The sequence below is a fragment of the Microtus pennsylvanicus genome, chromosome 22, assembly GCF_037038515.1.
Source record: "Microtus pennsylvanicus isolate mMicPen1 chromosome 22, mMicPen1.hap1, whole genome shotgun sequence".
NCBI classification, from domain to species: domain Eukaryota; kingdom Metazoa; phylum Chordata; class Mammalia; order Rodentia; family Cricetidae; genus Microtus; species Microtus pennsylvanicus.
This window is the reverse complement of record NC_134600.1, coordinates 35431081-35503169: the sequence shown is the minus strand read 5'-3', so window position 1 is coordinate 35503169 and position 72089 is coordinate 35431081. Positions and strand designations below refer to the sequence as shown.

Sequence of the window (72089 nt, the reverse complement as noted above, 5' to 3'; positions counted from 1 at the left end):
CCACACCCCAGGAGGGAACCAGACACCAGTAGTCCACTTGGGAACCACCCCTCAGGGCCAATATTCCTTATATAGTCAACACCCTTTATGGGACTTGATTTCTAAAACCTTCTAGGTGATAAATGCCTCGAAACTGGATTTGACGAAAGAATGCTGACTTTGCCTGAATACACAACCCCATTTCTAAGTCAGAGTTGCAATAGCTGGTATTGCACCTCAGTCTCCTCAAAATCCTGCCCTTGGGGAAAACAAGGAAAAATTTCACTACATCCATTGACAGGTACGGGGACCTGTGTAGTGCCCCCTGGAAGGCGAGCCCCCACAGGTTTATGTAACCAGACCATCAGTATACAAAATGATACCCTCAGCCGGGGGATGGTGACACACGCCTTTAATCCCAGCACTCGGGAGGCAGAGGCAGGCGGATCTCTGTGAGTTCGAGACCAGCCTGGTCTACAGAGCTAGTTCCGGGACAGGCTCCAAAGCCACAGAGAAACCCTGTCTCGAAAAAACAACAACAAAAAAAATGACTCCCTCTATTCGGCATCTGCTGGACGGTGGGCTTGCACTTTGGGGCTCACTCCCTGCATCCATGGGACAGTCCTTAACACGGGACAAGGTTTTGTGTGATGGTCCAATGTCAGTTTGAAGTAGTTGCAGAATGGAACACGTCGTCCCATGCTCCCTGCCCAGAATAGGTTGAAAGGCTGGAACAAGGGGGAACTCCCTGGCATGGGGGACAAATAACTACCTATAGTGCCCGTTGATATACCAGAAAAATAGGCCCAGAGTTGTCAATTAATGAATTTATTAACTAAAATAGTTCTTATGTCCCAATAATATCATCTCCTTAAAACCATGGGCAAGCATAACTGGGTCTTGTCATCGGTGCTTGTGAAGGGGGAAGTGTAGGACTCAGCCAACCATGATAAGCTTAATAGAAGCAGAGCACCCAAAGGAAGTTCTTTACTTCCAACCGTTATCATCTGCCAGTGTAGGGCTCAGCCACAATAAGTTTAATGGAGGCCTGAGTCTCCATAGTTGACCCTGAAGCAATACCTGGTTGCAGGAAGGACCACAAACTGAGATTACCCGAGTACCATCCCAGAACAGACCATCCAAAGGAAATGCATAACGTTCCAACCATTGTAGATAGGATCACTTTCTAGCACACACTCACCAGGACACCCCTAGACAAAAGTCAGCCAAGCAGAGGACCTCAACCTTAGAAATCCCTCACCACCCCCCTTTTACTACTATAAAAACCCAATTCTAACTGAGCTCGGGGCTCTCTGATTATCCCAATACATTGGACATGCGGAGAGACCAAGTTTGCAAACTTATATAAAATAAAGGCTCTTTGCTTTTACATATGAGACTAGGTCTCCTTGTTGGTATTGGGGGGACTTCACGGATCTGGGCATAACATTCACACACTGGCTGTTTACAGATGTTCTCTGAGAAGCCTAACTCTTTGAATACTCTTGGGCCCAAAGATCTTTCCTCTCACGTTGGAGGTAGCTCCCGGTCAAACTCGGGCAGATGAGACAGACAGATTCCCAGAGTCACAGCTAAGTACTGTGCAGGATTTCCCCTCGCTAACTTTTCTTGTCAAATATCCGACTTAGGAAGAAAAAAACAATCATTTGCGTTTAGGATTTTCTCTTTCCAGGGGGTGAGCTTCCAGGGCCTTGTCTTGGAGTAAGGAAAGCTTCCTGGATCCAGGCATTGATATTTTGATTCCAAGAGCGACATCTAGAGACGGAAAAATGCAGCTGCGAGGCTACTCAAGCTTAAAACTCCTCTTTCCCAGGTGACGGGAACTGCTGACCTGAATATAGTGACCAGAGGCCAGGTTCTGACTTCTTCACATTTCAGACTGCATTTCATCCAGACTTGGCCCTCCGTTCTAACAGGCATTGTCAAGGAACCACACGGTGCGCTGTCACAGTTCAGCTAAAGGACTCCAAACTAAATCCGCTAGTGAAGTTAGTATTACTTCCAGGAAGAGAACATCAGGATCTTAGGGATGGAAGTGGGGAGGGCAGGCTACCAGGTCCCACCCTTGTCTTTCTCCAGTCTCAACAGACCTGAACAAGATAGGAATCCCCTGGCTGCCTGCTAGGAGTAGTTTGCAAAACAGCACTACAGATCCGGGTGACTGTCATCTTCCTGGAGTAGGAGGCAGTTCTTTGGGAAGCCAGAACAATGTGCCCAAGCCAATAGAAACAGAATTTTTCGGTCTCCTTGACCTCCTTGTGAAGCTCTTTCTCAGGCTTGGCTTTCTTTCCTCCTTCTAAAGGGTTGATTTGCTTTGTAAAAACTAGCTTTTGCCTCTCTCATTTCTCCAGTCCAGCAGCACCTGTGGATCTGCCCACAGACATCTCTCAACCCTTTCAAGCTTTCCTTCTCTTTGCTACAGCTAATTGCTAAATATCCAAATAATTCGGGTCAGGGCCAGAAACTCACCACTGTTTTCAACAATCAGCTTGGCAGAGGGATTTTCCTCCTCCACAGGCTGCTGTGGTCTTCCAACCTCGGGCTGAAAGGTTCCTCTGCTTTGAAACTGGGAGGGTGTGCCTGCAAGTCTGCCTTGGTCAGTCTAACAATTTGTGTTGTGATGGCACACTCTGAAATCGGTTGGTGCTAATCTATTAAGTACTTGTCAGATGGGTTTTTAATTAATTAATTTATTTATTTATTAAAGATTTCTGTCTCTTCCCCGCCACCGCCTCCCATTTCCCTCCCCCTCCCCCAATCAACTCCCCCTCCCTCGTCAGCCCAAAGAGCAATCAGGGTTCCCTGCCCTGTGGGAAATCCAAGGACCACCCACCTCCATCCAGGTCTAGTAAGGTGAGCATCCAAACTGCCTAGGCTCCCACAAAGACAGTACGTGCAGTAGGATCAAAACCCAGTGCCATTGTTCTTGAGATCTCAGTAGTCCTCATTGTCTGCTATGTTCAGCTAGTCCGGTTTTATCCCAGGCTTTGTCCTAGATGCCCTTCAATGGAAAAATGGATGAAGAAAGTATGGAATACATACATATTAGAGTACTACTCAGCAGTAAAAAACAAGGACTTCTTGAATTTTGCATGCAAATGGACGGAAATGGAAAACACTATCCTGAGTGAGGTAAGCCAGACCCAAAAAGAGGAACATGGGATGTACTCACTCATATTTGGTTTCTAGCCATAAATAAAGGACATTGTCAGATGGTTTTAATTTTTTAAAAAAAAACTTTATTGTATGAGTGCTTATGGTATGTGGATTCTGGGGATGGAGTTTGGGTCATTAGGCTTACGCAGCAAATGCTTCTACCTGTCGAGCCATCTTGCAGACTTTTATTCGGAGAGGCTATCTACTCACTTCTAACTGGAATCAGACAGCATTATGGACTTGGGACCACTCACCACATTTGAGGTTGCCCGATGCAAAGCAGAAGTTCCAGGTTTAACTGTCATATTGATTCCCACGTCCTTCTAACTTCTCTTTGCATCCACTCTCCTTGAGCGAATTAACCTGCATGAATTTAATAACCACCTAAATGTAAATGACTCAGATCTGAGTTTTCAGTTTAAATGGCTCTCCCCGAGCTCCAGAACTGTTTAGCCAAGGAACCGTTACCATTTGGATGGCGTCCAGGTCCCTAAAATTCTGCCCGCCAGAAACCGAACTCTTTCAACCTTGTCCTCCCCAAAGTGTTCGCTGGAATTGCCTCATCCAGTGATAGCCACTGTTATGCCCAGTCCGTGGGGACCCCGAAAGGCCACCAGAGAGACTGACTCACCGAAATGCAAAAGCAAGGTTTATTGTGTGCATGATACTAGCTGTCAGGGACCTCATCAGTGCAGAGTTCCAAGAGGAGGTACCCTGCCCTTCTAGAGGGCATTATGTAAAGGTAAAAACCAGAAGTTACATTATCAGGGTGTGTGCTGGCAGGTGCTCCTATCTACAATGGTTGGAACATTAGGAATTTCCTCTGGATGGTCTGTTACTGGCTGGTGCCTGGGCAGTCTCAGTTTGTCTTTATGGGAACCAGGTATTGCCTCCGGCCTCTGGTGAGCTTGTCATGGCTGGGTTCTACAGCCACTCTTCCTCTCAGAGTCTCAGACATCATTCTGGGTTCCTCTCTAAATAAATCTGTCACTTCTGCCTTTTTAAATAGCTTTCTGAAATGCATTTCTCTTCATTTCCAATCTCTTCCTGGTGCTGGATTATTAAATAACAGCTACACTGCATGGCTGGCAGAGTGTGGAGCCCTAAGGAATTCCCACCTCTTTGACTGCTTGTCATGTAAGAATATTACCTCCATGTGAGGCCAGCAAGAGGGTGCAGCAGGTGAAGTCGCTTGCTGTCAAGCCTGACAACCATGCCAGATCTCAGTTGGTGGAGGAGACCAATTCCTGCAAGCTCTCCTCTGACCTCCAAAAGCACGAATGTGTTATATACTTGTGCACATGCATATAGTAAATAATTAAATGTAATGTATAAGCTTTTTTTAAAGAATTTTACTTTTATCTGACAAGATGACTTGATAAACCAAAACCTAAGAACAAAATATTGAAGAGCCTGCATTATCCTCTTCCCAAGAAATAATTGATAAATAAATGTAAACAAAAGACAGTCCTAAATGGATGTTCTTCAGAATCTTTTTAACTCGCTTAGTCGTGGAACTTTTTGCACTCTTTTTTATTTTGTTTTTTACTTTTAAAAGGGTTGGAGGAAACACCACTTAGTGTTTCTGTTTGAAATCTCCATGTTGGGGTCCCATTCCACATTCAGGTCTTAACTCCTCCCATTCCAAACTTCTCAGTGTGCCAGGCTGAAGCCCCTCCCTAGTAGCTACCCTCTCCAAACTCTGCCCCTGAGAAGCCCACTAAAAGTCAGTCATTGGAGCTGCTCAAGACCACGCCTATAGGCTGCTTAAGACATGGCAGCCGTATTTGCCATGTGATACCTCTCCTGCCCTCCTGAGGGTCACCCAGGAGTACTTTGCTCTGTTCGTTAAATTTGGATTTATTAATTTGACTTGATTGGTTTATTACATCGGTGGCAATAGATTCCCATGAACTGGGGTTTCAAAACTTAGCAGTCCCAAATAATAAGAAAATTTTATACTCAGCCATCCTGTCAGTCTCACGTGTAAAAGCTGTGAAAACAGAGACATGAGTTATGGGATCACCACCCCACTCCCCAAAGAAGCAAGAGCCGGATTATACCCACAGAGTTTGATTGCACATAGAGCTGCTTTCCTCAGCCACTCGCTGGAGAAGCATTCGTTATTGGTGCGTTACGGGTCTGAAGGCAAAGTAACCTTGCAGTAGGGAGCCAAGGAGTACCACAGTCACACTGCACAACAAACACCACACAAGAGATTTATTGGGAGAGACACAAGACGGTGGTTGCCTCTCTTTGGGTGAGAAACATCAAGGAACTAAGCAGGAGACGGGCTAAAATAGGGTTCCTTGGGAGAGGAATTTTCCAGGGTAGAACTTTCTAGAGGATTGGTGAGGTTTCAAGTCAACCCCAGGGACGGGTGGGATTTCAAACTCAGGGACTGGTGAGTTTTAGTAGGTTTTCAAGCACAGAAGAGGGCTCTGACCTTTCACCCTATATTCCTCCCCCTTTTTGTTTATTATTAACAAACAGCCAGAGGTTGGGAAAAGGGGAAGCATTAATCAGTAGAGCACTTCCTGTTGATCATGAGCATCAAAGTCCTTGGTGTGAGCTTTATTATCATTCATGATGCAGGGTGATCTGAGGCCGGTCCCATGAGGGGCAGCAGCAGGTGACTCAAGGCCTCAGTGGGTGACCTCAGGCCTGCTAGGAAGACAGACAGATAAGTCATGCAGAGAGAGCTTGGGGATAGAGTTTAATTAGTGGGCATTGCGAACAGCATAAGAGTAAGGGAGGAGAAGTGGAGACAGAAGAGAGAGAGAAGGAGAAGAAGGGGAGAGGGGAGAAGGGGAGAGAGTCAGGTAAAGAGAAGAGAGAGAGAGAGAGAGAGAGAGAGAGAGAGAGAGAGAGAGAGAGAGAGAGAGAGAGAGAGAGAGGTTTACATAGCCAGTTCTAAGCCAGTCAGGACTACATAGTGAAACTCTGTCTCCAAAGAAGCAAAACAAACAAAAACCTCTGATTAATAAGCTAAAGAATTTGGGTAAAATGATATAAAAAAAACAGATGGGAAATTTTCAAGGAGATAGATACTATCCCCTAAGAGGAAACAGAAATGTTTAAAATATTCCACCTGTTTAGATTATACAATGTCCCCCCAACAGGCTCCTGTATTTTGAGTCAGTCTCCTGAAGACACTGGGAAGCTGTGGAGCCTTTTAGGAAGCAGAGACTACCTGGAGGGAGAATATCACTGTAGCGACTGGCCCTGTGGCATATAACTCTGCTTCCTGATTCATTCAGATATAACCAAACAACCTCCGGCTCCTGCCTCCACAGCTAAGAGCTGCCTCTGCTGCCATGTGTTACCCCCATTTTGGAATGCACCCACAACCACAAGCCAAAACAAGCATGTTTTAAAGGTGCTTCCTGCTAGGTGTGTGGTTACAGTAAGAAGATTAACGTGTGCATACACAATAGCAAACAGTGAAGGCTTTTGTTAGTTTTACCAGTAAATTTGACAAAACTGATGGAAAAACATATTCAAAGAGAGAATTGAAATTACCTGGTGTGAGTGAGAAGAAAACACGGAACACGCAACAAACCCGTTTAGGAGTTTATGGGTGTGTGTGTACAGGCCTGGTGAGGTGGGAGGGCGGGCCTGAAGATAGCGCGTCCAGCTTTTAAGGCCTGCCCAGTGCAAGTGCACAGGGGGATGACGTGGTTACGTTATACACAGATGACGGACCTCACGCATGCACGCAAGGGCTCACACAGCTGCGGCATATGTAAGTGATGCAACCATGCTGCATGTGAGTCATGTCCGAGGGCTTGTGTGCACATGTGTAGCCCTGGAACTAAGAAGTGTCAGCCATGTTGTGGCTGAATCGTAACATGCCACGCTTTTGTTGATTTTAAAAATTTGGGGCGTTTGGGGGTCTTTAATGGGTGGGAATAGGGTGCTGTAAGGTCTCTCATGACTGCTTCCTGCTGATTTTATGGGCGTCATCAGGTCTCTCAAGACTGCTCTTTTTTTAATATTTATTTATTTACTTATTTATTTATTATGTATACAGTATTCTGTCTGCTTGTATGCCTGCAGGCCAGATGAGGGCACCAGACCCCATTACTGATGGTTGTGAGCCACCACGTGGTTGCTGGAAATTGAACTCAGAACCTTTGGAAGAGCAGGCAATGCTCTTAACTGCTGAGCCATCTCTCCAGCCCCTCAAAACTGCTTTTTGCTGATTCTGTGGGCATCGCAGAGTTGAGATGCTTGATCACATCCTGGGGTTGTTGATTACTTTTATGTTTTTTTTTTCTGGGGTCTGTGGAACTGGCTGGCTGGCAGCTTGGACCTCGCAAGATGCTGGAAAGGCAGAAAATTATGTCTGGAAAACATTTTAGATCCTGGTGATTAAGGGAGGAGAGTCCCAAAATGGAAGATAGAGGGGTTTTTTTTTTTGAGGGGTGGAGGAGGGAACTTCCAGGGGTTCCCGAGACTAGAAATGATAAGGGAAACATTAAATGATACTTATTCTGGGCGAGTCTAGTTCATGTAGATAGGTCCAATCGGCTCCGAGGAGCTTATGAAAAAATATTTGAAAAGAAATAAATTTTAGACATATTAAAAGCTTATAATAATGATGGTATAGTGTTGGAATAGAAGACAGTGGGGAGGAGAGAGGAAAAGAAGAGAGAAATATTAGACCCCTCAACGTTTTACCTGAAGCAAATTTTTTTTATATTTATTTATTTATTATGTATACAATATTCTGTCTGTGTGTATGTCTGCAGGCCAGAAGAGGGCACCAGACCTCATTACAGATGGTTGTGAGCCACCATGTGGTTGCCGGGAATTGAACTCAGGACCTTTGGAAGAGCAGGCAATGCTCTTAACCACTGAGCCATCTCTCCAGCCCCTGAAGCAAATCTTAAGGCACTTGTTCTCCTTAGCATCATGGTATTACTTTAGGATCCAGGAGACACTGCTGCAGCCAGGAATAAACCTGTTATGTTAAAGTCTGTTTTGTGAGTTTTTGGAGTCTGGGGCTGTGAATGTCCCCAAACTCGTTATTGTTTCTTACCACCTGGGCTTTTGGCAATCTTTGTACCTCCAGCTCTGTGTTTGATGATGGTCCCTGTAATAATAGCTGAGTGGTTAACTGGAAATTTAAGTATGACATTGGAGGTATAGAGAAGTTGGTAAAGCAGTTAGAAGGAAGAGTATATGAAGTTTTTTGGCACAGGAGGGTTGAGTATGGTGATGAAACTTTTATTTTTCTGTAACTGGAGAAAAAATGGCTGATCTTGAAACTTAAGGGAACAGGGCTCTTTTTGAGTTACTGTATATGAGGGAGTATCTTGAGCTGGAAGAGTAAAAGGTTAAGGTGAGACAGGTGGATCCAATGAGAGTCCTTCAAGCTTGGCAGCTGTGGGAGTTACAAGAATCGATTTAAAGGGGCCCTGCCATTTAGGGGAAAGGGGTGAGGGGCATTGGTCTGGGGGGAGAATAGTACCTGATCTCCTATTTTAATCGGTGGTGGGCATGAATTAGCACATGATTGAGGTAATGAGTAGTTGGTAAAATCCTGTAATAAGGAGCGAAGATGGGATAACAGTGGAGTAAAGAGGTGATCAGAAGAGGGAGAGGTTTTAGGTGAGAGGCCGGGGGTTACAACTGGCTGCCCATATATGAGCTCAAAGGGTGAGATAAAAAGGGGGATTTGGGGGAGAGCTCTAAGCCTAAGAAGGGCCAGAGGCAAAAGTTTTACCCAGTCAAGGTGAAGCTCCTGTGACATCTTAACAAGAACAATTTTTAAGGAATGGTTAGTTCATTCTACCTTCCCTGAAGACTAAGGACGGTATGGGATATGAAAATGCCAGGGAATATTAAGAGCCTTAGATAAAGTTTGAGAGATCTGGGAGTTAAACTCTGGGCCATTATCCAACTGAAGAGAGGTTGGGATTCCAAACCGAGAGCTAATTTCTCAGAGAAGAACATTGGAAACTGCCTGGGCCCTCTTGTTAGTGGTGGGAAACATTTTAATCCACCCAAAACATGGTGTTCACCAAAACCAGGAGATCATTAACTCATCTGACTGTGGGCATATGAGTAAAATCAAGCTGCCAGTCAGTTTCTGGTAGGGAGCCCCTGGCCTGGTGGGCGGGAAAAGGGAAGCTACAATATTTGGTCTTGGGATCTGACTTTTGACAGATTTTACAAGAGGTAGTGATAGCTTTTAAGAACTCTAAGTCCTCAGGGGTGAGTTGGAGGTGAGCCTTGACAAAATGAAACAGAGCTTTGCTATTAGAATGAAAGAGCTTATGTAGGTAGGACAGAATTCACTGGGTGTCAGGAGGTGTCTGCGAGAATTTGGGCTGTATTGTATGAACCCCTGAGGTGACTGAGGTAGGTTTGGGCTCTGGAATGATGCTGTTCTAGCTGCTTGGTCAGCCTGGTTATTTCCCTTGGGCATAATGGAACTGTCAGTCTGATGAGACCGACAGTGAATAATTCCTATAGCTTTGGGGAGATGGGAGGCTTTTAACAGGTCCATAATGTAACCTGAGTTAGTTATGGATCCTCCTTTCATTGTAAGAAGCCCACATTCCTTCCAGATAGCTGTGTGGTACAGGAGTATATGAAAGGCATATTTGGAGTCTGTGTAAACATTTAAAGATTGTTCCTTTGCTAACTGGAAGGCATGGGTAAGGGCTATTAACTCAACCTGTTGATTAGTGGTATGGGCAGGGAGTGCCTGTGCCTCCACCACCTCAGTATCTGACAATATGGCTATGGCCTGTAGATATGCTCTACAGGTCCCTTCACATAAAAAGGAGCTGCCATCTGTGTACCAGGTATAAGTGGCCTGGGACAGTTTGCTCTCCTGTATATGTGAGGGGTGGGGTAGTAGGTCCTCTAGGACCTCAATGCAGGAGTGAAATGGGGAATCATTAACGTTAGGTTGAGGTAGGAGATTTGAGATATTAAGGGTTGGGCAGGATTGGAACGTGACTGTGGCATCTTCAACTCGTGCCACCTGGAGGGAAAGAACTCAGGAAGGAGGTAAGGTTTGCAAGTTAAGAGATGGGACAGATTGTGGTGGGAGAAGACAGTAGTGGGTGATCCAAAGGTTAGTTTCTTTGACTCATGAATAAGAAGCTCAGTGCCTACTAAAGCATGTATGCAGGGTGCTTAGCCCTGAGTGGTGAGGTTCAGCTTCTTTGACAGGCATGCTACAAGTACAAAGAAAGGTCCCAGCTGATGTCCTAGGACCCCAAGGGCATATCCCTCCTTCTCTGTTACATAGAAGGAGAAGGGGTGAATTAAATCTGGGAGAAGAAGAACTGGGGGTCTGAGGGCTTGCTGGAGTCTCTGGAAGGGTTTAGTAATGGGATGAAGGGGCTCATGCAGAGAGCTGAGAACTGCCTTGTATAAGGGGTGGGCGAGGAGAGAAAAAGAGGGGATCTAGGAATGCAGGAAGCCAGCTATTCCTAGGAACAATAAAACCTAAAAGCCTACTTATAGTGACACACTTCCTCCCACAGGGCACACCTCCTAATAGTGCCACTCCCTGAGTCTGTGGAGGACATTTTCAGTCAAGCAACAAAACAACAACAACAACAACAACAACAAAAAAAAACAGAAAAATAGCCCGCCCCCAAACACCAAAAAACAAAACCTCTATTTTTTATTTATTGAGTCTACATTATCATTTTGAGAAAATCAGGTTAATTTTAACAAACATTATTCTTACAATGCAATACAGTTGTTTTTAGATGTCTTTTTTTATTGTCTTTTAGTATTTTTTTTGTGTGTGTGTGTGTGTGCAGGCCTTACTATATGTCCATTTTATTTGGTTCACTTCATTTCTAAGTACTTCATAGTTCTTCATTGCCACTGTGTGAGGACAGTTGTCTTACACCGGAGGCCTTGCAAGTTGACTTGTTAGAGCTACGGTAGCGTCTCTTTTGAAGAAGCAACTAGATTATTTCCTCCGTAGGCAGCTGTACTGTTCAGTAATACAGAGGGCCTCTTTCTAATCTGGGTGCATTTTTTTTTGTCTTTTTGCACTGGCTTTAAAATCTATATGTAACAGAAGTCACTGTGAACGTTATCTTTTAGTCTTAGAAATAATCTATAAGGACGTTTAAATGAAAGTTCAAAGACCTCTAACGTCTCAACGTTCATAAATAGTTGAGTCAATGTTCCCAGGCCAATTTTTTTTCAGGATCCCAAAGCCCTGTCTTTTAAGGCGAATTTTTCTATTTCTATACATCCTTTCCTTTAATTTCAAGGTTCTTCTAATATCTTGCTTCTAGGTTTCCTACAGATAAATACAAGTGTAAAGAAGGCGTATGCTGAAGACAGCGTTATGTTGACTCCTATTGCCGTAACTAACACTCTTATACTTCTACATCTCGTTCCAAGCTTGCAAAAACAAACGAAAAATTAAATTTATTAAATCCCACAGAGCTCTCCATTTCGCGCCGAATGTCATTCAGTTTCCACCAGGGGTAAGCCTCAGGGTACTTTTTACCGAAGCCACCAGAAGTGTCGTGAGAGGCCCCCGCCGTTACCCTGTCCTCCGAGGATTAGGGTGATGAGCAAAAGGCTGCACAGCTGAGCACCCGCAGGGCGCCGACCACCGATAACGGCCGCACGGGAGGCTAGAGCGGCGGCCTCGCTGCGCGGGCTCGTGACGTCACTGCATCGCGCCGGCGCCGCCTGCATCCCAGCCTCCGCGCTTCCGGGAGGGAAGCTGGTGGTTGAGCATCGTGAAATCGGCCGGAATAGACTCCGGTGCTGACTGGCGGCTACCCACCCTGCGGTTTCGGGTGGTGCCCGCCAGAATGTCCCACTTGGAGAGCCTGGTGCTCTGTCGAGAGGCTCAGGTGTCCACCTTGCAGTCCCTGTTTGGAGAGGTATTGTGGTCAGACCGTTTCCCCAATTCCAGAGTCCAGCGCGTCCTGGGTCTGTTGTGGGGTAGTGTGTGGATGGCGAGGCGGCAGACCATCATCTCTTACCCAGAGAAACTTCTCAGTCCGTTTCAGAGACCGCAGAGGAAGGGCTGGCTGCTCCCCGGGACCTTGCCTAAGAGGTCCTTTCAATGGGGCCGTGCTTTGCCGATTATGTGAGCCCCAGATAGCTTTTGCAGGTTGCTACTGCACAAGCTTTATGGAAGAAGTCTGTTTGCAGAGTGTTTATAAAGTGCAAATTCACCCCTTGCAGTGAGGTATAGATTAAGTCAAATACAGAGAGGTGGTTGGCTTCAAGACCACTTAGGATGATGCTGTATTTTAGCCTTTAAAGTCCTGCAGTTTTTTCAGAATTATAAAATCCAGGAGCGGTCTCATCTGAATTTCTCTCTCCCTGACTAGCAGATGAGATGCTTTAGATGGGAGAACTCCTCTGCAAGGAACACAGTTAAGAGATTGCTTTTCATAGACAGGGGTACCGTTCATTTCTCGTGTGCCTTTTGCATTGTTCTCATTAGTCGGAATTAATTTCACTTGGATCTTTGAAGCACGATTAATAAAAAAAATCAGAGAGAGAAAATGGGGTTCAACCTGAAGATCCAAAAAGCAAAGCAGTCAGCCACTAGCTCTTAACTCTACCTCAGTCCGAAATGGCCATCCTGCCTCCAGGAATCTCAGAATTCCTGAGATTCTGTGTGTGAAGACTGTGTGTGAGAGCTGTCTCCTTCTGTCTTATAATCCTCTCTAGGGCTGGTATTAAAGGTGTGCACCTCTGGGATTAAAGGCATGCACCGCCCGTTTTCTGTGGTAACTAGTGTGGCTACTGGGATTAAAGGTGTGTGTTACTACTGCCTAGCTGTAAGGCTGACCAGTGTGGCTGTTTTACTTTGGCAATCCCCAGGCAGGCTTTATTAAAATACAGTTGGAATGCCACTACAGATCTTATCTGGAATGTGAGTTAATGCAAATATCCATTTAGTTTGTTTTTTAAAATGTACTTTCATCCAGCTGAGTGTTGGATGGAGGCTAAAGTGACCTATAAAAGTACCACCATCTAAAAGGGTCACATCAGTTAAGCTAGAGATCAGCTGCATCGACCTTTCTAGTTTTAGTGCATTCAGTTAGAGTTACCCATATTATTGAAATACATACTTGGCTGTGCCCTATACATTCCTTCACTAGACTTGATACACCCAGATTACTCCAACCAAAAGTACTCAGAAAGAGGAGTACTTTTAGCAAATTATGTTTAACAAAAGCAGTGTTTTTCTTCAAGGAAGTTTGCATGTTGAAAATACAAAGAGTCACTGTAGCAAATAAATACCAAACAACAATAACAATCCCAAAATAACAACAACAAAAACTAGCCCATGATTCTTAGGTGATGATCGTTTGTTTAGCAAGTGTATATTTTCTGAGCACCTTCATTGTGGATGAGGTGGAAGGCACTGTGCCAGATTCTGGCTTGTTACAAATGTTGGGGAGGTTTGTGAAGGTGAAAAGTAACAGTGTAAGGGTTCTTTTTAACTCTAGGTAACAATATAAACATTGTTATTAAGGGGGAATGTGCTGGTTACTGTTGTCATCTGGGAAGAGAGAACCTCAATTGAGAAAATGCCTGCAACAGATTGTCTGTAGGCGACATTTTCTTGATTAGTGATTGATGTGGGAGGGCCCAGCCCACTGGGGAAGGTGGGCTGAGCAGTAACTGAGCAAGCTACGGGGAGCAATCCAATAAGCAGCCTTCCTCCACGGCCTCTGCATCCGTTCCTCATCCCGGGTCCCTGCCTTGAGTTTCTGTCCTGACTTCTCTTCACGATGAACTATAACTGAAGCTGAAATAAACCCTTTCCTCCCCAAGTGCTTATAGTCATGCTTTGACAGCGATAGAAACCCAGAAGGGCAGGGAATATTGTATTAGGCACCAAGTAGTAGATATAAACAAGTGTGGAAGCATAAAGCAGATTTCTAGCTTAAAAAAAAAAACCGTCAAAGGTGACCATCAGCTTCCTTTCTGCTTATGAAATGGTAGCTGAAATACTTTCTAAAATTTAGGTCTCCCCAGTAAATCTTAACCCTCCAGAGTCTCACCTGTCTTTAACTGATGTCTGTACTGTTCAGTATCTTATAGGTATCGGCAATTAATGGCTGTCTCATAAATATTGATATTATTGGATAGACCAGTAGAACCTTTGACAGTTTGCTTCTGACAAAGCCATCTCTGCATATACGTTTTAACTTTTTCGTGGTGCTAGGGATCAAATCTAGGACCTTGCACACTCTAAGCAAGTGATATACCACTGAACTATACCCCTGTATCTGATATTGCTATATAGATTTCATCAATGTTTGATTTGAGGAAATATATACACTTATGCCAAGATAAATGATTATGCGTAATCAGAAGTATTTAAGATTTCCTAGGAATAAGACTTCAAAAATGTCTCGTGTTTCATTGTTTTAGATTTAAACAATAAAATGTATAGTGAAATTGTAGCCTACGAGGACATTAGATTCTTTGAAAAATATTTAAAATATAGTATAGGTGAAATTGCCCCTGAAAAAAAATCTCTTAAATCTCTTAGAAAGTTGAGAATACTAAGACTTTACCTGTATGCATCATTGAAATAACTTGGGTTTAGTATTATACTGTACCAATAATAGACCGTTCTTACCCGTGGGTAAATGCTCATTTCTGGGTTCATGCAGACATAACCTGGGCCTTTCTTTCCTAGAGACATCATTTCAGCTTTCCATCCATCTTTATTTACGGACATACTGCCAGCGGGAAGACCTATGTAACACAAACTTTGTTGAAGGCGTTAGAGGTAAGGCTGCCCCCGGAGCCTGATGTTGATGGACCTTCATTCTTGTGCTGCTGGAGAGGGGATGGATCAGATGACTTACTCTGATTTTCCTTCTCTAGAGTATCATCAGCTATAGAAAGCATTTCTACCCAAATCTTGTTGGGATACTTTGGATGAGTGTAAGCCTCAAAAGCTATTAGTTACTAACATACATCCTGACAGTAAAAACTTCTAAGTTGAGCTGAATTTTTCTCTCTTTGGTACCTAGTAGTTAGTAGTTGGATAAACAAGTAATAGCTTTTAAAAATGTTAAAATTTACTTTATTTATTTATTTATTTATTAAAGATTTCTGTCTCTCCCCGCCACCGCCTCCCATTTCACTTCCCCTCCCCCAATCAAGTCCCCCTCCCTCGTCAGCCCAAAGAGCAATCAGGGTTCCCTGCCCTGTGGGAAGTCCAAGGACCCCCCCCACCTCCATCCAGGTCTAGTAAGGTGAGCATCCAAACTGCCTAGGCTCCCACAAAGCCAGTACGTGCAGTAGGATCAAAAACAATTCTCAACAGATGAAGTTCAAATGGCCAAAAGACACTTAAGGTCATGCTCAACTTCCTTAGCGATAAGGGAAATGCAAATCAAGACAACTTTAAGATACCATCTTACACCTGTCAGAATGGCTAAAATAAAAAGCACTAATGATAGCCTTTGCTGGAGAGGTTGTGGAGAAAGGGGTATACTCATCCATTGCTGGTGGGAATGCAAACTTGTGCAACCACTTTGGAAAGCAGTGTGGCGGTTTCTCAGGAAATTCGGGATCAACCTACCCCTAGACCCAGCAATACCACTCTTGGGAATATACCCAAAACATGCCCTATCATACAACAAAAGTAAAATTTACTTTTTAACATAAGATGTCTCCTTTTCACTCTTTACTCGTAGTATTGATTCTCATCTTTCTGATTTTCGCATGTGTAAAGCCGCACATACCTCAACCTGCCCTTTTCCTATTTCCTGTCTGAATGATCTTCACCATTGATACTGGATTTAAAAACAAAAACTCCTTCTTATCCTTAAACAGTCGGATAAGCACATTCCCTTGTGGAGCCAGGCCTTCGTCTGTGTTTACTCATGGCCCCTCTCAGTTCCACTTCCCTTTGTTGTTCCTAGGGTTTCTGCACAGTGGCTTCCCTGGCTGCAAACTGGGGCAAGTAGACAACCTTTGGGATAAGTAAATGTTAACCCATGAAGAATGCATTCCCGTATAGTATCATAAGCAGCTAGTAACGCTTAGATGCTGTTTATTAATATTATCACACAACTGTTCATATCCTAAGCTGGCAGTAAGCGGTATCTGTTGGAATGGGCATGGCTGTGATCTTGAGCAACTGAGAACAGAGAAACAGATGAGCAGGCCACAGGCTTTGGTCTCACCTCAGCTCCGAGGATGCGTGTTTGAGATGGCCTCCTGAAATGCTGAGTTTTTGCTCTGTTTCAGCTTTGGCCTGCATTGCTCCTATGTCTTGGAATGACCGTCCTCTACTCACTTGCTCTCCTTCTAATATCCTGTTGATTGACAAATGATTACTTATTTAGCTGTGTTTTTTTCTACTTCTCTGGGAAGTGCTTCCTGACTTCCAGTGCTGTTAAAATATGCCCCTGTTTTGTGACTCTTCACGATATTCAGTCTTCTCAGCTGTAATTTCTTTTTTATATTGTGTTTCCTGGATGTGATTTTTTTTTAAAAAATGTACATACATATAGATACACACACACATGTATCATCCCCACAAGCACAGTGCTTGGCACATTTTAAGTTGTAAATACTACTCTTTGATCCCAAAGATCAACTGGCATTTTAAACACAAAGATGTTGCGTTTCATATCTGACTTCAGAATCTGAACATACAAGGTGTTTGGTCACCAATTTGTTTTTGAAAGCTTGTGTATGACGTATCCAGAGAATACATGTTGAATAAAAGCATGTAAGGAAGTTTTATGTTAAAGGAATGAATTATGATTTTACCATTTGTTCCTTTTGCAATAACTTAATCAATGTTAGATATGACTATTACTGCTTCTGTTATAGATACCAAAACATGTGCTTAGAAAAAAATGCTGTTATTTGAGTCAAGAATAGCACGAAAGTAAGCAAGATATTATGAGTAGTCTACCTAAGGAAATATTGATGGTACCTCTCTAGTAAATAAATGTAACCTGCTAGGAAGCAAATTCTTCAGTAAGGAAAATTCCCACTAGGAATTTTACCTTTCAAAAGTAATTGGTTTCTTTATACTCATACTTAAAGAGGGAAATACAAGTTTACTTTGGGTCTTAGAGGAAGACAGATGAGAAACTCAAATCAGAGAAGTGAGTGTAAGGATGTTTTAAGGGACAGTTATTCATCATGGTCTTTATCACCCCAAGACCTCGAGGAATCTTAGAGAGCACTGTTGCCAGAACCTAGCAAGCGCAGTAGCCGTAGCTCGGGCCTTTGGTAGCAGAATGCAGACACTGCCAGCATGCAGTGTGGAGAGAAGAAATGCTGAACTTTCCTCAGCAGCTCTGCTTCAGTCCCTAGCTGCCTCTTCCTGTTGGCTTTTCCAGCCCCAGCGTGATGATGTCATTTATACTGGCCAGGAGGATCCTGGGGCCCAGGGTGGTGGAGAGCCCAGGGTGCAGAGGGACGGGGGTGACCAGGGACGATCAGCAGAAACTATATGCTTTTGTTTACTCTGTTTCGGTTTTGGTTTTCAGCTCCCGCATGCCTTTGTGAACTGTGTTGAGTGCTTTACTTCGAAACTACTTTTGGAACAAATTCTAAACAAGTTGAGTCATCTCAATTCTTCTGAGGCAGACTGTCCTACAGAAATCACCTGTGAAACATTTAATGACTTTGTTCGATTGTTTAAGCAAGTGACCAGTACTGAAAATCTCAAGGATCAGACTGTATATATTGTAAGTAATTTAACGTGATTATATCATCTTTCATTTGAAAACTGATTGTGTCGTAGATCCACTTCCATATATTTATTTTGAGTCTTATTTTGTATAGTGCTCCGTGGAAGGTGCTTTAGTGATACAAACATGTGTTATAACGACTGCCAAAAGGGGCCTTTGCTTAACAGAAATCCATATCCACAGAGGGCCATCTCTGTAGAAGTTGAATATCTAAATATAGTGTATAGAAGTTGTCTCAGGGAAGGGTGGTTACATGATGTAAGTGACAGAAGATGAGAAGGATTGGTTCGAGAATACGTGGCTGCCTTTGGCAAACACAGAATTTGTAGGCTTAGTGAGATTAGGAGAGAGAGAGAGAGAGAGAGAGAGAGAGAGAGAGCGAGCGCTAGGCCATACTCTGAGGTAAGTACCCAAGAAGCATTTGTTATTGGCTAAACATTAGGGTAGAAAAGTATACAGATATTTGGTGTAGAACAAGTTTAGACTGGTCTGTAACTAAAAATCTGTAACCTTTACTACTTAGAAAATAATATAGAAAGTTGGTTAAGAATTTTTCTGTTTATTAAAATTTTTCTGCTTATTGTGTCTTACAAATTGAGAATCTACTAGAATACCTTACTATAAATCATTAAGAATAATATTTACATCTCAGTTTTCCTTTTGAATCATAGTTATCTGATAATAGCTTTTGAAGAAGGATCATAAATTAGAATAATGAAGTCATGAGTTATAACAGTTAATCATTATCAGATTAAAAGAATAAACTCTTAATTTGCTATTTCTGCTTTGTATTTTTTCACTAAAGTGGACCAATTCTTTTGAGTTAGTGTTCTAGCTTAGAGAGTTATTTAAACAGAGATTGTTGAGAAATTTCCTAATGAGAATGTATCATCGAAAGACTACTTTATATCTTTATTGTAGTAAATTGTACCTTTAGTTGGCCAGAACTAAGAATTGAATATTTAAATATAATTATTCTCATACGTTGTTGCAAGATAAAATATCTAGATTATTCAGGGAAACTATCCTGCATCTTAATTTTATTCCTTATTTAAATGATTATGTAATTTGCAAGAAGATTTATTATTAAAGTATGAATATTTATGGTATTAAAATGGGTTCTTTTTTGGGGGGGGAGAGAACTAGGTAATGCACTAGATAACACAGAACATCTTGTCACATTTTAAAGTTAGGAGACTCTCACTGACTACTGGGTTTGTTATGGAGAGCATGGGAGCCGATTTGAAGAGGCTCATACTGCCCAGATATAAGACAATTTGACTACTTAAGGATGAGTTAAGTCAAGCTGGTACTGACCTGGGAGCTTCCCCTCTTTAAGGATGAGTTAAGTCAAGCTGTTACTGACCTGGGAGCTTCCCCTCTTTAAGGATGAGTTAAGTCAAGCTGGTACTGACCTGGGAGCTTCCCCTCTTTAAGGATGAGTTAAGTCAAGCTGGTACTGACCTGGGAGCTTCCCCTCTGCCTGGCTCTCACATTGTCACGTGCTCGCAGGCTGCTGGGGGAGAAAAGTCATCAACCGTCTTACCTCGCTGTGAACCCTGTGAGCTCCAGTAACAAGTAGCCTGGCAGGATATGGCCATTGGTGCAATAGTAATGTCTTGGGGGGATCCAGTCACTTTCTGGTTAGACTTAAGGCCTATTCCTTAGGAGGAAACTGCTGTAAGCTTGGTCAGAACCTGTGGCCTGAGAAGTCAAAGGCCCAAACGGAGAACCTAATATTGTTCCTTTGCTGAATGGACATAGTATCAAACTGCCTAGATTAGCACAGCTAAGAGCTCACTAGAGAAGCTTCCTTTTTCCCCAGTAGATGACTTTGAATACAGGCACTTAGAGTTGGTCAGAAGTACAGAGAATAAGTGACTAGGGAATCTCAGCCCTAAATACAACATCTGTATCAGTATACCTCTCCAGGCAAGCCTCAGAGAACAAGGGAAGAGAGGACAGAGATTGGGCAAACCAGGGTTATGAAGCCATGAACCAGGATCAGCTGTGGCTGTCTGCAAAGATCAAGCCAGCCAGCATTTCTTGTTTGAGGAGGAGCTCATGAGGTCGCTATCCCTCATTGCGAGCTGTTGGCAGTTGGTGACCGCTAAGGAAGGAAGAGCTGGTTTTCTGCAGGGTGTGGCCCCTGTGAGATTGCCCATGCTCCGGTGGATGCCCTCACTCTCATACACATACAGGCAGCCCTAACTGCACTCAGTGGGTTAGTTAACAAGACAAGAAGAAAAAAAGACATGAAATTAGGAACATATTAGATAAATAGTTAAAAAATATCACAGCCGGGCGGTGGTGCCGCATGCCTTTAATCCCAGCTCTCGGGAGACAGAGGCAGGCGGATCTCTGGGAGTTCGAGGCCAGCCTGGTCTACAAGAGCTAGTTTTGGGACAGGCACCAAAGCTACAGAGAAACCCTGTCTCAACAAACAAACAAACAAAAAAAATCACAAAGCTCCAATTTATTGATTACCTGGAGATGTAATTTACTATGCACTGCAGTACTCAAGTAATAGCCCCAAGAAAACACCAAGTCCTGACCCTGAGCCCTGGAAATCCTACTTCATTTGGAAAAAGGCTCTTAAGGTGGAGAGATCCACCCAGATTATCTGGGAGGAAACAGACTCTAATCCTAAATGTCAGTCGATAGAGATATCTAAGTGTGCTACACAGGTGGACAAGACCAGACTGTAAAAGCTGCAGGAAATCAGAAGGTTGAGGATATTTGCCTTTAGGACTGCAATGATGTGGGTAACAAACCGCATTATTCCAGTACCACAGCGATCGAGGCTACCAGAAGATGGAAAAGGCAGGAGCTTGGTTTTTTCCAGGAGCCACTGGAGTTACCATAGTGCTGCTAATACCTTAATTTCGCTTGGTGAAACTCTCTTTAAGTTTTTGGCTTCCAAGAACTGTGAGAAATAAATTTTAAATCTGTTTTAAGCCATTAGGTCTGTAGTAATATTACAAAAAAGAAAATGGGCAAAAACTCAGAATAAGAAATTGGTAATTGGGGGAAATCAAGTATTTTTCCTTTTGTCCTGTATGAACGCATGCTTTCATGAATCTTGACCCATCCATGCTACTAATGAGGCATTTTTGGGGGGGACAAGTGTGGAAAAATTTGAGTATTGGCTATTTGATGATATTAGGAAATAATGCCAAATTTTAAAATGTATGATAATGTGACTGGTTATATTTTTTATAAGGAGTACTCATATGACTTCATTGGTCAGTTTTAATAGTTACTAACATGACCGAACTCATCACCATTCTGCTGTTCTATTTTATTTTATTTATTTATTTTTTTTGGATTTTCGAGACAGGGTTTCTCCATAGCTTTTGGTTCCTGTCCTGGAACTAGCTTTTGTAGACCAGGCTGGCCTCGAACTCACAGAGATCCGCCTGCCTCTGCCTCCTGAGTGCTGGGATTAAAGGCATGCGCCACCACCGCCCGGCTTTGCTGTTCTATTTTATATATTATTCATAAATGTCCACTGTATATGTCTAGTGTCTGTATGTTTTAGGAAACATTATGACAAAAGCATTATAACTTTGAACAAAACTTAATCTTAGAGCTATCTAGCAGTTTAAACATTGCATGCGTAGCTGTAAAGTTCAATCAAGAAAAGTTCTGTGTGATAAATTTTAGAATATACTTCTGTCTTTCTTGGGTAATAAAGACTTGTAATTTTTATAAGTGGGGAGATAGAGTCAGAGTACTTCACACCCTGTTTTGTGGGTAGTACAATTAGAAATATAGCAATGACGTGTTTTCTCTTTGGATATTTGGATTAAAAAATTTTATTAGCAATCTGTTTTTAGCTTAATCTCTTTGAAATATGTTTTTAATGTGTAAATAGCCTTTTGAAAGTAAATTTAAGCTTACTTTAAAACGCTACATTTTTTTCTTTGTAACATGGAAAGTTTAAAAATCTTATAGTATGTTATTCTTTATAAAATACATAATGAATTTGATTTTCATGTAGATTTCTCTTTAAGGTTCTGGATAAAGCTGAATATCTAAGAGACATGGAAGCAAATCTTTTGCCTGGCTTTCTTAGGTTGCAAGAATTGGTAAGTAATATACAGAGTGGGTTTCCCTCGGTAGATCATATGTTCCCTCCCCAATATGTTGTTATGATTAAAGTTCAGTCTTTTCACATAGTGGTATTAATTTATGATTTGGTAGACTTAATAAATTATTTTAGCTTTCAATTATAAAGTAAGTTGCCATCTATTAAAGAATTTCAAGTCTTTAGTCATTAATGAGAGGGGGTTAGACATCGATATCTACACGTTCCTTCATTTTGATCTACAGAAGTCATGGTGTAGTTATTCTGATCGTCTGGTTTGCTATCTGCTAGCCACTCCTTGTCAGCGTGCAGCTCTTCACTCGGCTAGTATGGTCTCACCGAACTATCTTCAGTCAACTGCAGTTGTCATGATAGTAGGAAAGATTGAATATGCACATTATCAGTGGTTACAGGGAAAAAGCACAGAGATTTGAATAATTTGAAGAAAGAAAATTGATGAGAGAATTCAGTCCTCACTAGTATCCACCCAGGAATGCTCGGTTCGGGATAGTTATGCATATCCCGCTAGGGTTTTACTCACCAAGACAAAGAGCTGTCTGAGCAGAACAGTACCATTGTCCTCTTCAATCAAGAGTAATTTAGACCTTATTGATTTTGTGGCTGATTGTACGCTTATTTTGATTTTATTATTTTATCAGTGGTTTGAACATAAATAGATTATACTTTCTAGCTATATGTTCATTTGTACTAAAGTGTTTAGTAGCATTGTTCTGAGAACCAAGGCAGAATCTTCCATAACCCTCCCAACTGTAAAACAGCCGGGGACCAGCTGTTCACATACATGAGCTGACTGGGGTAGTTCTGATCCAAGCAGTTAGAGTGCTGCAGGTGTAAGAGACTTCCCAGTGCCGCTGAAATGCTGTGTCCCGCAGGTGGGCAGAGTTGGGTGGAGAGCTAGAGGGAGCAATCAATCAGTGAGTCGGCCTTGGGGTCCGAGGCTCACTCTTAGTGATTATTGCTGTTACAAGGTGCCTGCCTGTTTTCAGTCCTCATTTTGGTTTTTGTTCATCTGTTTTGTTTTTGTAGGTGTTTGTGTGATGTGGAATGCCCTTCTGTATATGTGTTACTTTTATTGATTGATAAATAAAGTTGTTTCAGCCAATGGCTTAGCAAAGTAAAGCCATGTGGGAAATCTGAATAGAGATATATAGGGAGAGTAGGCAGAGTCAGGGAGATGCCATGTAGCTACCAAAGGAGAAAGATACCTCCTGGTAGGCCACAGCCTTGTGGTGATACATAGATGGATAGAAATGGGTTAATTTAAGATATAAGAGCTAGCTAGAAATACGCCTGAGACATCGGCCAAACAGTATTGTAATATAGTTTCTGTTTGGGTCTGGGCGGCTGGGACGAACGCACAGTCTCCGCTTACATTTGTGGTTTCTGTAGGCCTTGACTCATTGCTTCCCACCCTGACTACCTAGACCTTATTCTCACCCTTCATGCTTCCTCTACATACCTAGTAACAATCCCGTGACAATAATAAGGACTTTCACGTTTGTTTTTGTTACAGAAACTACTAGGAGAAAATTTGAGGTTTTATTATAATCTCTACTGGAAAGGGAACCATCAGTTTAACATTTCTGAGTGGATACTTGATTTTGAATTGTATTCCATTTCAGAGGAACTTAATAAAAGCATTTTCTATTTTTTACATACATACAGCATACAAGAACCACATTTGCTAGGAATCAAATAGTAGATTTTCCCCAAAATGTAGTGCAACTTACATATGAAACTGGATTCTAAGAATGCTTACAGACCAGAGCAGATACCACATCTGCATTGTTAGCCATAAAGAATTTTGGAAAATGAAAGCCTGTGTGGAAAAGGAAGGGGTGTCAGGATGAGTTCTAGCTGGTGCACAGGCATTTGTGACGAGTCTCTTAAAGGATAATGGGCACATTCAGCTTTCATTATTGCTTTTGGTAAACTAAGGGAAATTTTTAAATATATTTCAAAAGATAACCTCTTTTACTTAGCATTGATGATTTAGAAGGATATTATTAGTTACAGTTATTTGTATTTTTAATATATAGTGGCCATTAATGTTTCTCAATAATTTGAAAACAAACAGAAAGCTTTAGTATTTCTTAATAATATGAAGTTACACAACATGACAAATCTTTTATCCAATTCTTTGTTTATTTTTTTCTGAGTTGCTGTAAATATTTTAATGATGGGAAATACCCATCAAGATTTTAGAAAATTCTCACAGGATTTTGTCTTAATTTTTCCAAGCAGATGTGTTTCTTAGTATCTACAGAACACGTTCTTACGCGACCGCTCTGGCGCTCGTGAGTAACTGGGATGTTGATTGACCTACAGTTTTATGGAAATTCCAAGCAATTATGTATGAAAATTTGCAAATGGTTGAGCTCCCTGATTAGGTTTTTTTAAATATGGTTTATTAATATGCAAATAATTTATTGCATATGTTAAGCTTTGCAGAATTCAGTTGAAGATAAATCCAAAGGGAATTACTGCCCTCAGATTCTTAAATACTATGTTACTTTTCTTCCCTTTTCTTTGCAGACTGACAGAAATGTGACTGTTATCTTTCTCAGTGAGATCATTTGGGAAAAGTTTCGTCCAAACACCGGATGCTTTGAACCATTTGTCTTGTATTTCCCTGATTATAGCATAGGTACGTTTTAATTGTTTGAGCAAATAACCCTTGTCTTTTCTTCAGAACTATGCCGTGGTTAGCCTGAGGTACTTCGGTATCTTCAGTTGTTTAGTTTTGTTGCCAGTCTCAAAATGCTTGTATTCCTGCATTGCAGAAATTTGATTTTGAAACCGTGAAGGGTCTGTTCTCACTCATGATCATGAATGAGCAGAACAGGTCTCATGTGTTTGCTAGGGTAAACTTTCATCATCTCTAATTCATTCTTGTGTGTATCCTGTGATTAGAACATCTACACAAGAAAGAAGTATACGAGATTCGTAACACGTTAGAACTGTAGAGAAATCTTTATCATATACCTGGATTAAGTTCCATGTATCTTGAGTTTATAAAATTTTGTCATTGCTGTAACTCTTACTGTGCCTACTGCTAGTTCTTTTGTGTATTTTCTTGGGGTTTATGTTTAATCTTAAATTTTATAGGGTCTAATAATTTATCTCTTTGAATGAACACAATACTTTTGTATTGTTTACTGGCCTTGTAGTTAATGAATTTGAGCCATGATTATACAGATAGGATACCGCTGACTCAGGTTAGAGCTGTGAAGCATGAGGTGCTGTAGCGGGCTGTGAGAAAATAGCGTCCTGTGATCTTGGCCTTGTTAACACTGTTCCTCTCAGCTCCTGGGCTATAAACATTCATTGCCAAGAGCAACACAGCTTTGCCTGTTTTCACAAGAACGGAAACCAAATAACACCTCCTGCTTTAGCTAATTAACTGTTTTTTATTTAAGGGAACTCAAAATAGATGAAAACCTTATTTTTAATAGCTTCTCGTCCATACAAATCACAAAATAATGAAGGAAAGGCTTATTCAAAGGGTTTTAGTAAACAGTTGCTTTTGACCTTTCCTGTTTTCCATCTTAGTTTCAAATATTGAAAAACTATTTCAAAGTTAAGGAAATTATGAAATTGTGCTGGTTTTACAAAAGTATGATATAATTGTAGAATCTGATTTTTTGTAAGATACAAAGCAGCATAGATGGAATTTCAGGAAAAATTAAATATAGCAGTCTTTTCGATTTTGTCCTGTAGGAAAACATACCTGTTAAGTGTATGATAAATGGAGTCATGTTACATCTGTTTATTAAGTTTTAGGGCCTTTCTATGCATAGCATAAGCACTATATTCATAATTTTCTATTCAAAACTGAAACATTAATTGGTAAACCAAATCATGTGCAGCATGGAATCCAGGCAGAGAGACTGGCAGCTACTGGGGCCCCGTCGTGTTAGCCTGACAGCCCTGCATTTTTAGGGATGTGGCTCTGGTTTCAAGGACACCTTCCCAGTTGTAGCCTTCCTCACAGGTGCAGAAGACTGTGTCTCTTAGGGGCGTGTTTGCTTTGTTCTCCCTCTGCTTAGGTGTGGCTTAGTTGTTGTCAGCATAGTTAAGTCCTGCTCTGATAACAATATGAAAAAGTCAGGGACTTACAATTTCCTACTGCACAAGCTGTGTGTTCCACCTCTGTCCTGTGTTTTCCTTCCTCCTGTAAGCCCCTTGGTACTGTTTATTAGACACCTGTAATACTCTTTTGGTTTTAATAAAATAGAAATGTAAGAAAGAAAATAGCTTTTATTATATAGTCTAATGTGTTTTTGTTATTCTAGATCTATTATAAATTTATAGTTTCATCTAAGACAATTCTCAACCTCCTGATTCTGTGAGCCCTTAATATAGTTCCTCATGTTGTGTTGACCCCCAACCATAAAATTATTTTTGTTGCTACTTCATAACTATAATTTTGCTACTGTTATGAACCATAATGTAAATATGTGTGTTTTCTGATGGTCATACGGCAACCCCCATGAAAGGGTTGTTCAACCCCAAAGAGGTCATGACCCACCTGTTGAAAACCACTGATGTAAGCAAAACTTTTAGCCAGTATTTCTTCATAGGCTTTGTCTCCACTTACAACTTTTATTTCCTCCAGGTCTGTGTTATTTATTTTATGTCACTTGGTAGTGTACCATTGGGGCTTATTTAAATTTATTTTTTCCTTTACTTTTTTTGATACAGTTTTTCTTTCTCTGTCTTTAAATTCACCATCCTTTTTCCTGAGGTTAATCTTGCCATCCTCTGGAATTTTTCATCATAGAACTCTTTTTGCTTTTTCTTTATCTTGTTGATGTTTATAATACTCTAACGCTTTGCTTCTCTTATTGTTTTTCCTGCTGGCTTCATTTATCTACCTTTTTATTCTTATTTATTTAGTTAACAGAATGATAGACATTATGATTTGAGCATTTTGAGGCTATGTTTGATGTATTTGGGAGAAGGGATCTAGAATTGTCTTTACTCCAGGGCTAGTTTTAGCTTTTTTCCCCCAAAGACCTAGCACCTTTTGCACTCTCTTCTCAGTGCCCCATCTCTGCTCATGCCTCATCATGGTCTCTGCATTCTGACTAAAAATTAATATAAATTAATAAACCCATGTGACTTTTAGTTCTCATTAATTGCTTTTTGTCCATCTCTCTAATTTCCATTTGTTCTTATTTGGCCTTAATCTGTGCATGTACAAATTAATATGAACTCAAGACCTCTTGGCAGGCCTTTGCCTTTCTTGGAAACGTGTCTGTAAACTGAAGCTATCTTAACTCTACCCTGTCCTCCTTCTCCTCAACTCAGTAACATTATTGAGCTCCTTTGGGACTCTTTGTACTGCACTCAGGTTAGAGAACCTTGTTGGACCCGGCAGGGATAGCATGCACCTTTAATCCCAGCACTTGGGAAGCAGAGGCTGGCAGATCTCTGTGTATTCAAGGCCAGCCTGGTCCACCCAGAGTTTCAGGACAGCCAGGGCTCCATGGAGGGGGCAGGGGAGAGAAAACTGGGTTGATGGTAGGATTCACCTGTTTTCCCTGTTCAGGTACCACAGTCCTTTATTGCATGTTGTTTGACATTTGATTATATCCATCCACTGTTAATTATTTATTACAGAAAAGTTCAGTCTATGTTAGATTGGCTTTTCCTTCTGTGGTAGGACTTGCCCTAAAAGCAATTGTAGGACAAATCAGACCAGTTTTGAGGAGTTAATGGGGCGTCTTTTACATCAGTACAGCTGACTAAACCATCCTCCGCTGGGGATGAACTTGGCCCTCAACCAGGAGCTCTAGCAGCTGTCTCTCACCTGTCAGCCGTGGAGAGGTCCCCAGTCAGGTTACCTCGTTAGTGTAAGCTCACATATGTTTGGGAGGGAATTAAACCATCATTTTTGTGCCATGAAGAAAAGAAACACAAATTATTCTATCATAGAATTATACTTTTTTAACTAGTAATCACTTATTTTCTCTAATTATTGTTGGACCTAAATGTTTGTTTTCTTAAAAACATTTATAACATCCGGGAACGTAATGATGATGTTTCCGTGCTGTTGAGTGAGTCTGTATTCTCTGAACAGGGAACCTCCAAAAGATCCTGTCCCACGACCACCCTCCAGAGTACTCAGCTGATTTTTATGCTGCCTATATTAATATTCTTCTTGGAGTTTTCTACACTGTGTGCCGAGATCTGAAAGAGCTCAGACATCTGGTAAGTGGGCATTTTGTGTGCGCACACAAACACATGTTTATGTCCTTTAATATTGTCCCATTTAGAAAATTTTAGCACAGGCCAGAAACTGAGAAAATACTTCAGAAATTTGGATAAGGCTTTTTAAGGCTAATATACCTTAAAAGGATTGATGTCTGTGGGTTAGTTCATACTAAACCTGATGAGAAAACTTGCATTCAGTGTCAGGTCCATGTGTTAATTGTTAGGAGTGTGTGCGTGTGTTGTATCTGTTGGTGCACATGAGTGCCGAGCTGTGCGAGCAGAGGCTTGAGGAGGCTGATAGGGCCCTGCTCTGTCTCTTACTATTTTGAGGCAGGGTCTCTCGGGAACCTGGAGCTTACATGTCTCTTCTGGACTGGCAGTGAGGAGACTCCAGTGAGGCTCTTATCTCTTCCCTCCTCATCACTGGTGTACAGGTGTGTGTGGCACCCACCCTGGTTCCGTACATAGGAGCCAGCATTCAAGCTCTAGTCCTCAGAAAAGCAAGTGCTTTTAGTTACCGATTCTCTCTCTAGTTACAGAAACTATGGAAACCATTAAAGTAAAAATGAAAAATAGCAGGAGATGTAATAACAAGCAATTTAGTATCCTACTGCTAATTTTTATATCACCTTCCTCCAGTTTTTATTTATGTCGTGACTGGCCTAGGAGCTTGCCATTAGAATATGGCAAGAAGCTTTAATTATAGATCTTCACTGGCCAGTTAGTGATTTTTGTATAAAAGGCTTTAACTTTGACAAAGACTAGAATAGTTGTTTATATTTTGCTAGAGGTTTGGGAAATGATCATGCCTAACTTTTTTCCCTTTGCTTGGGTTTGGAGTTGTGAAAGGAAGAAGGCGGGAATGTCTTTACCACTGGCAATGCTAGCAGATGTAAAAGTCCTCACACCCTGAAGACAGCGTTACACAGGACAAAGGGTTCTTATTTTCTCCATGCCTAGGACATGAAGGAGTTGAGACACTTACTTTCCATCAGATGCATAGTGTTACTTATTTCAAAGTTTGTAAATGGTGTATTTATGAAAATGTCATAAGTAGCCTACATAAGATTCTTTTCAAGCATTTTTTTTTCTGTGTGTGCATTTAAATCTGCGTTAGGAGTTTCTATTGCCTATGTAGGCAACAAAAGACAGGAGGAAATAAAATACCATTCTGAATATTCATTTAGCTTTGCTTTCTCTGAAAATGCATTTGGTAGTCCAAAATTAGTAATTATAATTGTTAGAAAAGCTAACTGAAGGTGGTATTTTATACTTATCTAATGCCAAACACAGCAGCCTATTTGCTTAACCTGAGTTTTGCATATTTTTTAAAACGTCATACATTTGAGGCATATGGGGTGACCTGTTGTTTTCTGTTCATCCTGTCAGGTCGCAGAGGAATTCAGTTTCTCTGACACTGTTCTCTTCTGGTTTGTGAGGTACTGATGGTCAGCCACGCTTCCTTCTGTTTGTCAGTCAGGTGCTGATGGTCAGCCATGCTTCCTTCTGTTTGTCAGTACTGATGGTCAGCCACGCTTCCTTCTGTTTGTCAGTCAGGTACTGATGGTCAGCCATGCTTCCTTCTGTTTGTCAGTACTGATGGTCAGCCACGCTTCCTTCTGTTTGTCAGGTACTGATGGTCAGCCACACTTCCTTCTGTTTGTCAGGTACTGATGGTCAGCCATGCTTCCTTCTGGTTTTCAGTCAGGTGCTGATGGTCAGCCACACTTCCTTCTGTTTGTCAGGTACTGATGGTCAGCCATGCTTCCTTCTGGTTTTCAGTCATATCATGCTTACTTTTGCCATTGATTAGGGTGCCATCTTTTTTCCTGTGTATTTGTAGTTGGTTGTGGAAGTATCTTTGCACTTGGTTACTTGAAGCTTATTTTCTCATTTCAAGCTGTTTCTGGATATCTATTTTAAGATTGGTCGATTATCATGGAAGGGTTGCTTCTGTCCTGATATTTGATGCATTTGAAAGCAGTTTTCTATGGTCATTGGAGATTAAGTCATCTGTAAAGTGGGCACAGTAGTTATGTCTGTCACACTGGATATTTTGAAGGACTGAGGAGTTAATACACATAAGTATTTAGAAGTTCTTCACACAACTTATTGCTTGTTGGAATCAGTATGAGTTAGTGAGTGTTAATTCAAGCGTTCTTAGTTCTGATTTTTGTTCCTTCAGTATTTAAGAAAGAGATGAGATTCTAAACAACCAAAACAATTCAGAATTATATCAACTTGGCTCTGGAGTATTTTTGTTTTTATACTTCAGTATGTATGTTGGTTTTCTTTTTTCATTAATTTTTTAAAATTTATTTTGCATACCAACTTTAGTTTCCCCTACCTCCTCTCCTCCCGTTCTCTCCCTCACCTCCTTTTTAATCCCCGTCCCCCATTATCCACTCCTTCAGAAAGGGTAAAGCCTCCCATGGGAGTCAGCAAAGTTTGGCATATCAAGTTGAGACAGGACCAAGCTTCTCGCCACTGCATCAAAGATGGGCGAGAATCGGTTCCAAAAAGCCAGCTCATATGCCAGGGACATATGCTAAGGGCCCCACAAACAAACCAAGCTACACAACTGTCACCACATGCAGAAGGCCTTGATTGGTCCCATGTGGACCAAATTCTCCATTCTCCATCCTTCCCCAACTTAACTATCCTGATCCCTCATGTTCCCATCCCCTATTCCCTCCACTCTACTCCCCCACCCCCAGTTTACCAAGGAGATCTCATGTATTTCCTGTTCACAGGGCAATCCTTATGTCCCTCTTAGGACCCTCATTGCTACCTAGTTTCTCCAGGGCTGTGGATTGTAGCCTGGTTGTCCTTTGTTTAACACTTAGTATCCACTTACGAATAAGTACATACAGTGTTTGTTTTTCTGGGTCTGGGTTTCCTCACTCAGGATAACTTTTCCTACTTCCATCCATTTGCTTTCAAATTTCATGATGTCATTGTTTTTGTTTTGTTTTGTTTTTCAGTTAATACTCCATTGTGTAAATGTACCACATTTTCTTCATTCATTCTTTGGTTGTCGGGCATCTGGGTTGTTTTCATGTTCTGACTATTATGAATAACACTGCTGTGAAGATTCTTGAGCAGTGTCCTTATGGTATGATTGAGCATCCTTTGGGTCTATGCCCAAGAGTGGTATATCTGGGTCTTAATTTTCTGAGAAACTGTCATACTGACTTCCAAAGTGGTTGTATAAGTTTGCACGCCCACCAGCAGTGGAGGAGTGTTCCCCTTAACTTCGCATCCTTTCCAGCATGAGCTGCCGTTGGTGTTTTTGATCTTGGCCATTCTGACAGGTGTAAGATGGTATCTCAGAGTCATTTTGATTTGCATTTCCCTGGTGACTAAGGATGCTGAGCAATTCTTTTAAGTTCTTTTGGCCATTTGAGATTTTCCTGTTGATAATTCTCTCTTTAGGTCTGTACCCCATTTTTAATTGGATTATTTGGTATTTTGATGTCTAGTCTCTTGAGCTCTTTATAAGTTTTGAAGAACAGTCCTCTGTCAAATGTGGGGTTGGTGAAGATCTTTTTCCATCCTGTAAGACTGCCATTTTGTCTTACTGATGTGTCCTTTACTTTACAGGAGCTTCTGTTTCAGGAGGTCCCATTTATTAATTATCGATCTCAGTGTCTGTGCTGCTGGTGCATGTTGGTTTTCTATTGCTACATGTGAAATTGTCATATTTGGTATCTTAAATAACATACATTTATTAGCTCACTAGTCTGTAGGTCACAAACCAGGCACTGTGTTGCTAAGTTCTCTCTTCATTGTTTATTAAAGCTGAAATCAAAATTTTGTGTAGAATGGATTTTCTTCTTGAGGTTATGGGGATACATCTGTTCCTTTGGGTTATAAGAATGAAGTTTCATGGCCCTGGTGACTAGATGGTATATGTCTCCCTCAGGCCTCCTAGAGAAGGTACAGTGGTCAGCTCCATCTGCCAGCAAGGGACAGTGCTTGAGTTCCCTTGTACCCACTGACTTCTGTGACCAACCAGACAGAAGGCTCTCCCGTGAGTAGCTCTGGCTCACCTGACAGTCTTCCCTATTGGAACTCTTTGGGATCTTAATTCATCTGCAACATCTCTGCTCGGCAATGCCCAGATTAGTGTTTGATTGAACCGGGAGGTGTGGGGACGCTAAGGGGTCTCCTTGAAATTCTTACTACACCTTGCATGGCTTAGACTATCTTTCAGCAAATGATCTTGCCTGTTAGAGTGAAACCATGCTGGAAATCTCACTGAGGAAGAGTTGGAAAAGCGTCTTAACTTTGCAGCCATGTCAGTATTTATAATCGATTGTTTACCACCTAAAGTAATACAAGTCTCTCCTTTAGAACAATGGGAAATATTCTCTTTACCTGAATCGGGCTTTAATAAAAGTGTTCTTTATTGGTTTAGAAATAATTTCTCAGCTCACCTCACAGATTGACAATTCAGTTTTAGGTAAACAGAATCTTGTGCTTGTAGGAAGGAAGTCCTTGGCATCTGTTTCTTCAGCCACCAGAGGGCGTGCATAGCAAGTGCTCTTCTCAGCAGGTGGTCATCAGGGAGCCCCGATAGTTGTGCTTTCTGAGCTCTGCTTCTCTCGCTGTGGTGGACACGAATGTTCACTGAGCTTGTTGTCAGTTCCTAATAAAGTTACACCGTGTCCTTCGCTTTTCCTATTTATTGATGGAACTTCTAAAAATATTTAAACTTGATAACTGTCATGGGGACATGTGAGGAGATATGCAGTTATGGTGAAAATTTGTAGTATCAAAACCAATCTAAAATGATCTTGCCTGGTTTTGGAGCAGTTTTGTGGTTTTTATTAGCAGCCTTATAGTTTTGTGTTTCTTGGAAATTAGCGATATTGTTTAAGGTTCTAGTGAATATGAATTCCTGTTATGCCATAGTGAATCTGTGGTGGATTGACTGAGAATGGCCCATGGGTTCATGTTTGAATATTTAGTCCCCAGTTGATAGAACTGTTTGGGAAGGATTAGGAGGTGGGGTCCTGTTGGAAGAGGTTTGTTGCTGGGGGCAGGCTTTGAAGTTCTATGTAGGCTCTCAGCTCCCTCCCACTCCAGTGCAGAGCCTGCCGCCACCTCCCCATGATGGTCATGGACTCACCCTCTGCGGTTACGATCCCTAAGTTAAATGCTTCCAGTTGCCTGGATTACGGTGCGTTGTCACATTCACAGAAAGTTAACAAATGGTAGAAATGTGCAGCTATTGGAGAACTGGGGTAGGAGAATTGGGCACGATGCTGGAGAACGCTGCGGAGTTTGTTAATGTGAGACTCTAAGTCAGTGTAAGAATCAGCAGATAGCTCTTGTTGTCCTTTCTCTCTGTAGTGACTTGCAATACTTATTATTGTCCTCTGAATTTGAATTTATACTATTATTATGTCCGTCTTTGCTCTGGGCTCCAAAATTAAATCATAAAATGCTTGAGATCAGAATCATGTTAGTAAATGCCAGCTCTGTGCGTTTACTAACTGAAACTGCATTTCAGTAGGGTTCTAGCATGGAAAATACCAAGTAGTAGGGATTAGTTAGTTCTTCTAACACTTCACTAGGTTCTAGTAGGGATTAGTTCTTCTCACACTTCAGTAGGGTTCTAGCATAGAAAATACTAAGTAGTAGGGATTAGTTAGTTCTTCTCACACTTCAGTAGGGTTCTAGTATGGAAAATACTAAGTAGTTGGGATTAGTTAGTTCTTCTCACACTTCAGTAGGGTTCTAGTATGGAAAATACTAAGTAGTTGGGATTAGTTAGTTCTTCTCACACTTCAGTAGGTCTAGCATGGAAAATACTAAGTAGTTGGGATTAGTTAGTTCTTCTCACATTTCAGTAGGTCTAGCATGGAAAATACTAAGTAGTTGGGATTAGTTAGTTCTTCTCACACTTCAGTAGGTCTAGCATGGAAAATACTAAGTAGTTGGGATTAGTTAGTTCTTCTCACATTTCAGTAGGTCTAGCATGGAAAATACTAAGTAGTTGGGATTAGTTAGTTCTTCTAACACTTCAGTAGGTCTAGCATGGAAAATACTAAGTAGTAGGGATTAGTTAGTTCTTCTCACACTTCAGTAGGGTTCTAGCATAGAAAATACTAAGTAGTTGGGATTAGTTAGTTCTTCTCACATTTCAGTAGGTCTAGCATGGAAAATACTAAGTAGTTGGGATTAGTTAGTTCTTCTCACATTTCAGTAGGTCTAGCATGGAAAATACTAAGTAGTTGGGATTAGTTAGTTCTTCTAACACTTCAGTAGGTCTAGCATGGAAAATACTAAGTAGTAGGGATTAGTTAGTTCTTCTCACACTTCAGTAGGGTTCTAGCATAGAAAATACTAAGTAGTTGGGATTAGTTAGTTCTTCTCACATTTCAGTAGGTCTAGCATGGAAAATACCAAGTAGTAGGGATTAGTTAGTTCTTCTAACACTTCACTAGGTTCTAGTAGGGATTAGTTAGTTCTTCTCACACTTCAGTAGGTCTAGCATAGAAAATACTAAGTAGTTGGGATTAGTTAGTTCTTCTCGCACTTCAGTAGGTCTAGCATGGAAAATACTAAGTAGTAGGGATTAGTTAGTTCTTCTCACACTTCCCCATGCTAGGATTCCTGGAGAGATTGTTAAAACATGTAATAGATTTCAGGACTTATTCTCTGATGGATTTTAGTACTCCCGGATAATGCCAAGAACTCACGTGTAGCAACCAGTGCAAATACTTTAAATCATCCTTAATTAAGTGATGCTTCATTTATGGTGGTATTCACATGCTGGAAAATAGCAGTTAATTGTCTGACCTCGATCTTTTTATTCAGCATTATGGCTAACTACAAATTATGCCTTATTATTTTATATGTACCTAATGCATTAGGTAAGGTTTAGCCAATAGTGTGTCTTTTTTTTGATGTTTCTGTTGGTTTTTTGCAGTAATAAGTTAGAATTACCCTGTACTCAAAAATCAATTTTAAATAAAATTGCTTAATTTGTAATAAAAAATTTATGTGAAAAATTCTTAACTAATATTTCTGCTTTTTGTTTGTGTTTTTAAATTCATAGGCAGTGCTTAATTTTCCCAAATACTGTGAACCTGTAGTTAAAGGAGAAGGTAACTAAATATAATCATTAATATTTCATTGGAGAAAATTATACAAGATTTGAATTATCAAAATTTTCTCCTGGGAGTAGCAGGTGAACGTGATACTCGCAAACTGTGGAGAAATATTGAGCCTCACCTGAAGAAAGCAATGCAGACTGTTTATCTCAGGGAGATATCAAGGTAATTGTATAAACACCAGTTTTTTTGGTTGTTTTATTTTTTTTTGTTTTGTATATTTGTATAGGATTTGATGATTAAGCACCCTAATCCAAAATCTAAATTCTAAAATACGTCAAATTTCTAAACTATTTAAACTTCCTATCTAAGCTTTTCTTCAGTTAAGCTAAAGTATATGTGTTTTCCTCCTCTTCTTCGTATAAGTATGACAGAGAAGAGTCAGCATGTCTAACTGACCTCATGAGCTAGGAAACCCTGGGTTGTACAAAGGGCAATACTGGAGTAAAGAAAGCATGTCGGAAATGAAGGAAAGCCTGCTTTCCTGCACCGCCAGTGCCCACAGCCCCGGGTTATAGAACCCCGGGTTCTGCACGTGGTTCATTTGAGACTCTGCTAGTGTGCTATGTTCTATTAAATCACCACAGACCAGCGATGTAAAACCTCGCCAGCCTGAAACAGCCCACGGAATGCGGTCCTGCAGCTCTGGCAGTTGCTGTCTTCATCAGACTGTGGCTCCTTACTACATCTAAAGTCAGCAGCCAAGCACGGCCTCCCCACTCTGACCTCATCTGGAAGAGCCAGTTGGTTTTACCCAGAAACTTTCTATTTCAGTGTCAGGCTAGGCTGCATGTTTTTCCCACATAAGACAACATGATAACTTGTTAGCAGCTTTGACAGAAGCATTATTAAGTCTACCATTGAGACGTGTAAACTATTTAGACTAAAAAGAAAATCATTTCTAGGCTTCCAAGCAAAAAGTTACTTACAAAAGAAAGTTAATAAAACCTTAAAATTGATCAGCATTTTCAAAGAGAAGTAAAGCCAAATAGTTATCTTTTCAACCTGTCAGCCAAGTAATCAAAACGGTAGAAAACAGGTTAAGCAGAGTTGAACAGAAAACACTATGCATAAGGCGTCTCTGAGTGACGACCCAGGAAACTAGCAAAGGATTGTTGGTAAACACCGAGTTTAATTTTACATCTAAATGACAGTAAAGGTGAGCGTAAGTGAACAGTATGCGAGTTTGTATCTCTTGCTTGAAAAGCCTTTCCTTATCCTTCTAGCCTGTTCCTAACCATCTGTACAGTTTCTGATTTTTCTTCCCTCTCTCTTTTGAAAAATATGGATTCATTTATTAGTTCTGCTTTTGACTGTGTGTTCTTGAAGGACTTACTCTTTGGGCCTCAGTGTTCTAATCTGATCATCAATCAGTTATTCCAGAGTAGAATTAATGTACAGTTTTATCCCATACAGTGATTAGAACTGTTGGGAGCTTTACTGAGTGAATAGTGGTATTTATTTATTGTAATTAGAGTAAAAAAGGTAATTAAAAAATTAACAATGGGGAATTTGTTACACTGTTGATATATATCAGATGTTTTTGTACAGGTACAGCATGTATACTGTGTGTATATATTATTTTTCTATATCCTAATGAATGAAAATGATGTGTTCTATAGGGCTCTTCTTATTGCAGGATATTGATTTCTTGTGTTTTCAGTCTAATTTTGCTGTCCTATTTTATTTTAGTTCCCAGTGGGAAAAGTTACAGGAAGAGGACACAGACAACACAGGACAGCTAAAAGGTATCAAAGAAAACCCTGAGAATTACCAGGATACTGTTTAAACTATTACAGACATGGTGGTTAGAGGATCTTCAGTCAGCAAATGTAAGCTAGATATTTTCATTAATGCTTTTCCTTCAACTGAATGTCAGTTTGGTGTTTCCTTAGATTCTGTCTTGATTGGCTTCTACCATGTGAAAAATCAATGAATATTTCTTTAGTGTTTTTACCTAAATAATCCAGGTACATGGTACAACTTTACCTAAAATAAAATCAAACTTTGTATTAACTTAAAGGGTCCTTTTCAGTACTTATATTTTCAAAGTATGTTTGTTTTCTTTAAAGAAGGTATTATTGTGCATTTTTATCAAACTGACCAGATTTTATTACTCAGAATATCTAAAATGTAATTTTTTTCTTTTCAAAAATGTAAAGATTTCTGTTTAAGAAAGGGAATGATGTGATGGTTTCCGGCACTTCAGCTGATTTACAGGTCTTATACTGCAGGAGAGAAAGACAATGACCAGAGTTAGGGAAATGCTGTGGTTTACCTGCACTACTTCTGTGAGCCTTCAGACTGTAGTTTACCTGTACTGCTCCTGTGAGCCTTCAGACTGTAGTTTACCTGTACTGCTCTGTGAGCCTTCAGACTGTAGTTTACCTGTACTGCTCCTGTGAGCCTTCAGACTGTAGTTTACCTGGACTGCTCCTGTGAGCCTTCAGACTGTAGTTTACCTGTACTGCTCCTGTGAGCCTTCAGACTGTAGTTTACCTGTACTGCTCCTGTGAGCCTTCAGACTGTAGTTTACCTGGACTGCTCCTGTGAGCCTTCAGACTGTAGTTTACCTGCACTGCTCCTGTGAGCCTTCAGACTGTAGTTTATCTGTACTACTTGCTTTGTGCCTTCAAACTGAGCTCTTTGTTCATTTAAAAAATGAGAAAGAGTAGTTACCTTTAAATTACTACAAAGATTTTAAATAATACACATGTAAGGTCTCCGATAATGTGTGACACACTTTCTTGTGTGCATAGAATTGTAGGTATATTGTACACTAGATATGGTTTCTTCCATGGAGAGTGTCCTCCAATAGGGGTTTTTATCTTTATCTAAGTAGCTTTTAACACATAACATAATATTACATGTGTGAGCTATATATGTAAAAATAAAGAATTAGAGTAGAAGTAAAATTTCCTATTTTGTGGTCATAGAAGACCTTCAGGGAAAGTTTAATGTAGAAAATAATCTTAAAAGTAAAATATGATCGGGTTTACACTTCAAATTGGGAGGAGCTGATCAAGTAGAGCAAAGAATGTCATTAACAATATTCAGCACTGCGGTGCCAGTGTCTGCAGCAGTAGCAGGGCACAGCTGTGGTGTCAAAAGGTAGGCTGTAGAGTACACTTATCACCTAACGGTAGCCTGGTAGATAATCGCGGTGTTCTGTACTTAGGTCTCTCGGCGTACACCCACGTGGAGCTTCCGTATTACTCCAAGTTTATTCTTATTGCTGCGTACCTTGCCTCCTATAACCCGGCCAGAACTGACAGGAGGTTCTTCCTTAAGGTAACAGTAGCTTCTTACTCTTATGAAAATCCCAGGAGTACAGTTGGTCTTGCAGGTTCAAACATATGAGCTTCAAAAATATTGTATGTGTACTAAACATGTAAAGACATTTTTATAGTCATTATTCCATAAATAATATATTAATGATTTTTAGAGCATTTAAATTATGTTAGGTAATCTAAGATGATCCAAAGATCAGAGTATATTATACAACTATCATACATATTTTTGAATGAGGAACTTGAATATCCATGGAGTTTGGTATTGTCTGTGTGGTCCTTAGTCCTCTGTGGATACAAGGAATGACTGCTTTGAAGTTTCTCCGTAAACTTCTGCAGGACACAGATTACGATCACCAAGTACACAGTTAGGACCTGTTTGCTAAGGGCCCTACACACACAGTCTAACCTTGGGAGAAAGTAGCTGCTTTACAGAAGACAGGAAATTGGGAATAAATTGTTAGTCCAAAACCTTTCCACTTTTTCTTTTCCATTTTCATGTGTGGTGTATGAGCGTCTTAATGTTTGTGTGCACATGTGTGTGGGCAGGGTGAGCATGCCTGTGTGTGACATGCATGTGGAGTTTGGTGTTGGAAATCATCTCGGGTCTCTCCATCGAGTCCTGAGCTCTCCAGTCTGGCATCGCTGTCTCTTTCCAAGGCTGGGATTACAGGCAGGCTGCCACACTCATCTGCATTTATATAAGCTCTGGGTGTTTGAACTCCAGCACTCAGGGAGAATACTTAGTAATCAGGTTTTGTTGCTGTTGTTTTGTTGTTTTCTTCTGTTACTAGTCTGTGAGGGGCAAGGACAACCCCATTCTGGCTACTGAGTCTTGAGTGCGCAAATGTTCTCAGCCAGTGTATAATCCATGAATTACTATCATCTGATTAAGTGACAAATATACATTTGTTTATCTTTAGAAGTAGTTCTGTTTTTGTATCGTGAATATGTAGTTTTAAGGTCAGTGTAACAAATTCTTTTAAGAATTATCACTATTGTCTATTGTATTTTATAATCTTTATGTGCAAAAGTCTGCTTCCAGTCTAAGTCTACCCTAAAACATATCATAATAAGTAAAATAACATTTCTAAAAGTGATATTTAGATATATAAAAGATATATAATTAACATTTTTGTATGGCATCTTTTCAACAAATTACCCTTTCTAATCGAAGCTTCTTAATCTAAAAATTTATTTTCCTTAATTGCAGCATCATGGGAAAATCAAGAAAACCAACTTTCTAAAGAAACATGAGAAGGTATTTATATTTTAAATTCCCTTAACTTTTGAATTTAGGGAAACATGATTTAGGATAATTAAGGAAATGGATGAATATGTAATAATTATATTTGCATATGAGAACTTTTTCTCTCAGTAGTGTTACCTTTTAATGTAATAATGTTTTGTTAAGTGCACTGTTCGAAAGCAAACTGGAAGAAGTGGGAGCCAGAGATAAAACTGAGTTGACCGAGTTTTTAATAACTTACTTAATGAAAAAGCTCTCCCTGTACTGTTCAGTTAAACACAGTGGATTAAACTCTTTTACCTTCTTCTTTTCCACTCTCAAATACCTACAAAAATTCTGTTGATGAAATAAAAATAAGAAACCCATAAACACTTAAGCAGGAAAGAGATTTCTGCAATGAAACTTGGAGGTGCTTCTATAGAACTCTGGGTCTTGACCCCGTATGTCAATAGTAAAAGATTTCTAAACATTCAAGAGCCAACTTAAAGTCAAGCATGCTTGACCTGAGGGGTCATTGCCATCACGTGAAGCACACATGTTTGTTGTGAGTCACCGTGTTTTTACTACGCATATGAAGTTTCCTACTCTTAAAATTATAATAGCTTAATTAAAGGAAATAAAAATCTTTACTCTTTTTTATCATTATTTCTCAGCATGTAAGTATCAAGTTAGTTTATTTTTGGGTCGTTTCATTTTAAAATACTTGATTTTCAGAATTACTGTTTGACGTGCTTGTTTGAGTTAAATGAAGTTTAGATTAGGCATAGGACAGAATTTCAAGCAATCTTTGCAAATACCTTAAGCCTACTTCTGCCATTCCATCTGATGTGTGTTGGCAAAGTGATATTCTCAGCACTGATTTGTATAAAATCAAAATATTGATCAACTTTGTAGAACATTGAAGCTCCTCTACTCTTGCTTCGAAAGATTTAGTTACTTACGTAAACAAATATCTCATTAGTATACAAATTAACTTGTCTCTAGTAAATGGCAAGATTTCAGCAAAGAATGGTTTTAAAATAAGTTTATTTATGGCTTGTGTACCTTTTTATATATTTAATCCCAGTACTCACAAGGCAGAGGCAGGCAGATTCTTTGAGTCCAAGGCCAGCCTGGTCTACAGAGTGAGTTCCAGGCCAGCGAGGGCTGCAGAGTGAGACCCTGTCTGTCTTTTGTGAGGAAAGGGATCACAGGTGGGAACCCTTATGAGATTTCACAGAATAGGTCATTAAGCAGATGGAAGGACAGAAGTTCTGGAGAATCACTGAGTACTTTTAAAGTAGGTTAGTGGTCCAGGTTAAAAATCAGTGGATTTAGAAGGTAGACAGCCCCAGCTACGTGGTGTGCCCAAACTGCTCCTGACTTTCAGCTGAATGTGGAGGACTTTGGACTAGAGTCCACACTCTTAATGCTATGAATTGTTTTCAATCTTAAAAACAAGTCAGTATACACTTCTCAATTACTGGTGTTTTCAGGACTTTAAGAAGCAAAAACTAACTTTACTATCTTTTGCCTTTCACTGTTATTGCTATAAAAAGGTCTGTTCCCTTTTCTTTTTTGATGTCTGTATTCTCTACTGTTCATCAGTTTGCTCCCTTTGTTATTGTTATAGCTGTGCTGGAGTGTATCTGGGGTTAAATTTCTTTTTATCTTGAGTTAGTTTTGCTTCTGACCATTAACTTTTCGCTTGTTGCCACTTCTCCCTTTATCTGTCTTCTTAAGACACTACGTAGATACATTAGACATTATTGTCCTTTTCAAAGCCGTCTGCATTCTTCGTTTCCTTTGGTCTTTGAATACTTTATCCTAAGGGTAATTTTTTCAGTCCATCTTTTCTTCGGTTTTGAAGAAATGCAATTATTCCCCCACCTCTTCATAGTTTATACCATGATCCAATTCTAGGCCTACACCAGAGCCTTCAATTCTACTCCCTACTCTCTTGAACTCATAGGCAGGCGATAGAATGTATGAATATTTTTACAGATAAGTTACAAAGTGGCAAAGGGGTAAATGGTGCAAAAAGAGACTTGAATACTAACAAGAGTGACATAGTTCCTGTCTTCACTGATGCGGTGCAGACATCAACAGTGAGACATTTACACGCCTGCACATGTCCTGCTGCCACCCTGTGCCTGTGCTCCTGTAAGCAGTAACAGTGAAAGTCACTGAGTCAACACAATTACAGGTGTAAAGGAAGCTAGATAGGAAGAGAGGACCTGCAGGTGTGGGAGGGTGTGAAAATGATTAACATGCATTAACTGTGTATTAAAATGTCATAACAAAACCCATTATTTTGTATAGTTAGTGGGTGCCAATAAACACAGCAAAAACATAAATCATGCCGGGTGGTGGTAGCACACGCCTTTAATCCCAGCACTCGGGAGGCAGAGGCAGACGAATCTCTGTGAGTTCGAGGCCAGCCTGGTCTACAAGAGCTAGTGCCAGGACAGGAACCAAAAAGCTACGGAGAAACCCTGTCTCGAAAATTAAAAAAAAAAACAAAAACCATAAATCATGATATTGGGCAATGTTAAATTTGTTAGTATATTACTACTAGGAATTGATAGTGTAGAAGACATATGGTATGGTAGAAAGAGTTTCATCCTCTCTTCCCTTTACAGACAAGCAATCACCTCCTTGGACCCAAGCCGTTTCCCCTGGACAGGCTGTTAGCGATACTGTATAGCATCGTGGACAGCAGAGTGGCTCCGACCGCAAATATCTTCTCCCAGGTAGGCCTCATCCTGGGCTCTTCAACTGGACAGTGAATATTGTTGTTAGTAAGTACGGTTGGCCCCTTCGTGTGGCCTGGTTTGGGGTTCACAGATTCAACCAGCTACAGTCAGAAAAAAGAAGACAGTGACTTGTTTGTATACTGAGCATGTGCAGGCCCTTCCTTGTTCTGACTCAGTACACAATGTAGTGTAATATCTGATCCTTGCATTGACACTAAGTTATGTTTGATAAGGAATAGAGAAGAGACTTAGAGTATCCTGAAGATGGGTTCATTGTATGTACGTACATACTATTTCATACATGGGACTTGCGTGTCCTCAGCTTCGACAACTATGGGGTTTTTCAGCCAAGCCTCCTGAGGATGCTGAGGGGCAGCTGTATTGAGAATTCCAAACCCAGACCCCTTGGGGGTAACACAGAATTTACAAGTATAACTAATGTCAAAAGCAATTTAATGTTTCTCGTTCTTTTTCTGTTTTTAGTAAAGTAATTTTAAAAAATCACTGCTGATTAAACAAGCATCTGATTAAATTGATGAGTTATAATATGTAAGCATTGGTTTAATGAAAACATTATAAGTGTGTATGAAAGTGTTCTATAATATCTTTATTTCTCATAAGTATACTTTTCAGGCTGATATGCCCTTTTTGTTATTTGGTCTGTTCTCCAGAATTAACTAAACTTTTAGTATTTCACCAGGTGGCAGAATAAACCCAGAAGTAGAAGTTGAGGATTTTGGTTTTGGGAACTAGTTATAGTGTCTTTTTTTCTTTTTTCCATTGAAGTTTAAAGAAAATTCTATAAGTATTGCTGGGTCCAGGGGTAGGTTGATCCCGAATTTCCTGAGAAACCGCCACACTGCTTTCCAAAGTGGTTGCACAAGTTTGCATTCCCACCAGCAATGGATGAGTGTATCCCTTCCTCCACAACCTCTCCAGCAAAGGCTATCATTGGTGATTTTTATTTTAGCCATTCTGACAGGTGTAAGATGGTATCTTAAAGTTGTCTTGATTTGCATTTCCCTCATCGCTAAGGAAGTTGAGCATGACCTTAAGTGTCTTTTGGCCATTTGAGAATTGTTTTTGGTCCTACTGCACGTACTGGCTTTGTGGGAGCCTAGGCAGTTTGGATGCTCACCTTACTAGACCTGGAAGGAGGTGGGGGGTCCTTGGACTTCCCACAGGGCAGGGAACCCTGATTGCTCTTTGGGCTGACGAGGGAGGGGGACTTGATTGAGGGAAGGGGAGGGAAATGGGAGGTGGTGGCGGGGAAGAGACAGAAATCTTTAATAAATAAATAAAAAGAAAAGAAAATTCCATAAGTATAGTCATACTAGATCTTAAATGATTCAGAAAGACTTGGCATGTATCAGGAATAGAAAAGGCAAAATGATGTAACTAGGTCTCAGAGTAGTCATAGCCGAGATGCGGTGGTCAGTTTGTTTTATGGCTGGTAATGTGTAAATAATTATTTACATCAAAGTTACTTCCCTATGAATTTGATCTCAGAATGGATGTCACACTTTGGAACCTGTGATGATGGCTTTTAATTCATTAAAGAATCTTAAAGTTCCATCGCGATAAAGTCGGCATTTATAGACAGTTTGCATGTATAGTGCGTGTGCAGTAGGAGAAAGGTGTTCTAGCCAGTTATGTGCTGTGGACATTATCAGGTGCTGATAATTTTAAAAGGCTTGAGTCAGTGCCTTCCTGCTTGATATTCTGTGGAGACGAGGTCTTGCTGTGCCGTCTGCACCCCAATCCTGTTGTCTTTTCCTGAGTGCCACACACACGTCCTGGTGCCACACACACGTCCTGGTGTCTGCCACACACACGTCCTGGTGCCACACACACGTCCTGGTGCCACACACACGTCCTGGTGTCTGCCACACACACGTCCTGGTGCCACACACACGTCCTGGTGTCTGCCACACACACGTCCTGGTGCCACACACACGTCCTGGTGCCACACACACGTCCTGGTGCCACACACACGTCCTGGTGCCACACACACGTCCTGGTGCCACACACACGTCCTGGTGCCACACACACGTCCTGGTGCCACACACACGTCCTGGTGCCACACACACGTCCTGGTGCCACACACACGTCCTGGTGCCACACACACGTCCTGGTGCCACACACACGTCCTGGTGCCACACACACGTCCTGGTGCCACACACGTCCTGGTGCCACACACACGTCCTGGTGCCACATACACGTCCTGGTTTAGAACTTGTTTAGAAATAGACTCCTCAAGATTTTTACTATCTAAGGAAAAATCAAATAGTTACAGTTAGAGGTCTCTGATACAAGATTTATCAACTTTCCTGGGTTTTGACAGTGCTAACCAGTGCACACCAGTCTTTGTGTGTGCGTTACTGGGACTAATACAATTTGAAACAGCCTGGCCCAAGGTCTGTCTTAGGACAGCTGTGAACACTAGAGGGCAGTGTTGCCTCATTGCAGCTTCACGTTGCAGTAGGAAACCAGCTTTAACTTAGCATTGCCGCTGATACTTGGAAAAAAAAGCAATTTAAAATTTTTTCCACATTTGATTTGTTTGAGTGAAGGCAGAATGACTTGAAGATATTTAGTATGTGCTGTGTGCACTCATGCGTGTGAATACCCTTTCATGTAAAGTAAGTATGATTGGTAAGGAATGAGGTTGCTTGTCTATATGAAACGATACTACTTTTCGTTTTTTTTTTTTATCTTCAAGATTTGTCTTATAGTAAGATGCTATTTTGTAGCTTGGTTTAATAAAAAGTTCATATAACAATTGATCATTTATGGTATATACATTTAAAGTTATCACAAAAATTATTTTTATTTTATTTCATTTAAATTATTTCTATATTGAAACTATAAATATAACGTCTTAAGGGAGATATTTTTTAGATCTGAGGAAAATTCATAATTGATGATCTGAGAATAAGTTACTGTCTTGGGTATTCTGGGTCCACTCACTGATGCTTTCGTGTCTAGATGAGCAGACAGTAGTAGCAGCCCCTGAACGTCTTAGAATAGTTTAGCTAGACTGAACTTTAAGAACATTTTAGACATTAGTCACACCTAATTTTTATCCTTATATAACTTTAATCCTTGTCATGAGTCTGTTTTAAAGTTTTCTCTAAGGTCTGTGGGCTTTCCCCTGGTGAATGCTGTGTTTTCTTATATTCTCCTTCTCTCTGCTACACGAGTGCATGCGCGCGCGTGCGTGCCTGCAGCCTCCCACAGCAAACACGTAAAGTCTACAGGCATCACCTTCACATTGTGAATTGATGAGATGGGACCTTTGGAACCACCTTTAAAGATAAAATATGCTTATCTTTTTTCCAGAAGCATATTAAATCCACATTATGATTCTTTAATGTGTTTATTTTCTGCCCCTTGTTTGAGGAAAAATGATGAACTTGTTTGAAAAATTTTGAATACTTTGTTTTTTAAAGCAGGATTCAAGTACGCGTTTGTCACGTGTCCCAGTTACTTTAAAATATTAAGCCATGTTGCATTGTTTTTTCCACAAAGGACAGCATTGCTAGTTTATTTCTGAAATTATTGGTACCAAGCTGTAAGGTGATTTTGGAGAGGAAATTTTTTAAGAAGTAGAGACATTGAATTGTACATGCTTACATAATTTTAGAAAAAAATTAAAGGAACTTATTGTGATGCTTTCATGTAATTGTTTAACATGACAATTATTTCATCATTGTAAAGATTTGCTAGGAATAAATAGCAAGTAACTGTTGAAAGGTAAGGAAGCAAACATAATCCTTATGAAACGGTTGTATTTTCAGTTATGTGCAATTTCTGGGTGATTTCATATTTAGTTATACAGAATTTAATAAAAATATTTAAAATCCCCTGTACATTTATTTTACTTATGTGGAATATTAATGAAAACATTTTGGAGCATAAGTTACTCTACAAATTTTATTTCTTAAAATAGATGTTTCTACTTTCTCTGTTTTTAATTGACATTATCCTATATAATAAAATATACTTGAATTTATTTGCTTTTTTATTAAAAGCTTAATCTTTTCTCTCACATGTTAGATTAATTGTATGTAAATAGCCTTAAGATTTCTTCTCATCTGACTTGTTTTATTAGCTAGGTAGGAGCTCAGGAAGCAGAGTGGTGTTTTCCTTTTTATCAGCAGCGTATGTGAAGCAGATGCTCCCTCCTCTGCTCACCGTAACTGCGAGGGAGGACTCCGCTGCTTAGAGGAGCTAGCGTGTTGTTTTACTAAATCCAGAGGTTTGACATTTTCCTTCAAAGACAGATAGACACCCATTGTATTTACTTCGCTTTCCGTTTTTTAGAGATGGGAGTTGTTTAATACGTTTTCCAGTCCTGAAGCATGTAAAGTTTATTTTAATTGAATTAGATTTCAAAGTCAGTACTTTCCTCTGCTTGTAACTGAATTTTGTTTGTTTAAAATTCTCTCTCACAGATATTTGTGTCAGCTACACTTCACTGTGTCGTATAAGCAATAAAGAGGAAATACGTGTGTCTGTGGCTTCCACAGCCTTGTATGTGTCTAGTGGCAACAGTCGTTTTTATCTGAGAGCACAGTGGAGCCGAAGGGTGTGGCCCTGCACCTGCGTGCTCTGTGGGGCTCACGCACTGAGGTGAATTTGGGACTGAATTTCTCCTCTGACTTCAGTAATCCTCCATACTTGTAACTTAGACTTAGGAGTCTCCAGGAGGTGAAGATCTGCTGGGTTTGTCCTCTGACATGCCCTGAATTCAGTGCTGGGGGCATGACCGAGGACTGTGGTAGAGCTACATTTTGGTAATTCTCTTTTAAATTTAATTATCTAACAAATTCTGTTGATACTCGGAGCTTTTAAATTATATGTAATAAATTATAGACAATATAGAAATACAAACAGTATGTTTTTCATGGTCTATTATGCACTTGATAGCTTTCCTTACAAAGCTGCATTGCTGTTTAACATAGCTCAGAATAACATTTAGACCCTCGACCTCATTGGCAATGTTTCAGATGTCTTTAAACTTACCAGAAGCTCTTTGACCAAATAATTGACTTTTTATAAGTAATTTACTTTCCCTGAAAAATTAATTTATAGATTATATGGTGGGCCTTAGAATATTTCTACAAATAAATACATTTATTAAATGCTGGTCAGGTGACACTAGGAATAATTGATTAAAAGGCTGTCTAATACATATATTGGTTATATGAAATATGACCTTATACTTATAAACTGTAACATCCTAAAGTCTTGCTGTCAGATAGTCATATAAATTGTTTTGGGTGAGGGCACTATCTATTTAGACTCTAAGTGGAACTTGTCTTGAGGAAGTGATTCTGTTTGGTACTGGACGACTGTACACCTCTCTTTGTCGGTGCCACTTCACCCGACTCGTGCAGTATTCCACGTCTCAGGAATACCTCACTCAGGTGCTCGATGCTATTCACGTGAATTTACGTAAATCGCAAAAAATCTAAACGCTAACATTTCCTAATCTTACTATATCCCCCCCACCCCGAGCCCCAGTTGATTTGTGTGGCATTCCACTTCATACAAGGTAATGGAGAGGCTTAGCAACTGCCCACTTTGCTGATGAATAGGTCAGCAGGGATGCTTTTTGAAAGAGGGTGGCTCTTCTGCCTCCACTGGGGTAGCAGTGATTGGAAGGGTGGAGCTGCTGTATGATTTCCGCTAGAGAGATGCTAATGGTGTTCTTACCATCATGCAGCTGGGCAGGAACGAGGCCGCTTTTCTTGTCTTCATTTGTAAAAGAACCACACTTTTCCACTCTTCTTTCACATTCCTTCAGCATAACCACCTTAACCTTTGTGGATGCGGCTGTCTGACTCAAGGTGTTTTTACTGATCCCTAGAAAAGTAGAGCCATTGCTCAGGGGTATCATGTAAAATGCTGCCTAAGGGAAGAGAAGCATCGCATAAATTATACTCTCTAACCGTTGGTGCCTTGTTTCTTGTAAGTGATATTTTATAACCACTTCGTTCCAAACATAGTATTACCTCTGATAAATATGCCAAATATGTACCCATTATTTTTATCTGGTGGGGGATGTATGCAACAAAAATAGATTTTTTGATCATGGTAGATTTTTGGCCGAAAACATAAAGTTTGTATGGGTATTTTCTTGTAAATGCATATTTAAGAGATTCCACACTATTGCTATAGTGACTGTATAGGCAAATCTACATTAGAACTAGTTACTGGTGATAATCTCTGCTGTGGAAATGTGCCCTACATTGTAAAGTACTTGTAAACGTGTGATTGAAGAATTGGTGCTGCTTAAGGGAGTCTCTCGTGACAGCTCAGTATACTGCTCATTGGCGTTCTCTCTTTGGAGGCTGCACCCGGCATGTGTAGCCGACCGCACGTGCTCATAGACACGGGACTGCAGCAGACCGTCCTTTCCCCTGGAGGTGTCTCACCTTCAGACAGTTGGCATGTTGATAGCAAGTTGAGTTCTTAGAATGGTAGGTTCTTATTGTTCAGAATAAGAAAGAGGACTTCTCCAGAATTGTCTTAAATATTCCCTGGTGTTAAATGCGGCTTGCACATTGATGGTGTACGGACTATGTATTTATACCCTTATCTTCTTATATGCCTGCATCTCAAGTTCTCCATCCAGTATGATGGCTGAATTTGAATTGATCTGAATATCACAAATATACCTTATACTGGTATAACAAATCGGATCGTTCCCTAAAGCTTTTCTGTGAAGTTTCAGCCTTAAATCTTAAAACTAGTCATAAAAATAACCACATTTGCACGTTAAAAAAATAAAGTAAAACTAGTAATCTCTTTACCGTCTGCCTACTAAGTGTGTTGTGTGTGTGTTAACGTGACACACAGCTAGGAAAAAAATTAATATGATGTTTCTAGATATTACTTTAGCAGATGGAGAAATAACTTTTGAGGTTTTTTATCCTATTTAATTGACCATATGCAATATGCCTTTTCTGCTAAATATTAAATATACGTTATTCTTTTTACCACAGTTACCATTGTTTTGGGTCATTGGCTTCATCAGATCTTAGCCCTACACCAGCTCCTCTCTGGGCTCTTTGTCTCGAGGCTCTTTCTAATAAAGGCACCAGTTTGGTCTTTTTTTCTTCTTTTTCTTTTCTTTTTAATGAGTTACATTATCTGACAAACCAACTCTCCATTGGATGGCCTTTCGTGTAAGGCCCTGCTCAGTGTAACCCAGGATTTGCCACTTTGTTTCTCCTCCATCCTTGTCACTGTGAACTGTTTCTGAAGTCACACTGACTTCCCTCGCCTTTGTCTTGCTGCATATACTGTTGTCACTGCTGATGCCTCGTGGTCTGTCTCCTTACTTTGGGACATCTCAGTAAGTCCACACTTAGCCCCTTCTCTAGAATCAGATACCCGTGTTCATTCAGATCGTTAAAAGAACAGTCACCTCCCACTTAACTGCTGCCATTTCGTGTGTATTTTTCTCCAGCTTCCCTGGATGTGTACAATTTTTCATACCCAGTGTCCCTAAATGAATGTCTTCCTGTTCTCCTTTTCTGGACGTAGGATCCTTCTAGCCACTAAAGATTCTCAACCATTTCCAAAAATGCAAGCCAGTTCTTTTAGTTCTTTTGTATAAAAATACACACCGTTTTTTTGGTTATCTGAGCATGCTTCTCCTTTTGGAGGTAAAACAAAGAAACAAAACCATCAGTGACAGTTTCAAACTGAACTGCCCTGATAGTATTTGCGATTTGCCCATCTCTTCCTATTGCTTCCATCCACCCCCTCTCCCCACCCCCCTGTGTGTGTGTAAAAGTCTAAGCCAAACAACTAATTTATGACACAAACCACCACAACAATTATGGTATTTGCTGAGTTGTGTGGAACTCACATACTGACACTTCATGTTAAGTTTATTTAAATAATTTAATATGTTGTGGATCATACAGCTTTTCCAGAACAGCTAGAATATGGAGTATTTCATAAATCAGTTGACCTATATACCATCCTATAAAAGTACAAAAATAATGAGCCTGTTAAAAATTAATTACAGTTGTAAATTGATTTCCCTTTGTTGGCAGAAAGAAGAGTTTGTTAGCCCAGGAACAGGTTCACACTGTTTTTACATTAAGCATTTCCAGCTGAGGCTTGTTAGTGACTGTCTCTCAGATTATGAAAAAAAAAAAATCCTCACTGTGGTCCATGAACTACTATTGTTAAGATATCAATAATCAGCCCACCATGGATGAGAACAAAGAACACAGGAATAACACAGTGAAGATGATTGTGTGTCTATATATATCTATGTATATGCAGAGAGAGATTTTCATTTTTAAATTTTCATAGGAGCTAGTTAAAGGGAAAGATTATATATTTTAGTTTTTTAATAGTAAATATTTTAGGTTTAGTTGACACATAATTCTGCATATTTATGAGCTATAGTGTAGTAATTCATATGTACAGTGTATAATCCAGGCAGTAAGCAGCTATTTCCTACATGCTGGCATTTATCTGTGTTAGGAACCTTTGTCTACATCTCCTCTTGTTCATCATAAATGACCTGGTGAGATGATTAGATCCCGGTACTTGCTTATGACTTTCTCTGGCCTTTCTTCCTACGATCATGGTACTTTTATTTTACATTCCACTTTTCAAAAATCAAATTTCTAGCTTTTATATATGATGAGGAACTTGCAGTATTTGTCTTTTTGAGCTTGGCTGTTCGCCTAATATTCTTTAGTTCTACCCGTGACACAGCAAATAATAGACTACTTTAGTTTTTAATCAGATTATTTTAGGCTAATGTAGAATAAAGTAGAACAGTGCCCACATTCCAAAATAGGCAGGTGAATACTATTCATCTTATTAGCAAGATGCTTCTAATTTATAGAAATTTTTGTATATCCCTGAACTGAGGGGAAAAGACAGAATTAGCCTAGCTGTCTGTTTCTGAATCTGGACAAAGGGGCTGTTTTTCGTACTTAATTAGTACTAAATTGTGTCCTAAGTACTAAGGGAATGGTGAGGCCTAGAGAAATTTAGGTGTCTGGCACAGGGGTTACAGAGAGCCCAGACAGGTGACACATTCCATTTTCCACACCACTGGTGTCCCGTGGTTGCTAGTATTAGTGGGTAGTTGTCATTGCTCTTTCTGTGTCTCTATACATGCCCTTGATGCGGCCCTGAGGAATGAGTCGTTTACTTTAGGAGGAGTGAAGGAGAAGAAAAGATGAAATGGGCTAACACAGGCCTTTTTTTTTTCTTAATTTCTGTCAAAGGCTATATTTTTATTTTGTTTTATATGAACTAAAAATTGCAAGATACTTGTTCCACACACATTAAAAATAACTTTCAGCAGCGTTAAAATGTATCAATATCTATATATCCTAAATATAAAGATGAAGATTTTTTAAAGTATTATCCCTCAGAAAGAATATAAATTTTTATATTCCATAAAAGTATCTATTTTCAGATATAAATAATTCAAGGAAGTAAATTTTAAGTCTCTTCAGCACTTAACAGTTCTAAATAAAGAATATAAATTCTAATCACTCATAAATTATGTATATATTTCTCTTTTTTAATGGATAAGGAAAATGTGGTACATTTACACAATGGAGTACTACACAGCAGAAAAATGACATCTTGAAATTAGCAGGCAAATGAATGGATCTAGAAAAATCATATTGAGTGAGGTAACCCAGACCCAGAAAGACAAATACAATTGTACTCACTCATATGTGGCTTTTGGACATAAAGAAAAACTAGCCTACAATTTACAATCCCAGAGAACCTAAGAGAGGCATACATGGATCTAATCTACATGGGAAGTATGTAAAGAGAGGCTATTTGTTTGTTCCTGGCTGTCCAGAACCAAAATAACCACACAGAAACTGTATTAATTAAATCACTCCGTAGCCTATCAGCTCTAGTTTCTTATTGGACTGGCTAGCTCTTACATCCTAAACTAACCCATCTCCATTAATCTGTGTATCACCACATGGCTGTGGCTTACCAGCAAGGTTCCATCATGTTTGTCTCTGGTGGCTACATGGCTTCCCCCTGACTCTGCCTATTCTCTATATCTTTCTCTTCCAGCCTGGCTATATTCTGTTAAGCCATTGGGCAAAAACAGCTTCTTTATTAACCAATAAAAGCAACACATACTCAGAAAAACTTCCCCAAAAGTAGAAAAAGACTAGATCTCCTGAGTAAATTGGGAACATGGGGATCATGGGAGAGGGTGGAAGAAGAGGGGAGAAAAAGGGAGGGGAGCAGAGAAAAATATATAGCTTAATAATAACACAGGGCCCTTAAAAACAAACATTAGATGGCTTAGCGAACCATTTTTCAGTAGTCACCAGCACCTAGAGCCAGACATTGCTTTGGCTAAACACTGTTAATATTTAAAGTGGTCTTGACATGAAATGCTTAATTTGAAATTTTGTTGTAAGAACTCTAAAAAGTTTCTGGTAAACCTCCATGATCAGGGAACCCTGACTGCTCTTTGGACTGGAGAGGGAGGGGGAGAGGAGTGGGGGGAAGGGGAGAGGGGTGGGAGGAGGGGGAGAAGAGTGGGAGGAGGGGGAGAAGAGTGGGAGGAGGGGGAGGGAAATGGGAGGCTGGTGGGAGGAGGTGGAAATTTGTTTTTTTTTTCTTTTCTTTATCCTCCTCTTATCAATAAAAAAATTTAAAAAAAAAAAAAAAACATTATGTAATTGTGAAACGTAATTTCTGTTAAGCCTCGAGGGGCTGATTGCTGATTGGAGACTGGGAATACCCATCATCCTTTATGGTGTTCTTTCTAAGAGTTCCATGTCCTGTGAGCTAGTTCAAATTTTTCTTTTGAAAGACTTGTTTATTTTGTATGAATACACACTGCTTTGCATACAGAAACTAGAAGAGAGAATGTGGTCTTTATAGCCAGAGTTACAGGTTGTGCATCGCCCAGGGTGGTATTGGGAATTGAACTCCAGATCCTCTGTCAGAGTAGCAAGTGCTCTGAACCTCCAAGCCATCTCTCTAGCGCTCAGATTTTTCTTTTCCGATTATTTTTTTCACAAGAAAATTTTCTTTTATTATATACTTAAATGTAAGTGGTGATTATAGTCCCTAAACAAAAATAAAATTTTTGTCATTTTGAAGGCTAGAAATAAAAGGTAAGAACTGGGGGGAAACCAGTCAGGGTGGGTTGCACTGTAATCCTCCGATGGTATTAAGAAATAATGTTTGACCTGCTCCAGATCTCTGACAGATCTGTGCAAACCAGTGTGGGCTCACAGCTTGGAATTTCTGACTTCCCACTTAAGGTTGTATTGTATCCAAATATTAAAGAATCCTGATAAATATGGGCACAAGATGTTGTAATTTTAAAAGATTTTTGTAGCTTTGTAGATAACTTAAAAATTTTGAAATGGAGATAAAGGTTTTTAGGGTTTCTTAGCATCTTATCAGTATTTAGCTTTAGTTTGTTCCGTTTTTTTTCTGGATAATTACACATTCACCTACATTTGTGAAAGGTGATCCAGACCCTGTATTCCCATGTGCCCTTCATTAATTTCCCCTGACAGGAACATTTTGCAAAATATCCAGCCAAAAGTTATCACAATTCATCAAAAAAACTAAACAGACAAACAAAAAAAAGGGCCAGGTGATGGTGCCTTTAATCCTAGAACTCGGAAGACAGAGGCAGGCAGATCTCTGAGTTTGAGCCCAGCCTGGTCTATAGAGTGAGTTCCAGGAAAGCTAGGGCTACAGAGAGAAACCTTGTCTCAAAAAACAACAACAACAACAAATCAAAAGTATTACAATCAAGAAGTTGGCATTGATGTGGTCTACTGATCTTATTCCAGTTTCCCCACTGTATATATAATCATTTTCTATGTATTTGGTGCTGTTTTTGCTTGTTGCTGTTGTTTGAGGGGCAGGGGTGTTGTTTTTTTTAAATATATGTTTTGTTTGGGTACTAAGGATCAAACCCTGGGCACACTACCACCAATCTACCCCTCCAACCCTTATCTCTATTCATTCATCTTTATGTACATCTCTGTATCTTTGATTAAGGAAATTTTTCCCTCTGTAGCTCTGCATATTTATTACCACAATCAAGGTACAAACCATTTTCATCATCATAAGGATCTGCCTACCCTATTTTCCACAGATAGCTGTTAAGTCGTCCTTTTCTTCCCCAGTCTTTGGGAGCCGAGATTCCCCTTTGATGCTGCAGTAGTGTGTGCAGGTGTGTGTGCTTTTGCATATGTATGCAGGTGTGCGTGCCAGAAGTTAATGTTAGGCATCTTCCTCTGTCAGTCTTTCTTACTTTCTGAGGCAAAATCTCTCTCCAGTTGACTGGACTGGCTGGCCATCGATCTCTTGGGATCCACCTGTCTTTACATTCCCCAGAGATGGGATTGTAGGTACATATTGCTGTGCCAGCTTTTTCTGTGGGTGCTGGAGAATACTAACTAGGTCTCAGGTCCTTTATGCTTGTTAAGCTTCTGTACCCACTGAGCAGTCTCCCCAGCCCTTTGTTTTTATTGCTTAGTACTCAATGACGTGCCAGGACCATGGTTTAAATATTAGCTTATTGGGCATACAAGTTATTCAAGTGTTTTAGTTTGGAAGTGGTTGGTGGAGGTTGCTGTTTTGGCTCTTGTAACTGAAGCTACTCCAAAATTTGGTGTGCAGGGTTTTATGTTTATAAATGGAGACTGTCCTTTTATTTTCTAGACTGCCCTTTTGTTTCCTACCCACTCAGACCCAAATAATCACACAAAACTATATTAATTACAGCACCGTTTGGCCAATGGCTCAGGCATGCTTCTTAAATTAACCTATTTCTATTCATCTGTGTATCACCATGAGGCTATGGCTTACAGGTAAGGGTCTGGTGTCTTTCTCCTGTGGCAGTTACATGGCGTCTCTCTGACTCCACCTTCTTTCCTTTTCTATTCCTGCTTGGAATTCCAGCCTTTCTATATTCTGCCCTGCCATAGGTCAAAGCAGCTTCTTTGTTAACCAATGGTAATAAAACATATTCACAGCATATATGAAGCAGTTCACTTACTCTTCCATGTAGGTCTTTATGTTTACACCTATTAAATAGCATTGCATTGAATATATGATACTGTTACATTTTGGTGGAATGGAATATTTGTTTAACTATGTAAAGATGTGTTGCATTTGTTTACTTTGCCTGTCTTAAAAAAAAAGCTAAGCAGCCAATAGCTAGGCAGGAGGTATAGGTGAGACTTCTGGGCTGAGAGAATAAGTAGGAGGAGGAATCTAGGTTTGAGAGAGACAGAGGGAGACGGTGGGAAAGAAAAAAAGGCCAGGGTCCAGCGAACCAGACTTGGAGGAAGCAGGAAAACAGGACATGTGGAATGAAAGATTTTAAAAGGCATTAAGGCAAAATGTGGATAAATAGAAACAGGTTAAATTTAGTTAAAAGAGTTAGTGGGACAAGCCTAAGCTAAGGTCAAGCATTTATAATTAATAAGTCTCCGTGTCATTATTCGGGAGTTGGTTGGCAGCCCAAAGAACGTTCCAACCACACAATTTTAACCAATATTAGAGTCATGAGGAGGTGCTTCATTTTCCTACCATCAGCTCCTGTTATTGTTGTTTCTTTTGGATGCTCAATGCTCCTTTTAGACTTTTGTTTAAAGAACATCCCTTGGCTTTCTTTAAAGGTAGGTCTCCCAGTGGAAGATTCTCTTAATTCCCTCTTGTTTAAGAATGTCTATTTCCACTTCATTTGCAAATGATAGCTTTGCCAGACACAGACTTACCAGTTTATTTTTCACAGTTGCCTTCCATCCATGGGGAGATTAAGTCTGGCCATGAATCTTGTTCCTGGCTTGCCCACCAGCTGTTCTAGACCTGACTGACGTCCTTTCTACTGTTGGGACAAAGAATTTCCAACTTTGTCCCTTTGTGTTGCTCCTTGAGCCTGGTGTCCTTGCATTGTCCACTGTCCTTTTCGTTTTCCCAGCCTCCTTGATTGACCCTTACATTATATTCAGGATGTTAGTTGTGCTCAATACAGAGAAGCAGTGTATCTGAATCTGTCATCTAGTTGAAACTGGAAGTTTCTTCTCCTGTGGTTATTCTCCAAACCCTGTAAGACTTTCTTAGTATTTGATTCTGAAATATGTTCAGGGCAATTCGAAACTCAATTGAATGACAAACCCTCTGTGAACCAGACTGTGGTAAAAATAGCTGGCAGTGTCCAAGTCGAGTATGTGTTGTTGTAGTGGGAGCTTTTCTTCCACTGGACCGAATCCTTCTAAGATGCTAATTTATAGTCTATGCACTTTCCTCTTTTACTTTTCCTTGCTGGAGTAGAGGCTCTGTAAATCATTTTCTGCGTCTAGGGGTGTAAGGATAGGAATGGCTCTCTTGTGTATCTCCTTCTTGGGTGTCAGATTTGTCACTGACTTCTGAAGAGCTGGATGGGAAAAGTCTCACCTCTGCCCTATGTATGCTTATACATGCATCACCTCTGTCTTACACATGCCTGTACATGCATGCTGGAGCAGTCAGAGACGCTTCCCTGTGTAGAAACATCTGCGATTTGCAGCTATCTCTAGTAAAATTCTTGCTAGTATGAAGACCTGGATTTGATCATCATCACACACATAGAAAGCAGAGCTGATGACATACATTTGTGAACTCAGAGCCTAGGAGACAGAAACAGGTAGATTCTTGGAGCTCACTAACTTACCAACCTAGCCAAACTGATGAGCCTTGGGTATTAAGAGGAGTGACCCTGTCTCAAAAACAAAACAGAACAAAAAACTCTTGAATTTATCCTTGGCTTATATATATACACCCATGAACCTGCCCACACACAAATGATGTTTATATGAGAAAATACTATAAATATTTTCAATCATCTCTTAACAAACTAGGCTCTTGCTGAATACGCTTCATTGGAAGTAGGCTTTTAAACATATGTACAAATTTAGGTATACCAATTTTAAATTACTTGTATTCTTTGTGGATTCATTTATTTCTGTATTAGTAGCATTGTAAATAAAGGTATCATTTAATGTCATTAAATTTCTCATAAAAATATCCTTTCAATTTTAGATTACTTCCCTGGTGACTCTACAACTGTTAACCCTGGTTGGTCATGACGATCAGCTTGATGGACCAAAATACAAATGCACAGTTTCTCTAGATTTCATCAGAGCCATTGCACGGTAAGTTTAGAGTATTTATTAATGCAAAATGTCACCATTATGCAGATGATATGATATGCTAAATAAGAATGCCCTTTCTAGTGTAATAAAAAGTCACTTAAGAGAAAAGATCATTTAAGTGCCAGGAATGAACAAGCTCCAGCATAACATCCTCTAATGAGGTTTGCAGTGATGTAGAATTAGAAGTCGTAGACAGTAGGTTAGGTGGCCAGAAAGGAAATTATTGAAATACTTTGGAAGGTGGGATTTAAGGGATCATTGGGTATGAAAGCTCATATGAAAGATGACACTTTGGACCCTAAGCACATCCTCTTCCCACATCTGCCGTCTTCTACTCTTGGGTCACATTTTTGCTTCTTTTATGCTGACTTGACCTGTTTCTCTCTCCATTCGTGTAAGACACCTGTCTTCCAGTTCTCTTCCTTACTTCCTTAATGTAAATGGAGACTGCGCATTCGTATCCTGGCTCCTCAGACCCAAATAATCGCACAGAAACTGTATTAATTGCAACAGTTTGGGCAATGGTTTGGGCTTCTTATTAACTAGCTCTTACATCTTAAGTTAACCCATTTCTATCAGTCAGTGTATTGCCTCGGGGCTGTGGCTTACCGGAAAGGTTCTGGTGGTGACTTTCTCCTTCAGCAGCTACACGGCGTCTCTCTGACTCTGCCTACTCTCTTTATGTATCTCTCTTTGGATTTTCCATCTGGCTTGACTCTGCTAAGCCTTTGGCCAAAACAGCTTTATTCATTCGCCAATAAAAGCAACATATATACAGAAGGACATCCCAGGGCACCTTTAATAAAACCTGACTCTGGGTATATACCACTGCCCCTGCAGCTGTATAGTGGCAGCAGTTCCTTCTCTCCAAACCAAGTCCTTCAAGACTGTTTTGTTTGACAAGATCATTTCAGTGACCTCCATGATGCCACATCCATACTGCACCCACCGCCCCTGGCTTTGAGCCTGGATCTACATCTGCCTCCTTGTTCTCCTGTTGAGGAGTAAAGCATGCAGTTTATATCACTGTCTCCTGCCTACTAGAGTCTTGATTCTGCGAATGTCTGCGTTCCCTCTTCTGTGCTCCATTCCTCCCACCACTGACAGTTCTCAAAGCTCTCTTCTCCTAGGTTCCTGGACTCTGTGGTGCTGCTGTGTCTCTCTCTTCTCTGCTGCCCTTGCTGAGGCTCCTTTGCCAGCCTGTTCTCCCCACCTGACCTTTAAATGGAGCCGTTCCTTGAGGCCTGATCCTTACCCGGGCAGTTTTAGCCATACTGCTCAGCCATCAGTAACTCCCCTGTTGTTTACGGCCATTTTTTTTTTGTCACATTCTGACCTTTATTGGATATATACAGTCCGACTCGAGACTGAACTCAGAAACTCTAACTTGTTTCCACACACAAATAACAAAAGGATTCAGCTTTCCTTCCAGTGTTTCCCGTTTCAGCAATGGTCCTGTAGTCGGCCCTGTTGCAGAGGTCTAGAATTTGAAGGTGATCTTAACATTTTTTCTTTTCTACCATCTTAGAATTTCTGTTGCTGTGACAGAACACCATGACCATAAAGCAGGTTGTGGAGGAAAGGGTTTATTTGGCTCACACTCCTGAGCACAGTTCATCACTGAAGGACACCAAGTCAGGAACTCAAACAGGGCAGGAACCTGGAGGCAGGAACTCATACAGAGATGGGGGAGGGGGGTTTCTGTTTTCCATGAGTCATTTATTGCTTTTATATCACCCAGGATCAATCGATGATTAATCAAAATAATTACCCTACATACTTTCCTACGGACCAATCTGATGGAAACTTATCAGTTGAGGTTCCCTTTTCCCAGATCACTCTAGTTTGTGTCAGTTGAGCAAAATAATGACAGCCAACCAGCAAAATGACAAATTATTAGATTGGTCCGTAATTTATTTTCTTAGGAAAATTAATGTGCAGTCATTAAGCATTTTACTTTCGAAGGAAAAAAAATGTGAGGAAGAGATCGTGGTAGAGCCTAAGTGAATGAGGTCGTTGTGTAGAGTTACACGTATGAGGACCCTCCACATGGCTGTGAGACTGAGGAAGGCAGGGAGCAGTCAGAGCACACAATAGCGGTGGGGGGGGGGAGTCACCCCAGTCCATCTCAGTTGTGTTGATTAGAAAGACGCCGCTTCATAGCAGCATTGTTTGCCAGAGCCTGGAAACAGCCTCAATGCCCCTCCACCCAAGAATGGATATGGGAAATGTGGTACATTTGCACAGTGGAGTACTACACAGCAGAAAAAAATAATGACATCTTGAGATTTGCAGGCAAATGGATGGATCTAGAAAACATCATATTGAGTGAGGTAACTCAGACCCAGAAAGACAAATATCACATGTACTCACTCATAAGTGGCTTTTAGACATAAAGCAAAGAAAACCAGCCCACAATTCACAATCCCAGACAAGATCTCCTGAGTAAATTGGGAGCATGGGGACCATGGGAAGGGTAGGGAGGGGAGCAGAGAAAAATGTATAGCTCAATAAAATCAGTAAAAAAAAAAAAGAAAGGAAACCATCTCCAGCAGGGATACATATATAGACAAATAAACAAGTGTATTAATCATAAAAATGAAGCTACAAGAGCATCCCAGCTCCATTTTCATTTTGTTTGAATACATATCCAAAGACTAGTATTCATACATACACATACATATATATATAATTCTATAGTGTTATTAATTTAATTTCTCATATTATTTCATCCCTTCTGTTCTTTTTGCATAGAATTTGCCTCTGTTTACTGCCTTTAATATAGAATATAGTGAATCAACTATTTTCTGCTATAATTATTTTTATTTGAAAAATCACTAGCATTTTATTAACAAAGTAATGGGTTTCATTTTGATATTTCATATACATACCTTAATATATGTTGTTATACTTGTTCTTGCTCCCCAACTCCCTCACCACTACCCCCTCCCCATTACCCTGATTTGCTAGTCCCTCCCCCCACTGCTACCATGAGCCTTCGGCTTTTGTGTTCCATACATTTACATTCATTCAATTGCATCTCTTGTTCTTCCTTCTTTCTCCCACATCAGATGTCTGTCTCCTTTATCTTAGTCCCCCTCACCGTGTGTGTGCGTGCGTGCGTGTGTGTGTGTGTGTGTGTGTGCATTTAGATGTCTGCTTATGTATACATAAAGTTAAATCATGATGTTGTGATGTTGCTACATGGGAAATAAAACATGCAGAAAGAAAGAGAGAGAGAGAGAGAGAGAGAGAGAGAGAGAGAGAGAGAGAGAGAGAGAGAGAAATGTGGATGCCGAAAGCACAGGTTTAGCTTCTGTTCTTTATGCACTTAACACCCGTGATCCCACTGTCAGCAAACATTGTCTAGGCTCTTCTGAGATGCAGAGACAAGTATGGTGGAGCTGTGGCATGTGTGTTTATGTAGTCAGTGTGGTTTTGAAGATACGAATATATTTAAATGCTGAGGAAAAAGATAGGAAAGTTAATGACACAAAACAGAATAATTTAAAACACAAAAATCTTTGCAGTGCTGTGTAAGGATGGGATGCAGAAGGGAGTTGAAAGAGCCCACGATGGGGCAGCAGTATGCTGTGGCCTCAGAGCAGAGCACCGTGGACTCCGCTGCTCTTTGGCAGCGGAAAGTTGAGGGATTCTCACCTGATTCTTCTGCTTTCTCCATGAGGGGGAGGCAGGAATTGTGACGGAAGGCAGAGCTGGAAACAGCTTGAGAAAAGTGTGTGATGGAATCCATGGCCCTGCACATGGCAGCCAGTGCTCGCTGGGAAAAGCAGCATGCTGAGGGGGCTTGAAATTCTTGACCTTGAGTTTCCAGTGGCGTCAGTTTGTGAGACCTGCGATCTTGTCGAGCAGTTCTCCATGTGCTGGACTACCAGGGCTGGGAAGAATAGTAATAGAAATCACATAACATTGGGGTCTTGCCAGAAGAGTTCAGTAGATGCTAACACATGAGCTCATGATGAACCATGGAGTCTGAGCTGGACAGAAGGGAGGGCAAACCAGCCAGGAACCAAGACTTTTATGTCTGGCAATACTCAATATCTGTAAGTCAAAATAAAATGAAGGGGTTTGTAACCTAATTATCCCTAATGTCCCAGATTCCTGAAATGGAACAAATAATATCTCAGAGGTATGTTCTGAGAAGTAGAATATCTCTGAGTATATTTATTAGAGATGAAAAGACCAATATGCAGACAATTTATTAGGTAACAGGGTGCAAAGCAAAGGAAACTATTTTTTTATTCAGTGGCTGGAGAATCGTAAGGAAGTAGAGAGAAGTCTGCTGACTGGGATTGTCTGGGTCTCAAGGGCAGGCTTTGTGAATCCTACATATAAATCTGTTTTTATGTTGGATCTCCCTGAAACCGGGAATCCAGGCATGGGTGCTGGAGCTCTGACTCGGGTCCTCTGCACAAACAGGACATATTCCTAACACTGAGCTGTCACCCATCCCTCAGTCAGTCTTTGAGGAAAAGAAATGTCGCAGTCTGATTTGATTTTCTGGTGCTGGCTTACTGACATGGAATACAGTTAATATTCTATAATTGCATGTTTGTAAGATGCTTAGGGTGTTTAAAGCCATTCCATTTATTAACATTTTATTGAATAAACTGTGCTATAGCCATACAAATAATTACTGAAACATTAAAAAGAATCCTATTAACCAGTTAATCTGTTTTCATTTGTTTATGAATTTTTCTAGTCCTAGCCCATTAGACAAACATTTTCCAGTGGATTCTGTGTTCTCTTTATGCATTCTTAGGGTGTAGATGTGTCTTCATATTGACCACTTTTTACTACTATTGAGTAAGGCTTTGGAATATAGAAGGCCTCCCAGTGGATTCAAGTTGTTTTTAACTTAGCGTCTTCCATACTTTTGCTTTCACATAGAACAAAAAAAAAAAAAAAGGAAAAGGAAAAGGCATTAAGTCCATTTGACTTTGTTGCTTCATAATCTTATAATGAAAGCCATCAGAGGGAATGTCTTCAGAAAGGTATTCTAATAGAACTCTAGTTTGTGGTGAGAAAATGTAGCTTACTGTATCTGGTTTCTCTTAAGACCCTTGGTAAGTCAGATTACTGGCTGAAAAGGGTTTTTTTTGCTGTTTTTTTCCTAGGGTCATTTTTTGGGGGGGGGGGGGGTTTCGAGGCAGGGTTTCTCTGTGGTTTTGGAGCCTGTCGTGGAACTAGCTCTTGTAGACGAGGCTGGTCTCGAACTCACAGAGATCCGCCTGCCTCTGCCTCCCGAGTGCTGGGATTAAAGGCGTGCGCCACCACCGCCCAGCCTCCTAGGGTCATTTTTATAGGGACTTTATGGCCAGTAGATTTGAGAGGTAAGTGAGGGAAGGCCGTGAGAATCTAGCAGTGTTACGATGTCAGGGCCGTGTCTCTTCTTGGGAGAGCTTAACTGACGTGATCATCCGTGGTGGTCTCGTTACTGCTGCGCTGACAGGGTCTATGTATACTACTTAGGAGGTTTTGGTGTTTCTCAGGGAGCCGCTGTTCTGATGAAAGACAGTCTTCAGTCTAATGTTGGGTCCACAGGAGCCAGAGCGTTCCCCAATTTGAGCTATTTTTAAGTGTGTTTCCAAAAGCAGTATCTATAGTTTCCTGTCCATATTTTTTAAAAATATTTGGTATGTCAGTCATTTCTGCAGAAACTTTTTTTAGAAAGTGTATTATAAAATGATAGACAAAGAATAATTGGTGTTAGTTTAATATATAAGAATGTGCAATTAGTAACTCTAAAAGGCTGTTCTCGCATGGGTAATTATTTTTGCAGAGCTGAATATTTAAGGCTTTAATTTTATACTTATTGCTAGATCATTATATCTAATTATTTTGACCATTTCGTCAAATAATAAACCTCCAAGTCTGAGTATTTATAGTGAAGAATGAGTTTGGAGAAAGGAAAATAATTATAGGTCTCTTCCTCTGTTATTTTATTCTGCCTGCCGTCAGAGTATAAAAATATGCATCTACGTTGTTTGTTGTATCATGTTCTTGGATCATCCAGACTGAGTTGCTGTGCATACAGGTCAGCTGCTGTTAGAGGCTGAAGATAATGAAAGCCAGAAATGAGGACAGAGGAGCTGTGTGGCGTGTGATGATAACACAGGTGTTGGAGACAAACAGTGTTCTGAGGCAAACAAGATTTAAATACTTTTGCATCTCTAATTACTTTATTCCGGTTATTAGGAAGAAAGCAAATGGCTTTTAAATAAAATCCAAACTTTCTGCAATATAGTTGAAATACAAAATGTTGAGTAGCCTAACTTTGTTTTTGTTATTTTAAAGGAAAGTAACTTTCTGTGTGGTCAAAAATGGTTTAAAAGTTATGTTTCTAGTTGTATTTAAAAACCCGTGCCACCCCTATCCTGGCGCATCCGACAGCGTCGTCCAGTTGTAAATTGCGTCCCACGTGCTTTGCAGTCACAGAGCTGAGCAGCAGAGAGCCAGGGTGCTAACGTACTGTCTGTTTTTGTTTCTAGGACCGTGAACTTTGACATAATAAAATACTTGTATGATTTCTTGTGAAAACAAACCTCAAAGCCATATGGACACTGTGACAATGACTAAGCCAAGCTGTGTTCATCCACCTACTTAGCTGGCCAGGGAGAGGAGTTCTTTGGCTCTATTGGATTTGTCCAAACAGGTGCTGGCCCAGCATGGACCCTGATGGAAACACTCTGATTGGTCTGGGTAGATGTGAGCAGAAGACTCTTTACCAGGGGCCCAGGAGTATTTGGAAGCAACGTGTTAATTATAAACAGCAGGGTCTGAGCACAATCTGTTCTGCTCTTAATGATGTTATCTTAACACTGAAATTGCCTGAAGCCCATTTACTTAGAACTGTGTTTTGCTCTGTGAAGTATCCCCTGCGCTCTGAATGTGCCAGCAGCCCTTGTTTGTGTGGCCACCCTTTTCACTTCCTCTCCACGGGAGCCCCTGCAGTCTCCTGCCAAAGCAGATTTCCTAAGGCCACAATTTTCAAAGATCATACTTGCAAAATATGTTATTTTTTAAAAATGTAAGCTCTCTATGCTTATCTTTTTTTACCCTGATCTTCTCAAACCCAAGGCAGCTTGTTCAGATGCACACACACCAGCCTTATGTCTGCTTGTTGCTACCTTGACAGTGCTTGTGTAAGAAAGGCTTATCTGCTCTCTCGGTTAACCACCCAAACTGGCTTTTTATCAGCATATTGCTTTCCTTCCCTCCCTCCCTCTTTTCTTCCCTTCTTCCCTCTCTCCCTCCCTCCCTCCCTTCCTCTCTCTCTCTCCCTCCTTTCTTTCCTTTTCCTTTTCTTTAAATTGTTGGCTTTTGCGACCTCCACAATAAAATCCTTCCTCTTACATGAGTCCGGTGCTTTGGTTCTGAGTACCTTACCTGTTCATATTTTTAAAGTAGTTTTCTGTTACTGTTGAATACTTGAAAACTAAACGGCTTTAACGTGCTTAATTATATCTAGTTTAAATTTTGGTGGCATTTTTCTCCATTCCATTTTTTTTTTTTAAGAAAAAATTCTCAGTCGGCATTCCTAGGTAGGAAGCTTTTCCTGTAATGATTTTCTTACACTCTCTTGTTCAGAGACAACTGGTCGTTTCTCACTCTTGAGGGAAAGAGGAGAGAGCGGAGGAGTGAAATCGCTCTTAGCCTTTCTGCGCAAGATGGGAACTTTGGAGTCAGAAGGGCACCACCCACGGCTAGTGAGTGTGTCTACATCACCCGTCTTCCAGGACCAGGGAAGAGCTGAGTCCAGGACAGACTCACACTTGGATTTGCAGATGTAGAGATCTATGGAGAATTGACAGTCGTATAGGTAACCATTCCGAGCAATGCCTCCAGAGGGCAGATGGTTTTGCTGACCTGTCCTGATCAAACTGAAGTGTGAGGTGAAAACTGAGATACCAAGTGGCAGAAAGAAACTGAGGATAAGAAGAGGAAGGGGCGGAGTTTCTGGTGGGAGACACCATTGCTCTTCAAGGCAGCTGGTTACCTGTCTCCTACAGAGCACATCTCCTGTCCCGATTCATCCGACACCACATTGCCAATCCTAGAGGCAGCTTTACTTCACAGTGCTCTAATTCCATTTCCCCGCCCTGCCTGGCCCCTCAGAAGTCTGCTAGTTTGTAATTTACTTTCTAATAGCTTTGCTAAATGACACAATAAAGGTGATCACTTTATTTAAATGAAGACTAATAGAGCTTACTACACATATTAGCATTTTAACAGGGTTCGTCTGTAAATGAGGTCTTCCCTTTGGAAGATATGTATATTTCTCCAATTATTGGAAGAAATCTAACAGTGAGAATCATGCTAGCCGGTAAGCGGGATATTTCTGTTAAGAGCGGAGGTCACCTATACTGTCTGCTCTGCCTCAGTCCAAAAGTATTGTGGACGCTACATGAGGGAAGTTATTAAACTGGGGGTTTTCAGATTTTCTTATGGAAATCTTTGACTTTACACATTTCTTAATTTAGGGAGAGCCAGACCCTACAGCTAAAGGCCACCTTGTCATTTCAATCCCCGACCAACCCTCAGAGATGAGGAAGTCACAAAAGGATCAAGTCTCTATAGTGATAAAGCAGTTAAGACTTGCCGTGAACTCCTGAAGTCTGTCTTCCTTGAGCCAAACCAACTCTATCACTGGCTTTGTGGCCTTAGTCAGGTTATCCAACCCCTTCGCTCCTCTTGTCTTTTCAGTGTGTCACAGCATGCCTTAGAAGCTTAGTCTCCAGCGGGAAGCACTATTAACCTTCTGCATAGCAGGAGGAAGTTAGGTCACTGAATGTGTGATCTTGAAGGTGATACTGAGATTCTAACCCCTTCTCTGTTTTGGGGTCCTGGTTGTCATGAGTGAGTAGCCTCCTTCACGACACATTCCCTTCCTTTGTATACTGCTCAGCCACAAATCCCAAAGCAGTTGGGCCACATGACTTGAACTCTGAGCCCAAACTCTCAAACTGTGTGCCGTGACAATTTTTGTTTTCTTTTTGATGGGCCATTTCAGGTGTTTTGTTACAGTTATACGAAGCTGACCGATAATGACTGGAGAATATTGTTTACCTCACAGAGTTGGTTCACATGATTAAATAACTAGATGTAGCTAAAGCAGCTATTTCCAGTGGAGGCAAATTTACCTGCCAGGAAACACTTAGCATTTCTGGAGACTTTTCAGTTTGTGTAGGTGGATCATGTGTAGGAAGCAGAGAGGCTAGAGATATTGCTAAATGCAGTAAGATGCAATTACTGTAGCAGAATTGTCACCAAATAATGGGAGAGAGAGAGCCTTAGCCAGACACCTCGCCACCACGTGAAACATCTAATTGAGTTATTGACCAAAGAGACCCCATGGAAACCCTAAACAACCTAGGCTATTGCCAAGGCCCTTCACAAACGGATGGTAACGCCCTACTCCTGAAATTAACATTTACATCAGTCATTAAACAGAGAAGTTGAGCTGTTGTCTCTCTCGAGCCTTCACTCCTACCGACCGACTAGTGTTCGTGGTATTGGAAGGTATTCTGCTTGCTACCAGAGGAGAAACGTACACAGTCGCAGCTACAAACCCTTCAATCTACAACGTTGAGTTACCTGTGAGATACACTGGTGTTGTAGTGGCACAGAGCTTATGGGAGTAACCAACCACTGTCTGAGTGGATTTAAGATCAGTTCCATGAGATGGAGCCCATGCCCAACACTGCTGGTATGGTCAAGAACGAGGGACTACAAAGGCCGTGGACCTAGGGGGAAAATGCTGTTGTTCTGCTAAAGGAACATAGCAATAAAGTGACTTCTAAAGACATTCTGCTATATTCAGATCAGTGGGCTGTTCACCCATTAGAGAAGCTTCTGCCTGCAGTAGATAAGAATAAATACAGAGATCCACAACTGGACAAAGCAGGGAGTGAGAGACCTTGGAACACTCAGTCCTAAGTTGGCGTCTCCATCAGATCCCTCCCATCAGGGCTCAGGGGACTCTCTAAAATTAGACGTGGGAAGATTATGAGTGCCAATGGAGATGGAAGACACCAAGGAAACAAGGTCTTCTCTACACAACAAAACCGATACATATGAACTCACAGAGACTGTGGCAGCATGCAAAAGCCTACACAGGAGTAAGACATGGGGTCCCAGTGCTGTGAGGGGAAGCTGACACACGCCCCAATCCCCAATCCAGAAACTATCTCCAAATGATAACCACTCACAAAGGAAAACTTACTTTTCTTCAAAGGGGTCTCACTGGGTACAAACCACACTTAAGGGCAGGCCCCAAGCTCAACAGTTAAATGGCCAACACGAAACAGAAACTCAATGGTATTTTGGAAGGGTTGGTTTTTTGATCTTGGGGTGATTTTTGTTGTTTGTCTCATAATGCTTTGGTCATTCCAGCCACCACCGCTTTACATGTCTTGTTCCCGATTCTGTGTCTTGTGTGGGATTTCTGTGTGTGTGAATGTGACTTGCACTTTTCCTTTGACTATATTTGATTTTTGTTTTTCTATTGATTTGTTTTTATTTTATTTATAATTTCTCTTCTTCCCTTCCTTTTCTTTCTTAGACCTGTGTTTAATAATGAAAGCAAGAGTGTAGATTAGATAGGAACTAAAAGAGTTGAGGGAGAAGAAACCATAACCAGAATATATTGTATTAAAAAAAATCTATGTTCAATAAAATAAAAAGGTTGTACTAAGGTCGGAAAGTCTTGATCTGAGCAAGTACCAGACACGTGACAGGTATTCAGTTAAGTCTTAGCTATCCTCATACAAGGAAATATTGTACCTCAAGAAATTATTTCCTATACAATTGGATGCTACTCAGATGGTCATGGTATCATGTATCTTTTAGAATTGAAGATATTCACTTCATATGTAGACTCTACTTGTTTTTTAGGATCCAATGAGAACGTCAAAAGTTTAGCTAAGAGATCAAGTCAGAGAACAAACAACCTTACATTGTTTGCCCTTAAGTGTTATGACTGAACAACTAGGGAGTGTTACGTCCAACCGACTGAATTAACCAACTACTGATGTCTATAATTAATATTTTCTAGAATGTGAAAAACTAACAGAATAATCTATTCTATGCACCACTCTGCTCATGCCGTGTGGGAAAAAAAAAACATACCGAGTTCACGAATCCTATTAAGCGTCCAGTAAGTTTTAAAAGTTTGCAAGCCAGGTGGTGGTACACGACTTAAATCCCAGCGCTTGGGAGGCAGAGGCAGGTGGGTCTCTGAGTTTGAGGCCAGGCTGATCTAGAGTGAGTTGCAGGACAGACACCAGAGCTATCAGTGAAACCCTAGCTCAAACAACCACAACAACAAAGTAGTAAACAGAACACAGGAATAGCTGTGTACAGTCAGCTGTGACCCTTCCTCCGGTGCTACCTGAAGCCTCTCCTTATCTGTCCGTAATAGTTTGCACTTCACAGCCCATCCGTGAGCAGAGCATCGGAGCGGAGCCAGTTAGGCAGAAGCTGATACTCAGCTTCATCTCCTGCGTTTTTAAAACTTTCATCTTTACATGTGCCTGCCTATCACATGTGAATAGTGTCGATAATTTTGCATGTAATTTCAGTCTGCTGACACAATTTGCTTTCAAAAATGCTTAGTAGAGCTCAGAGAAATCTTTCCTATCAAGATAGCAACATTTTGCTCAAATTTGTCATTAACGGCCCTGAATACACAGTTAGTGCTCATTTTCCAACAGTGGCGTGCATTCATGAGACACAGTATGAGACGCAGGATTTGGTAGAGCAGAGAAAATTGTAATCAATTCATTCATTTAACTGCATGTTGATGCACAGTAATGGCAGGACTTTTCAAAGGCATTCCAACTGTTTGAGCAAATAGCAGTAGCTTTGGGATAGTGGGAAGAGCCTGGGCTTAGAGGCATTAAAGATTTGCTAGGGTTTGGGATAAACTAATCTGTTCCATTGCATTTTCGAGTAGTTGGGGGTCCGATATAATGACAACTTCCATATGTGGCATGTATGCATAAAACTACCAGCTACATGCCACACAGGGTGTTACATACAGGGGCACAGTAGTAAATAATGGATGCATATCTGTGAACAGCAGTTGATGCCAGTATTGGTAGGGCTGTCCTTTGGAGCAGGACTTTTTGGGGACCCCCAAGTCTGTGGAGTAGAGAAGAGCATGCTACCATTGAGAGTCTTGTGTGGAGTAGGTACTTGGATCTATGTCAGGGAGGCACCATTAGCTAGATGCAGTTATTTCATGATTTACATGTTATTCCTCCAAGTAATACTCATGCTATGTTTAGGGGAAACCATCTAGAAGGTAGCCATGACTGTCCTTCAAGAACTGCCTGTTACCGATACTCTTTGAGCTAATAATTCTGTAGTGATTGCATCATTCCTCGTTCCCTTCAACTCATGAAGTAATGATAAACTAGTAAGGTCTAGTTATGACCCCCAAAGTAAACAAACCCAGTTGATCTTAGTTCCATGGAGAATCTTAGATCATATGTTTGCTCCCTATACTTACCCACCTTTCTTAGGACTGGGAGATGGGTTAGGTGAGCCTGTGTGCTAACTGGCACAGAAACGGGACTTCAGAGGCATGCAACACTTTCAGCACTCTTTGCCTAGGCCATAGCTAAGACTTAACCCTTGCATGGAAGGAAAAAAATTAGATCAACTTCTTAATGAAAAGGGTATAAGTGAATCTGTAGACATACTGGGGTTATTACTGCATAATATGCTGAAAATAGAAATGCGTAAAATAGTATGTAATCTCAAGATTGCAGTTAGTATGTGGAGGAGGCAAATTCCCGCCACAATCATCAAGAGTTGGGAAAATTCCCTGCTTCCCAAACACAGGGAATACAGGCTGAGTGTAGGTAGGACACAGAAACGAGGGCAGTGGGTGTCAGAGGAGGAATTAGAAGTGCCAAGAGCAGGTTGTGAGGTTGTGAAGTGTTCGTGTCTGGGGTCCAACTGTGTGAACTGAACACAAGCAGAGGCGTCACACCATGCTTAGGTTTTGAAAAGGATCACCACATGCTGTGAAGAGATTGGGCTGTAGAGAGACAAAGGTATCAGGAGAACTGGAGAGATAAAAGTGTCAGCAGTGGCTGTGGTGAGATGTTGGATTCCGGACATAATTTGAATGAAATTTTGATAGAACTTGTTAAATAATTGGCCATTAATTGTGAAGAAAAGTAACTGGTAGCTCCAAGTGTTTGGCTTGGTTGACTCTAGCTGAGATGAGGAAGACTAGAGGATCAGTTTAAATAGAAGAGGATTAAATACGGGCTTGGAGAGGCTTTATCTCTCCCAAAGTCACACGTGAAACTGATCACCAGTGTGGTGAGCTGGGCTCCAAGAAAGCTTTCCTGTTACCATAGCAGCAATGCTCTCGGGTTTATGGTTATCTGCTCTGAACACACAGCACTCATTTTCCAGCAGGGGCATGCATTCATGAGGCACAGTGGGAGAAGAAGGGGTTTGTCAGAATACGAACAAGCATTGATGCAGAGTTCTGTTAACGTAAAGTATTTCTTTAGGAAATGGTTAGTTGCCGGGCCTCCATTCTTATGAGTGGATTAGTGACTCTATAGAAAAGGGGTAAGAAGTTCCTTACTTAGTGTTGACTTTTCATCCCTTGAGCCTTGTGAAGATATGGCCTTATCTCTTCTGCCCTCTGCCACTTCTAGTATAGAGATCACAAGTACTTTGTTTTGAAGGATGTAGCATCTAACGAAATCCTGGAAGTAGATAGCATCTCCCACCAAAGACCAAATCTGCTAGGACATTGGTATTGGACTTCCCAGCCCCACAAATGGTGAGAAACAGACTTATTTATAACTGCCCAGTATCAGATATTTTGTTAGAGCAACACAAACAATTTTAACAGAGTACCTAAATGGAGTCTCAAAACAACTTTGAGGTTTAGAAGAGAAGCACATGGGACAGGAACCAAAAAGCTATGGAGAAACACTGTCTCAAAAATCAAAAGAAGAAGAAGAAGAAGAAGAAGAAGAAGAAGAAGAAGAAGAAGAAGAAGAAGAAGAAGAAGAAGAAGAAGAAGAAGAAGAGAAGCACATGGGAAAGAGAAACTCATGGGGTTACCATCACTTAAAATGGAAATATATAAGGAAAATGCATGCATAAATGACTGGTCCTCTTGGGGGAAATGGCTTGTTTGTTCTGGGCTGCCCAGACTCAAAATAACCACACAGAAACGATATTATTTAAATCATTGCTTGGCCAATCACTTAAGTGTTTTGCTAGCTAGCTCTTATATCTTTGGT

General features: G+C 40.6%; 1 protein-coding gene across 1 annotated transcript; it reads left to right on the top strand.

Annotated features, from left to right (window-relative positions):
- Nucleotides 1-11845: 11845 nt before the first annotated feature.
- On the top strand, nt 11846-65162 carry Orc5 (origin recognition complex subunit 5). Its single transcript, XM_075956107.1, has 14 exons — nt 11846-12041; nt 14831-14923; nt 17655-17855; nt 21875-21949; nt 24505-24616; nt 28055-28185; nt 35258-35306; nt 35387-35477; nt 37005-37060; nt 38491-38603; nt 39816-39863; nt 42473-42583; nt 57674-57786; nt 64299-65162. The coding sequence occupies exons 1-14, from the start codon at nt 11970-11972 to the stop codon at nt 64342-64344; spliced, it is 1311 nt and encodes a 436-aa protein (XP_075812222.1). The 5' UTR covers nt 11846-11969; the 3' UTR covers nt 64345-65162.
- Nucleotides 65163-72089: the final 6927 nt, after the last annotated feature.

Coding starts and splice junctions, on each gene's coding strand:
- Orc5 (XM_075956107.1), top strand. CDS start 11,970: ATGTCCCACTTGGAGAGCCTGGTGCTCTGTCGAGAGGCTCAGGTGTCC. Junction 38,604..39,815: donor ACAGGAGGTTCTTCCTTAAG/GTAACAGTAGCT, acceptor CCTTAATTGCAG/CATCATGGGAAAATCAAGAA. Junction 39,864..42,472: donor TTCTAAAGAAACATGAGAAG/GTATTTATATTT, acceptor TTCCCTTTACAG/ACAAGCAATCACCTCCTTGG.